General features: G+C 38.6%; 1 protein-coding gene and 1 long non-coding RNA gene across 3 annotated transcripts; one reads left to right on the top strand and one right to left on the bottom strand.

The window, feature by feature from the left end:
* Positions 1–8,239: 8,239 nt before the first annotated feature.
* LOC119515194 lies at positions 8,240–10,894 on the bottom strand. The gene is made up of 3 exons (XR_005212989.1): positions 10,805–10,894; positions 9,148–9,191; positions 8,240–8,347 (listed from the first exon to the last, which is right to left on the bottom strand). It is a non-coding gene; the product is annotated as an uncharacterized LOC119515194 (long non-coding RNA).
* A 23,699-nt stretch (positions 10,895–34,593) lies between these two features.
* BTBD3 (BTB domain containing 3) lies at positions 34,594–71,599 on the top strand. 2 transcript variants are annotated; one of them, XM_037811935.1, is made up of 5 exons: positions 34,594–34,725; positions 62,716–62,980; positions 63,483–63,573; positions 64,156–64,274; positions 67,232–71,599. In XM_037811935.1, exons 2-5 carry the CDS (start codon positions 62,838–62,840, stop codon positions 68,262–68,264), a joined length of 1,386 nt encoding a protein of 461 aa, XP_037667863.1. In that variant the 5' UTR covers positions 34,594–34,725; positions 62,716–62,837; the 3' UTR covers positions 68,265–71,599. The 2 variants fall into 2 exon arrangements, with proteins under 2 accessions (XP_037667863.1, XP_037667862.1); XM_037811934.1 differs by lacking the exon at positions 34,594–34,725 and having other exon boundaries at positions 62,059–62,980.
* Positions 71,600–72,089: the final 490 nt, after the last annotated feature.

Below are 72,089 nucleotides of genomic sequence, written 5' to 3'. Positions count from 1 at the left end.
AGGAGAGTTTGTAAGACAAAGGCTAAGGTTATTCATCTTGGAGTCATCTGCACATTACCTTTAGAATTCACTTATTTTCATTCTTATTCACAAGAGTATTTAAGGTGCAGTGCCACAAACACCCAAAAAGCCATAACTTTACTTCGACTTTTCAAGTGGCAGGAAAACTGCTGAACTCAGCCTGCAATATTTCAAATAGCTACCGAGAAAAATTCAAAAAAGCCCATCCATCTTCCCCTGAGATAATATAGATCCCATCAGAGCGCTGTAAAAGATTCTTTATTTCTACCATTTGAGACACATTTGGACATTCTGCCAGTAAAGAGTAGTAGAAACAGGAAGTTAAAGAAATTGTCACCCCACTATATTTGTAAATGTGAAGTGTGATTATTGCTTTGGGAAATTTGCTTTGATCATAACTCTTTCCTCACTCTGCCTTTAATCTGGAGTATTTCGAGCCAGAGAAAAGCGTCTATTGTCTTCTGAATTCTCCTACCACAACTTTCCAAAGTCAAGAAGGAAATTAGATGCCAAGACTTTGAGCAACGTGACCTAGTGGTCTCTAGTGCTGAGGAGAAGGCCAAGGTCAAGCACAGGGATGCTCCTGGTGAGAAACCACCACTGGCCGGCACTGCCATGCGCTGCTGGCGGGAGTGGACATTGGTACAACCACTTTGGAAAACTGGTGGTATCCACTGATGTTCAACAGCCACATGCCCTAAGACCCAGCAGTCTTATTCCTAGGTATACACTCAACAAAAATGTGCATATTTCTTTACCAAAAGACATGTAAAAGAATATTTATAGCAGCATTATTTGTAATAGCTCAAAATTGGAAACTACTCAAATTCCCCATGAATAGAATGGAAAAATAAATTGTGGTATATTTCTGCAATAGAATATTCTCCAGCAATGGCAGGAATGTTATCCAACTACTTGAAAAACATTATAGATGGATCTCCATTAGAATGTTGAGGGAAAAAAATACCTAGATTCAAAAGATCTTATACTCTATGAGTCCGTTTAAATGAAGTTTTTTTTTTTTAATTTATTGAACAGTTATCCATTGGACACCCCTCATGTTCTACATTACGTTAGGAATACAGAAGGAAACCAGACATGTTTGTTTGCTATCCATATGGACCTCCAAGGGGAGAACAGACATAAAACAGATAGTTAAAAGCTTGACGAATGTTTTTAAAAAGGCAGGGTGTGAGGGCAGACAAGGGAATATACGAAGTTTTTTTAAAAAAGCAAATTAATCCATGGTATTAAAGGTCAAGATGTTTGTGACTTCTGGAGGGGACACAAGGAGGCTTTCTGTGATGCTGATAATATTCTGTTTCTTAATCTAAGTGCTGGTAACATGGGTGATTTCACTTCTAAAAATTCCTTGAGCTTTACTCACATGGTTTGTATACACTTATCTGTGTGTGTGTGTATGTGTGTGTGTTATCCTACATTAGAAAGTTAAAGGGGAAAAAAGACGAATGAAAACAAGAATAAACTTTTACTGCAAACTCTTACTTTCTCTTGGGTAATTCTCACAATCTTCCCAAGAATCCCTATTATAAAGCCCCCTAGCTCCACTGACTTCTCTTTGGAGTACTGGTTCTGCTAAAATGTTATAGCTATTTGTGTGACCTTGTCTGCCATGAATCTGCCAAGACCAGTGCCTGGCACATTGCAGATATTCAATAAATATTTGTTAAATGAATGAATGAATGTGTATGATCCCAAGCATAAGTGAGGGCCACAAGGCCAGGGTCTGTACTCATTATGCTCACCAATGAAACTGAATACTGGACAGTACCTAGAATGTTCTGAGCACTCAGTATATATTTTTATTTTAGAAGACAAGAAGGAAGGAAGGAAGGAAAAACCTTGGTTTCTCCAACGAAGAGGTACAAGCCCAGAGAATGTCATTTCCACCATCTGGCCTATGAATATTTCAAGGAGAATTTCTGATGCATTTGTGGTACCTTTATTGTTAATATTTTTTTTTTTTTTGCTATAGAACTCCCAAGTAGGAAACAATGTACTGACCGGATAATTTTCTTATCTCTCAGCTGGGGGCACTCAAGCCAAATGAATTATGACATTCCCCACACTGCTATCTGTCCCCCAAACATGCATCCCCAAAACATGGACTGTAGTTAGCATTTTATGATTGTAAATAGTATTAATATAATGGCTAACATTGGGTGCTATATCCCAGACACCATGCTGAACCCTTGATATTCTCACGTCATCCCCTCCAGATAGAAGCTAGCATCATTCCCATTTTAGAGATCTGGAAGCTGAACACTTAAGCAATTTGCCTCAGGCATTAGAGCTCATATGGATTGAGCTCTTAACCACACTGGATTGACCATCCTGACTCATGAGAAAATAACCACTATTTAGCAAGCTAAGTAGTTTAATAATGATGACAGATGATATTTCTTAAGCACTTGCAAGTTACCGGGCCTTGTTCTGAGTGCATACCTTCTAAAGTACTATCCACCTTTGTACAGGTGAGGAAATAGACACTGAGGTTCATGAAACCCAAGCTTGTCCAACTAGCAGATAGTGGATCCGGCCTGGCTCCACCATCTGCATTCTTAGTCACTCTACTATGCCACATCGCAAATGTGATCTCATTTAATCCGGTGCTTCTCAGACTTGAACCTGCATTAGAATCATCTGGAGAGCGCATTAAACACAGATTCCAAGACCCTGCCCTTAGAGCTTCTGATTCAGCAAGACTGGGCTAGAGCCAAGAATCTGCATTTTCAGTGAGTCTAAGTGTTGCAGAGGCTGCTGTCCAGGAATCACACTTGGGGGGCACTAACTTGATCCTCACATCAACCTCTTGAGGAAGGTGCTATCACCTCCATGTTTTAAAGGGAGGCTTAAAGCTTACATTATCTGCAGAGCTGCTTGGCACAGAGAAGTAGAAATCAATGGTTTTTGAATAAAGCAATGAAATGACTTGCCTGAGATCTCATTGCTTAATGTCATGGTGAGGATTTAAATTTACACTGTCTTATTCCAGAGACAAAGCATGTTAGGACTTTGCAGTTTGATTATAAGAATATAGTGCTCGTACACTAGACTTTTGGGCAGCCAGGGAGCCAAGTCTCAAGAATTCCCCAGCTCCCACAAGATCCAGATCATTTCCTACATATAATGAGCACCCAGGAATTGTTTGCTAGATTGAACTGAAGTTAGAATACTGTACCCTCCACCCCTGGGAGTTAAGATTCAAGTAATTATGTTAGATTAGAAAATATTTGTTTGTTATTTTCTTCAATCACCAGTTTCTTTCTCTCATCTGTCACCATTTAGTTTGCTTGCTACAGATTGCACTTGTGTATAGTTTAACAGACAGCAGTTATTTTTCTCATTATGCTAACCCTGGAGGCCACAGAAATGCATAATGGTTTCTTGTTCATTCCTATTTAACTTGAATGATATACTAACGTGATCAATATCTAGTTTGACTTTAATTGTTAGTAGCAATAAAACAATGCCACCCAATCATGTTTCTTCAAAGTAAGTGAAGGCATTTAATAATGTTTCATTTTGAATACCCTCATGTGAGAAAATTAGGTAGATATTTTTGAAAAATAAAAATAAGTCAATGCACTGAGTGCCACCATCACGGAGCTCTGAGTTCACACTTTAGAAAGTTTTAGGGCTTGCATCACTTAGAAACTTAACTGAGCCTCTGATGGTCTTAACAATGGGTTTATGGAAAATACATGCCCCACAGTGGCTAAAATATTTATGATCTGGCCCTTTCCAGTCAAAGTTTGCTGACCACAGCTCTGACTTCCTGGATCTCAAACTTTAATACACCTAAAAATTACCTGGGGAACATGTTAAAACACCTGATTCTTGAGTCCAGGTGAGGCCTGAGAATTTGCATTTCTAACAAACACCCGAATAATGCCAATGCTGTTGGTTCAGGAATCACACTTTAAGTAGTACTGCTGTAACCATCAGAGGTAACCTGATTGCATTAAATCCTTATTTTTAAAAAAGCAAGGTATTAATAAATTAGAAACTCACACAAACAAACTGAATCCACCTTGTGAAATAGCTCAAAATTGTGCCAAAGGGATAGACTGATTAACAACTGCAAGCCATTTTAAATACAAGGCTTCTTATAGATAATTCATACTTATTCATAGGATGACAATGTTAATCTAGGCCAAGGACAGTAACCACCAGCTAAAGTCAGAAACGAAACCTCAAACAAAATAAAGAATAGATATTAGTCTTTAATTATCAGCCTGTGCACAAAATGGAAAAATCCATCTCAAGATTTTTTTTTAATTAGAAGGTTTTAGTCCTGCTAATTGTGCCATTTGTCCAATTCTTTCTAATATATATAATAATGGTGTACTCAGTGACAACCACATACTCTGTGTCTCAAAATAATTTATATTTTTACCGGCTAATAACAGATTGCAGATTCTGTTCTGACAGTCTTCGAGATTTCAGACTGATCACTAACAAAGCAGCTTACTTAAGACATACCAGGTCAGACTTGTTGTGATCCAATGAACAATATTTGAAAATCATCCTATAATGAGCCTTTATAAATTATTATAATTAAGCTGGTTGTTATTAGCCTGCCCTTCCTTGGTCCCTAATTTAATTTCCTTCACAGAGTTCTTTCTTCTACCCATCTTTCTACTTAAATGCTTAAAATAAAAAGAGCAAATCACTCCCTTTTAAAATTGCATAATGTGCCTTCATTTTATCTTGATCATTTAGATCACACTACTTTTATTAGTAGAGAAATGATCTGAATATTATTTTGAGTCTATTTTAAGCATAGAATGAGCCTGAGAGCAAGAGACTCTTTGAAGGCTTATGGGAATGTTTACAGTCACATCTGTGTCCAGTCCAAAGTAACATACGAAAGTTAAAAGTAAATGCCAGTAATGTGGGACTTTAAAGAGGGAAGACCTGGAACAAAAAGCTCACACACTATTATGTGCAGATTCAAAGATTTATGAGCTGTTACAACTAAACACACACTCACGCATGCTAATGAAATTGTATTTAGATCTCATAATGTGTTCCCGAAATAAAATCCCTAAGCCAACTAGAGTATTAGAATAAAGAAAAAGTACTTTGGATGGAGAAAATCTTGGTTCTACCTCACTCTTCTTTCCTTCTTTTTTTTGCCCTCCCTTCCTAAGTTCCCTCCTTCTTCCCTTCCTCCCTTCCTTCCTTTTTTGAGGCAATTCCTTGAGAAGTGCTCCTAATTTATTAGAGGTATAGCTTTTTCTCTTGTAAAACAGAGACTGAAAATTCCTACTTCATAGGGTGTTTTAGTTTCCTAGCTGCTAAAACAAACACCATAAGTGCTGGTTTGAAGCAGTTATGTGCCCCAGAAAATGCCATGTTCTTTTAATCCATTCCTGTGGGTGCAGACCTTTTGTGGGTGTGATCTTTTGGTTAGGTTATTTCAATTGCAATGTGACATATCCCATCCAAGGTGGGTCTTAATCTTGACAGAATTAACCCACAGAGCTTACAGAGAGAAAAGCCTTGGAGAATAAACCCAGTACCTATTTCTTATTGACAGTGACCTTTGTTATCCTGGACATTCACATTCACTTTCTTTTCATAATGCAAATGGATTTGGGTTTGATGAATTATCCAGATGTGGCGAGAGTGTAGACTACATTATTGGTTACCACAGTTCCAATAGGTGAATACTTTGGATGCAGTGAAAATGTCCCATTACCCATAATGCTAAGCAGGAGAGGTCATCTTTAGTTCAGAGCCCCAATCTGGAAGTTATTCTTCCTGCCAAAAAGAGCAGACTATAAAACCACCTTCCCAAAATAGTGGCAGAGAAGTATATGGAGGCAGCTGGTTCTTTTCTTGGAGTGGGTGGGGGCACTGAAGCCCTGTGCTGGTGGAGAAGATACATGCAAGGGTTACACGTAACTGGCAGCTGGCTTTTGCAAAAGTAGATCAATTACCTATTGCCACAATACTGCTGCATAACAAATATCCCCAAATCTCAGAGGCACTTATTTAGCTCACAGGTCTACAGGTCAGTGAATTAGGCTGGGCTTGGCTGGACAGTTTTTTCTGGCCTCAGCTGAGCTCACTCACATGTCTGTGGTCAGTTGGCTGCTGTCTAGAACAATAGGGGTAGCCAAGCCATATATGTATGATCCTCCAGCAGGCTAATCTAGCTTTCTGGGATCAGGTGTCAAGTTTATACATGCCCTTCAATTCTTGTCACATGGTCTGGTTCTGCGGGAGGTCAAACAAAGACATATATTTAGTGCTGAGAATGTTCGATTGAAGGAAACACTAATTAGCCTAAAATTCATAGCAGACCACCTAGAAAGTAGATGAGAATCCAGTGGCATCAAACAAATACTACTGAATTCTGAAAAGCAAGGGTTGAAGGCAAGAATGGGCTTGTTCAATAAGTCCCTGCATGCAGGAAAATGTGGGGGTGGAGTGAATTTTGATCTTACCAGTAGTTCTGGGATGTACCACAGACACAGAGAGTGGAAATACTGTCAAGATTTTTTCTTGGAGTACACTTGGTGCTAATGCCCAATTGAAAAAAAAAAAAATGAAAGCAAGAGATATGAATAGGGGCAAATAAATAAGTAAGCAAATAAATAAGTGGCTAAAAATATTACTTAAATATTCAACACAAGATTCATCAAAAAATAAAATTAAAATAACCATGAGATACACTTTTTAAAGCAATATAAATAAGCAAATAAATAAGTGGCTAAAAATATTACTTAAATATTCAACACAAGATTCATCAAAAAATAAAATTAAAATAACCATGAGATACACTTTTTAAAGCAATATAAATAAGCAAATAAATAAGTGGCTAAAAATATTACTTAAATAATCAACACAAGATTCATCAAAAAATAAAATTAAAATAACCATGAGATACACTTTTTCCTTTTCTTAAATTGAGAAAAATAATATGAGGAAATAAAAGCACAGTGACGTTCTCATCATTTCCCTGGAAATGAGTTAATCTTTAGAAGTCATGAGAAACCCATAAATTTATCATAAATTTAAATGCTTTTAAAAACAAATGCCCAGTTCTTTTCCTGGCAGTACTGAAAATTATAAAACCAGACTGACCCTCCTACGTAAAACAATTTAAAATGCTAGATAAAATATAAATAACATTTTAAAATGTAAGCATGAGTCGGTGAGAAAGTTAAGACTTCTCAGAGGCTTAAGCTCAACTGAGAGCAGGAATCCAGACAGGCCAGCAGACGGTCAAGGCTGACCTCAGGCCAAGGGCATTGCCAAGTCCAAAGGAACCGTGAGATTTGGGGGTTTTTCACAGCCTCCTTGGAAGGTGGGAATGATTGGGGCCAGGAGACAAAACCAGGGCTCCCCATATAAAATTGGGTTCACAGAGAGCTACAGTCCAAAGATAAACGAAGGAGAACATTGTCCTCATTGCCTGTCCTCCCTGAGGCAGGCGAGGTAGATCAGCTGAGGCAGAGAGACACATTGGGCCTAGGTGCAGGGCCGGACATCTGAGATAACATCAAAACTTGCAACAGTGCTAGGAAATAGCTTCACTGCAAGGCAAGAATGTCCTGAAAAACACATTGCCCCATTTCCCCCCATTAACCTAACCCTTGTTCCTTGGTTGCTGTCAAAAACAATCAGGGAAAAGGAGGGGCAGGGTGAAAAAGAAGGGAAGTGGGGAATTTCCATACCCAGCTTCAGCTTGCAGCATAGCAACAACCAGCATACAAAACCCTAAACACAAACCAAATGGGGGAGCGTCTCTCTCTTGAGCAGGCCGGTGCCAATTTCTCTAGTGTGTACTGTCTGCTCAATAAACTTCACTACTTGCTGCTACTAGCCTTTCTCTTCCTTGAATTCTTTACTGTGACGAGACCCCAATCCTGGAGCAGAGCTCAGCTCTGGTGTCAGCAGATTTCCCATAACCCTCCCTAGACCATCCCATTACCCACACCACAGGGATCAGCAAGAAAAGTTTCACGTCGGGTGGAAAAGAAAAATCATCCACTGGGTGATCTAGGCACAAGATGTTCCTCTCTTAGATTTGCAAACCAATTTATATTACTGCTCTCATCTGAAAACCTCAAGCTGAGAATTTTGGTTAAAGTTGTTTTTTTTTACAGTAAAAATAGATGCTTTAATAAATAAATCCTGAAATACCAGTAGTTTAAGCAACACAAACTTGTTTCTTGCTCAGGCTGCATCCAGTTGCCCCAGGGCAGGGGTTGGAAGTGAGGCGTTCTCTAACAGAGACCTGTCGTCTTCATTACATGGCTCATAAGACATCCCTGAGCATCTCATCCACCTTCAGTCATGGGAAGAGGGAAAGGATAAAATGTTGGAACATTTAGGGGTGAAGTGACAGAACGTTAATCTTCCTGAGTTCATGCCCCTTTGCACTGTGACTTTGAAGCTCCCCCCATCAAGAGGTGGAATCTACTCCCTCTCCCCACTGAATCAGGTTCAGCCTTAGGAATTGGGTCAGCCTATAGATTGCTGTCCATGTGACATTCTGGGGTTTCAGAGCCCATGCCTTAAGATGACTGGCAGCTTCCACATTTTCCCTCTTGCAGCCCAAATGCCATTCTGCAATCCTGCTGGAGAGGCAGCCACAAAGAGGAGAATCACAGGGTCCCAGCGCTCAATGAGCACCACCACCCATGACCCATGGGAGAGGCCATCTTGGGCTTTTCAACTTACAGCTTAATACAGTCACGTGACCAAGCCGTCAAGAAGAGCAAAAGCACTGCCCAGTCAACTGACAAAATCATGACAACCAATAAAATAGTTGTTTTATCCACTAGGTCTTGGGGGTTGCTTGTGACAGAGCAATAGGTAACCAAAGTGGTGACTGTTCAGTGGCAAGGTCTTTATGGGCCAAGCCGGAAGTGGGATCTCACCCCACTTGTGCTCTGACAGCCAGAATTAGGGCTCATGCACACCCAGCTTCAAGGGATGCAGGGAAATGGAATCTAGCTCTGTACTTAGGATGAAGAAAACAATGCTGGTGGACAACTAGCCTGTTTCTACCACATAAGTGGTCCCAGTTCGATAATTCCAAGCACTTAGAATAGGCAAAAACAGTTACTGTCTGAAGGCATTTACCTTTACTCCAGACTTCAAAGAATTAGCATGAATTCTAAATAAACCTAAAAAAAATAGAAAGAAGAAAACATTATACGTAAAAGTGGGGATTAATGAAATAGGTGATAAAATATAAGTAGAGAATCAACAAAGTCAACAGTTATTCTTTATTTTAACAAGACTGATAAACCTCTAGCACATTTGATCCAGAAAAAATCGAGAGAAGAGAAAAAGAGCAATACTGGGAAAGAAGATGGAGCAATAACTCCAGCTCTTACAGCTATTTTAAAAGAACATATGAGAATTTATGCCAAAAAAGTATAAAATAAACAAATTCCCCAAATATGGCATATCAACTCAAGAGTAATAAAAAATCCAAATGGCCCCATAACCACTGAGATAAGGGATCAGCATTTCAAACCTTCTCAACAAAGCAAATACCAGATTCTGGAAGATTTGCAGGCAAGTTCTAGCAAACATTCAAAGAGATTATAATTTCAATATTACTCATACTCTTCTAGAAGACAGAAAAAGAATATTTCCCAACTTTTTATGAGGCTAGTGTAATCAAGACACAGAAACCAAACAAGAAGATCAGGGAATGGAAATTTACAAGAAATTTTCACCCATGAAGATATGTATAATAATCCCAAAGAAGATTTTTTCAGACTGAATTAAGCATAGCATAAAAAATATAACACATTGTGACCAAGTTGTATTTGTTGTGATGTTAGTTTTAAACTAATTAACTAAAATAACAAAATTAACTACATTAACATATTAAAATATTGAAATCATCTCAATAAATGTAGAAAGGATTTAGGACGAAATTCAACTTACAATCATTATATTGAAAAAAACTGGGCAAATTAGTATAGAAAGGAATTGTCTTAACTTAGTAAACAGGATCTTAAGGAGAAAAAGGGAGAAGAAAGAATGAGAAAGGAAAGAAGGAAGGGAGGGAGGAAGGGAGGGAAAAAGACAAACTATGATAAACATCTAATTTTATGGTGAAATTTTAAAACTGTTTAAGAACAGGAAAAAGGGAGAATAAGCCTACTATGACCACCTCTATTCAATATTAACCTGGGGAGTCTAATAATTGAAGTAAGGCAAGAAAGAGAAATATCAGGATTGGAAGGTCAAAAATAATGCTGTCATAACTCATAGCTGATATGATTGTTTCTATAGAAAACCATCCTCAAAATCTATAAGAATACTATTAGAATGAATAAAAGAATTTAGCAAGTTTTCTGGAAAAAATCAATGTAAGAGATGCAACATCAATACAAGACAGAAAACGTAATTAACAAACAAACAAAATGAAACAAAGAATGGTAATATAAGCACTACCAACATACATTTGTGAAAGATTTAATTTGGGCAGAAGGGTTCATTTTATTTTTCAAAATGATACAAGCCACACTGAAAATAGAGTAGTCATGAATCAGCCAATTAGTAATTGCAATATTTAAAGCACAAAATCACAATCATAAAACATAAGATGTCTGAGAATTCAAAAAACCAAGTAGATAAATTTAATCAAAATGTATACAATCTGGGTAATATGTCCAATAAGCTTGTTTGGCCTTATAAGTTTCATTTCCACCTAAAGTCCTACAGCATTGTCCGCACAGATGAACTCTCCAAAATGTGAGCCCCGCCCCCAGATTCTTACCTCTTCATCGCCAATGTCTTTTTCTCCAGTCCAATTCAGCCACTCTTTCAAAAGTTGGATTCTAAATTTGGGTCCTGAAGGAGCTCAGGTGAGACACAATGGGAGACGGAGGCCATAATGCATGAGGAAGATACGGTATCACACGTCCCAGAAGGGGCGGAGGGGGAGGCGGCAGGGCACCACGAGGGGTCCCCGGGAAGCACAGTTGGCTGGGGTGGCTCCTCCAGCAGGCCCGGAGCACACACGCAGAGTGGGAGGAATCGGTGGGCTTTTGTAAAGAAGGTGAGTAGATTTCCCTCAGAGTAGGGATCGGCTAGTTTAAAGCAAAGGCGCAGGAAAAGAGAAATGATCAGCAAATGCACATGAAAAATGGTGAGCTTATCATTTGGGACCAACTGTGGGTTTGGCGTGTGCATATAGGGGTGTGGGTGGTGGCTGCAGATACGGATTTGGGCTTTGGGGAAATTTACACTCCAGAGCTGGAAAGCTGCATATTTACCAGGCCACAGGGCAGCGTCGAGACAAGTGGCTACACAAAGTAAGATGGATGACCAGTCAGCACACAAAACAGCATGATAATTATAAACAGCCACCCATATATTAGATATTGGCATCTTCAGAAACTGCACTGCCTCTAAAATCTTGATTTTCAGTATCTCACTTGTTACCTACCACTTTGATCCTAGCTCAGTACCTCACAAACCCCCCACTACCCCACTATTTCAACTTTTGCGATTACCAAAATACTGGTCCCATAACTTTCTCACTGCCCATGTATTCCTCTCCCCTCCCTGTCCAACAATGTCCATGACCTATCGTAATCATTCCTTGCAAGTGCCCTCAGCCCCCTTGGTTCTCTCTCAGTTTTGCTCCCAGAATGCTCTCCCTCCAAACTTCACTTGGTCAGCTGCTTGTAATCCTTTAGGAATCCATCTGGGCCTCAGTTCTGGGGTGGCGTCTCCTTACTCCCTACCCAAACCGAGTGTGCTCTCCTATCGCTACCTCAATTCCTTGCTTCTTTCATAGCACTTATATCAGCTTGTAATATTTTATTTATGTGCTTTCCCCTCTGCCTCTTGCATGAGAATGTAAGTTTCTTGACAATAGGGCTCCTAGTTTTCTTGTTCTCCATAAAATCCCAGTACTTAATGTGATGCCCTGTGCGTATTAGGAACTCGAAAAATACTCATGTAAAAGAATGGTATCAACATTTGAATCCTATAAAAATATACATTATTTTAAATATCTGTGGAATGTTTATAAAATTTAATTATATGCAAGACCATAAATATAACCTTAATGAATTCCATAAGGTGAAAATTATGCCACTTCTTTCACCATAATGTAATAAAGTAACCCTAACCAATTGGAAATCTAAAAACCTTTTTTTTTCAGTAACTCTTGGGAGAAAAAAAAATAAAGTGTACAATTACAAACATGTTACAAATTTAAGAACATTATATATCAAAATCAATTGTATAAAATGTTAATTATAGGGAAAACTGCATGTGAGGGGGTATATGATAACTCTGTACTTTCTGAATGATTTTTCTATAAATCTATAACTGCTCTAATTAAAAAAAAATGAAAATAAAAATAAATTCCATGGTCCCAAAGCTAATCTCAGAATAATTTATAGTCTTAAATACTTTTTTTATCATTAAGCAAGAAAAAAATGAAAATAAATTAATTATTCACCAAAAGAAGTTGGGGGAAAAAAAAGTATTGAAATGAACAAAAATCAATGAGATTGAGATTTAAATTAATCCAGATAAAAACAAATCAAGGTACAAGGTAAAAGAAAAAAAAGAATTATTTGAATATATCCATGAAATAGTCTACTCAATAAAAAGGAGATTAAACATAAACAAGCATTAGAAATAAAATTGGGTGTCTACCAGCAGGGGGAAAACTAATTGTAAGAAACTCTTGTTTTATGTGAACCTACCTTTTTGTTTACCCTAGATGTACACCTGAGAGTAGAGCTCAGCAGCAGAGTTCACACTATGGTTTTCTCATAAAGGTATCATTGTCAATTTCAAAAGGCCTCAGCAATGCCCCCCAAACCTGTCAACTGTTTTCATACAATCCTAGATGACAACTTCCACATTTTTTCATTTTCCTTTGGGCCTACCCAATTCTCTGCCAGCTTCCTCCCATCAATAGCCTAACCTTTAACACTTCAGAGAAAATTGCAGCCACATTACTCTTTAATGCATAGCTCTATAAGATCTTTGTCTGAGTCACTGATGTATTTCTAAGCACATAAGAAAGTGCCTGGCTCAAAGCCGTTGCTCAAAATACATTTGGGGAGCAAATGGAGACCAGATATACACGTCTACACTCATCTGCACTCGTTCTCTCTCTACCCTCCCCTGTTTCAATGGAGGAAGTGACCCTCCTCCCATCCAAGCCAAGTGTTCAACCTATGCTTGAAATCCTATCTCCTCCCAGCTTCTCAGGAGACTATTATCAGTTATCCTTTTTCTCTTTCTTGTTCATACTCTAAAGCATATTCTCTTCCATAGCTATCCAACATACTCAAATAACTCTCTCCCTTCTAGCTCTCTTGAGAATTGTTTACATTTGTCTTTATATGCCTTGGAGAGTTTCCTCACAGCCCAGTGGTACCAGCATCTCATTTTGAAGACCAAGGCCTTAATTGACTCAACAACTTGGCTTTCTTCCCCATGACCTCACTGAAATAGTACTCGTGAAAGTCACAAATGCCTCCTTGAGCACAAAACCAATGATTATTTTTTCACACTTCATCACACATAAACCCTCAGCTCCATTTGGTCATTTCCTTCTTCTTAAAATACTGTCTTCCCTTTGTTCCCAGAAAACCACACTTCTCTGGTTTTCCACCTACCTCTTAGGAAACTCCTTTTCTGCCTTTATTGCAGGTTCATTCTCTTTTCCCAGTGAGTATATATTACAATCCACCAGGTGCTAGCCTGGCCCATTTTAGTCTTGCTAAGTCTTGCACCCACAGCTTTAATGGCTACCTACAAGCAAATGGCTCACAGAGAGGTTTAATGCCAGCTTAGGTTACCTGTCTGACTTCCAGATCTATATATACAAGTGCCTTCCTGGCATGCCCATTCGGATGTCTCCAGATCACCTCCAAACTTAAAATCTTTGAGAATTGTGTTGTAGCCAGGTCAGTTCTAAATCAAATAATATACAGTTAGATTAAAAGGGCCTATCCCTCCTCAGAGTGCACTGAATTTTGCCAACAAAATATTGCATATAACTTCCGTAGATCACACACCAGGGAATTGTGCAACAGGGAAAATTGAACCAATATTAGTGCGGTTGATGAGTTAATGTTAACAGATTTCTTCATTACAAAGTGAACCCAGCGACATCACATTTGGGAAATATCACCATCAGAGGCATGAAATATTCAGTGCAAATCTATGCAACCCTCATCCCCATGTTTAATCCATCATGAAGTTTTGTAGTTGTTCTATGTCCATTGGGTCCTCACTCCTCAAATCTCCAGCAGATGCCTTCCACTGGGACAAAAGAGAAACACCCTGAATCACACCTGGTTCTCGCCAATTAAAACATCCAGTAGAACAAGGCCCATGTATCCTGCTCTCCTTTCTGTTAATTCTGAATTAAGCTTCTCTTGCTCCTGTCTAAGGTAAATCCTCCTCTCATGCACTGAGGGCCCCAAATTTTCACTCTCCCTCCTGCATCTTGCTTCCCCACCCGTCTCTACTGAATCATTTCTGTCAGCAATGAAATATGCTGCAATTTCTCCAAACTTAAAAATGCCTCCTTGATCCCATTTTCCCCTGCAGATAGCACCCCACTTTTGTTTCCCTTTATAGCAAAACTTTATGGAAGAATTATCTACTTTTTGTTCATACTGACTCTGATTTCTTTCTCACTCGAACCATCAAAATAAAATATTGACCCCCACCATGCCAACAACACTACTGTTATAAAAGTCATCTCTAATGTAGAATTTAGGAACTGGAGAAACATGGAGCTTAGGAGATTGAAAAGGACATGCCATAAAATAGGAGGAAAACTAGGACAATGTGCTGTCCTGGAAACCAAGGAAAGAAAATAATTCAAGAGGAAAGAAGTGATGACCTGATTCAAAAGCTACTGAGAGGTAGAAGGAGATGAGGCCTGAGTAAAGGCCTCTGGATTGGACAACTTGAAGGTCATTGGGGACCTTGACAAGAGTGGATTCATTGAAGACACCAGAATGGAAATCTTAATGGAACAGTTTCAAAAGAGAATCAGAAGCGAGGAGGTTTTTAGAGGGTCTCCAAGACCATCCCCAGGTTTGATGATTCAGTAGGAGGACTCACAGGACTCAGCATATAGTTGTACTCAGAGCTATGAGTTATTACAGTGAAGGATACAAAGCGAAATCAGCAAAAGAAAAAGGCACATGGGGCAAAGTCCAGAAGAAACCAGGTGGAAGCTTCCAAGGGTCTTCTCCCAGTGGAGTCACACAGGACATACTCAGCTCCTCCAGCGACAAGTTGTGACGATATGAAATGTTGCCAACCAAGGAAGCTTGTTAGAGACCCAGCACCCAGGGTTTTTATGTTGGGCTGTATTTTAGTTTCCTGGTTGCCAAAACAAATATCATACACAGGGTTGCCTTAAAAACAGGAATTCACTGGCTCATGTTTTCAGAGACTAGAAGGTTGGCTTCTTCCAGAAGTAGGTACCTTCTGGCTGGCTGACAATCTTTGGTGTTCCTTGGCTTTTCAAGTACATGGCAACACATGGGTTCCATTGACTTCTACCTTCTGACTGTTCCCCAGGGCTTCTCTTTCATGTCCAATTTCCTTTGCTTACAAGGACTTTAGCCATATTGTTTTAAGACCCACCCTCATTCAGTTTGAGCACACCTTAACTAGTAACACCTTCAATAGGACCCATTTACAAATGGGTTCATACCACAGGACCAGGGGTTGGGACCTGAATATGCCTTTTATGGGGAATGTGATTCAGTCCCCAACAGACTGGTTATATAGACACCCTATGCCCAGCATGTACCAGAAGTCCAGACTCCCAGAGGGAAAGCAGATGTTCAGCATAAACTACTTGTTTACAAAAACAGTTTAGACACAGTGAGACACTTATAAATAATGGTGGTGGGAACCTTTCCCAAATCCAAGTTCCCAGGCCCAGCCCAGGGCCAGCCTTGTAAGCAGGTCTTTTAACGGACAGTACTCAGGCCTGCTGTACTAACTTTTTTCTGCACAAGGAGAGAGAGTCAGCAAGGAGACACTGTTCCTTCGATGACCTCTCCTAAAAGGGGGATAAGAGAAATTGTATGGCAGCTGGAGGGAAAGTAGGCTGTTAAAGAGCATTTTATTTTATTTTTTCATTTTATTTTATAGATGAGTGAGATTACAAAATGCTTGAATGCTGATGAGAATGATCCAGTAAGGAGAAATAATTCAAGAGAGGATACTTGAGTGGGAAAGGAGAATGAGTTTCAGGACACAATTGAAAGATCAGACTTATAATGGAACATGGGAAGCTCACTGATCATGCAAATAACCATGATTGTCAATAGATATAATAAATATATTTCTCAGTTATAAATGTAATTAAAAAGTGAGTTCAGTACTGTGAATAATTTCTATGATTAAATATACAAAATTAATAACTGTCCTATTTCAAAAATCTAAGGAGAAAGGGAAGGTCCCCCAATGCAGGAGTGTTGGGCTTCCCCACCTCGATGGTTGCTGATGTGCTCACAACATTGGGGACTAGTGGTTTGATGGACTGAGCCCTCAATCACGGGACTTGCCCTTGGGAAGACGGTTGCAGCAAAGGGGAGGCTAGGCCTGCTTTTAATTGTGTCTAAGTGTCTCCTCCTGAATGCCTCTTTGTTGCTCAGATGTGGCCCTCTCTCTCTAGCTAAGCCAACTTGGTAGGTGAAATCACTGCCCTTCCCCCTACGTGGAATCCTGGCAACGTGGCATATGACTGCCGGGGAGGAATCTAGACCCGGCATCATGGAATGGAGAACATCTTCTTGACCAAAAGGGGTTATGAAATGAAATGAAATAAGTTTCAGTAGCTGAGAGATTCCAAAAGGAGCCGAGAGGTCACTCTGGCGGGCACTCTTAGGCACAATATAGATAACCCTTTTTAGGTCCTAATGACTTGGAATAGCTAGGAGTAAATACCTGAAACTATCAAAGTACAACCCAGAACCTTTAAATCTTGAAGACGATTGTATAACAATGTAGCTTATGAGGGGTGACAATGTGATTGGGAAAGCCATAAGGACCACACTCCCCTTTGTCCAGTGTATGGATGGATGAGTAGAAAAATGGGGGGGGAAAAAAGGCACCCAGTGTTCTTTTTCACTTTAATTGTTCTTTTTCACTTTAGTTTATATTCTTGTTGTGTGTGTGGTAATGAAAATGTTCAAAAATTAATTTTGGTGATGAATGCACAACTATATAATGGTACTGTGAACAACTCATTGTACGCTTTGTATGACTGCATGGTATGTGAATATATCTCAATAAAATTGAATTTAAACAAATTTAAAAAAAGTAAGGGAAGGTCCCCATTCACAGTATCATTAGGAAAAAATACCTAGATAAAAATAGAATATATGAAGGATTTTATGAAAATCACTATTAAATGTTACTGATGAGTGTAAAATTAGCAAGAATAAGTGGAGAGACACATCATGTTCTTGGAAAGACTAAATTGTAATAGTATATTTTCTCCACAAATTAATATAATCAAATTTCCTCATTCAAATCAAAACCAATTGGAGGGTGGAATTTAAAAGAATAATTTTAAAACTTTTTATTAACTAAATCATCTTGAAGTTATCTGAATCAAATTAATTTTATTGATTCACATAAAACCTAATTAGATATTATAGGAGTAAAAAGTAAGCACTACATCTTTTCTTTATTGTTTATTTTTGCATTGTAGAAGCAATATGTCAGTATATGTGCTTCAACAAATACAGGACCATAAGAATGTTGTTTTGAATGCTCTTTTTTCCCTTCACAGATAACACAGTTCCATGTCAATATATATAAATACACAGCATTATTATAGTGAATGCAGAATATCCCATTGACTACATGTGCCAACATTTATTTGACTCTTCTCCTATTAATGAACATTTAAGTTGTTGCTTTTGTTTTCCTATTATGAACAATGATAAAACAAGCTTCCTAGAAGTGGAATTGCTGAATCAAAGTGTATCTATCTATATTTTTCATTTGGGCACATATTGCTGAACTGAATTTTCAAAAGTCATACCAATTTACCCTCCCTCTCAGAGTGAAAAAGAACGCTCTACCCCAAATCCACATCAAAACTTGGTATTTGTAATCTTTCTAATCTTGGCTAATCTGACAAGTAAAATAAGATATTTCATTGTTACTCTGATTTTGATTTGCTTCTTTTAACTGAATTTTTTGACTGAATAGAATTTGTATTGGAGCAAAATTAAGAGCTTATACAAATCTCTGTTTTACATTAGGAAACATAAAATGCAAGTCAAACAGTTGAGAGATATTCATATTCAAAGGGTTTCCTTGAAGTTCTCCTAAGACTTAAGCGCTGTTGTATAGAAAGTAATCTTATCTCAGTCTTCACGGACTTGAAAATAAAGGGAACACTAGGAACAAAATGCAAGTTTGGGATTCTGTTTACTGTTCTTTTTACTGGCCTATTGGTCATAGATTCAAAGATTGCCATAGCTATCCACCTGGATAACTTTGCTTTCTAACGATGGTTCCAGATTAGTAATCCCCAGAAAAAGGAGCAGGTGCTAACAGATATTTATTAAAGATGGGCTTTATATCAAGACCATAAACAGAATTTGACACCAAAAATGGACAGAGGTGAGAGAAAATCAAGTGAAAATAAGTTTAAATTAAGCAATAAATCAAATGAATTTTAATAACAAAGAGTTAATGCAAACCTTCATAAAATAATTTCAAAGTTTAGCAATAACTGAATAGCTTATTCTGTTGTGAAACCAAGTCCTTGCTATTTATGAGACTGTGTTTGCATAGTAGTTTTTTGTAGTTGATGAAATTTTAATCTGGGAGTGTTCCATAATATCTAGATTTCCAATTTTTGTCAAGTCCTTAGAAGTCTGCTAACATAGGACCTCTCATTCTCACATGTCAACTGTAGTCAGAGGATGAAAAGTAGCTGTTTCCTTTACAAAGGAGCAGGTTTTATAGTCTCTAGCCAGACTTCTTCTATTGTCTGTCTATTCTCCTGCATAAGAAAATAAATCAATCTTGAATTTCCTTATAAATTTATATTACTAGAGAAAGAAATGAAAACTCATTATGGTCTCTGATTAGCATATCAATTATACCTCAAAGGGATAGAAAATCATTTTTTTGCTCCCTTTAGACATCTTATTTCAGGAAATGATTTTTTTTTCTTTAATATTGTTCTACTATGTTCTTTCTGACTACCTGCCCCAACAGATGACTGTGTACAGAAATACTCTGAGTTAATGCACCATTTAGGGGTTGCATAGATTTCCACTGAATTTTCCATAGTCCAGACAGAAGCATTTATCAAACTTGAAGTCAGTGGGATCTGCTTTGTAGCTGAGAAATCCAATCCTTGTATTTACCTCCTCCACTAGTATTGGTTCACTTTTCCCTATGAAAATTGTATAATCTGCTCAAAGTCACTCACAATAGTTTATAGGCAAGTTTCAACGCACTCTGAGAAGACAGGTTAGGCCCTTCTACTCTAACTGTAAATTATTTGCTTCAGAATTGACATGGCTAGAACAAAATTCTCAAAATATATGTTTTTGGTAAGTAAACTTGTAGCCTTTATTCTTTTCTATCTAAAAAATACCCTTCAAATCCCCAAGAGAGAGTAATAAAGAAAAAGTAAAAATATACAATCAGAAATTGGGAGAATTATTCTTCTCCAAATGTCTCCCCTTGATGTTGTTGGGACTAGACCCTCCAAAGTCCAGACATGGAAGATAAAGCTCTGTTGTCTGTTGACATTCCCCAGGATACTTTTACTAGTTCATTCCACAACTTCTGTGTGCATTGATTTTTTTTTTTTTAAATGAGGACTATGCTGGTTTGGATGTATTATGTCCCCCAAAAAGCCATGTTCTTTAAGACAACCTTGTGGGTGCCCATGTATTAGTATTGATTAAGTTGGAATCTTTGAATTAGGCTGTTTCCATGGAGATGTGACCCACTCAACTGTGGATAATACCTTTGATTGGATTATTTTCATGGAGGTGTCATCCCGCCCATTCAGCATGGGTCTTGGTTGGTTACTGCAGTACTTTAAAAATGGCCAACAGGCCCAGATGTTGCTGCATCTAAGAGAGACATTTTGCAGAAGGCCATTGAAAGTAGAGTTTGCGAGTCCAGAGTTTGCCTGGGAGAAACTAAGAGAACACCCTCAGACGCCTAGAGAGAAACGTCCTGGGAGAAAGCCATTTTGAAACGCAACCTAGGAGCAAGCAGATGCCAGCCATGTGCCTTGCCAGCTAACAGAGTTTCTGGTTGCCATCAGCCATCCTTCAGTGAAGGTACCCTATTGTTGAAGCCATAGCTTGGACACTTTATGGCCTTAAGACTGTAACTTTGTAACCAAATAAACCCCCTTTATAAAAGCCAATCCATTTCTGGTATTTTGCATAATGGCAGCATTGACAAACCAGAACAAGGACCAAATAAGCTTATCACTACCCACTTACAAAAATAAGCATGAATTCCAAAAATGTATCGATACTTAAATATCCCAAGATGCCATTGCTGTCAGTATCATGATTTTCCAAAAGGGCAAATGATTCTTGGTAAAGCTCTGGAAAAATCACAGTACAATATTCCCTTGACTCACATGATTATTCCATTCCTAGAAAAGTCATTCTACATTAAAACTCCACAAGGCATATAATTTGTGTTTGTTCATAGAATGGAGTGAGAGTCTAGGCTAAGATGATTATAAGTGGCTTTTTCACCTCAGTGACTATCTGGTGGGTTACTTGCGTGTCATGTTATTTGGGACATTTGTTGCTGTGTGGGTATGTTCTATTCAACCTTGACCCTCGCCCATTAAATGACAGTATTGTCTCCAACCTGTCGACAAACAGAAATGTCCCACAAATTTCCAAAATGCACTAGCAGTATCCTAGTATCCCTCTATCGAAGATTATTGCTCCACACTTTTTCATGAACAACGACTGAAGACCCTCCATCGTCTCAATTTCAAGCTTTCCACTCTCCCAATAGGAACTTCCTTTCTTCAGTTCATTTCCTTAAATTCCCTGCCACTGAACGTCTTAGTCTGCCAGGCTGCTATGACAGATAACAAACAAGGGGTTGACTTAAAGGACAGGAATTTTATTGGCTCACAGTTTTGAGGCTAGAAGAGATCCAAAATCAAGGCATCAGCAAGGCAATGCATTCTCCCCACAATGGAACATTCAGGTGCTGGCTTGCAGCAGTCCTTGGGGTTCCTTCATTTGGATCTCTGCCTCACGTCCATTGACTCATCTGTGGCTTTCTCTATGTCTGAATTTCTTTTGCTTATAAAGGAATCCAGTAATCTGGATTAAGACCCAACCTTATTCAGTCAGGCAACACATTAACTAAAATAACACCTTCAGGAATGCAGGATCAAGATTAAAACACACATACACACACACACACACACAACTAAATTTGTGTATATAATTCAGTCCACCACACTGAGAATTCTTTATCTCCAACAGGACCTACAATCCAGTGATCACTCAACTTCCTACTATCTTCACTTCCATCCTCCCCCAGTTTAAATTCCATGAGTTGCTTTGCTTCTTACAGCTTACAACTGGGAATTTCTTCCAAGGGCCTCTCCTGGGCTCTGCAGGCCCTTTGCACGCTCACAGAGAGCCAGAAGTGCCTCGAAGCTAATGCCCTGAGTATAAAAGTCTGTTTTCCTTGTTTCGAGGCTTGACAAAGTCTAAGGAGTAATTTATCCTCTAGGGCTCCCATGGGATCAAGCTGAAGCAGGGACCTCACCTTGTAATCACACCCTTGCTTGGCTTCGTCTCCTTCTCCGCCTTGTTTCTTTCCCTCCCTTGTGGTCCCTCCTGTGGAAAATGTCCTATATAATGTGGACAAGACTGTTCATCTTGGGATCTGGCTTTTGGAGAATCCAAGATACTAGGAACAATAAAACAAAAGCTGATTTCCGCAGGTGAATGACAGGACTTCTGGACAATGTTTCCAGAACTGGCTGCCCTCCCACTTCTCTGTGGAATCATCTTACACTGTTTTAGAAAGCTGACAGAATGAGTTAGGTACCTGGAATTGTATCTCAGGCTCTTCCAGATCCAGTCTTCTCAGAGTTAGACATACTGTCCTAATCTTTGGGAGACAAGCATGCCCCTCAAAGCAACTGCCCCCAAGCAAAGATGGGTATACTGCTGGCTCAAACATTCTGGAAGATGATTCTAGAAGAATTCTAATTTTGAGTCTTGTTCCATGTTACACATATTAGACAAAGGGAATGAAAAGCATTTTGCTGGCTTTTCATCAAGGAAATAGAATCCATTATAGCAATGAATAGAGGCAAGAAGAATCTAGGCCAAGAATGATATCTTCCAGCTCTCTAAAATGAAAATGATTAATCAGGCTCAGTCACCCCTTTCTGGATGGTCTCGTAGCACGTTGCTTGTTCCTTGATGGAGGCTCTTATTCTTTTCTGTGACTTACTACATCTACTTGTTTACTAATTGTCAGGGGTCTGTATCTTCATCCTCTGTGTAGATGCTCTATAGCAGTATATCCAAATAAGCTCTCGTAAATGGCAATCTGTTGACTGGCTCACACAGTGACTGACTACTCTGTTCCTGCATCTGCTGTGGGTTCATATACTTCTTTTATGCCTCAAGAAGACTTTACCCCTGCATCCAGTCAACCACAATGCCCCATTAGCACTTGTGACTGTCTACCATAAGAATCCTCTCTGCTCATGCCTCCTGCCATGGCCCAGGACCAAGGACAGGGCACCTCTCACCCAGCCTCTTGCCTTCCTTATTTGTCCTCCCTTGACACAGGACATTACCCCCTCCAGTCTTTCCTCCCCGTGGTGGTCTTTCTAAAACTAAAATTTGAGCATGCCACTCCCTTGTAAACTCTTTAATATCTCACTTCCCCTATTGCCTTCAGAATGGAAACTCTTGATATGACATAAAAGGCCCTTCAGGAATGTTCTAACACCTGCTCACCTGTCTAACATAATTTCCCATTACACTATGGTCCTATAATAAATTCCATCATTTCTAAACAACATCCAAACCTGCCACTCTTTCAGACCCTTTATTGACATAGACCATTGCCCCAGTCTGGAATGTGCACCCCCTGCCCTCATGCCTGAGCATTGCCCACTCATTTCTCTCAGCTGCAAAGTGCCCTCTCTGAAACATTCCCTCACCTCTCTAAGGAGACCCAGAAGCTCCCACTTTACCTGGCTCATGCCTCCAACAAAGCACTCCACATCTTGTAATACAGTTTCTGTTTGGCAAAGATTCTCACCCCAGACTGTGAATTCCTTTGGGGATATGGTTGTCTCTGTTCTTATTTGTTTTCCTGGTACTTGAGGTTGAGGAAAATGTGCACAGAGAAGGCACTAGATTTGTTTTGCTTGAATGAAAGAATGGACCAGAGTTGACTATCCATTTCCTTGAAAGGTCATTCATTCACTTAATTGTCCATACATCCATTCCTCATTTCATTCATTCATTGAATGATTCTTAAAAATGAGTAGTCTCCTGTAACGGAAGCTTCTGGGGCTGGTAAAACATGAAGGCACTTGTCAGGGCCAGGGGCATGGAAAGCCAAAGTCACTCACCTCGAATTGTTGCTTAGGGCAAATCACATAAATTTAATAAAAAGAATAATAGGGAGGTGTTTTTGTTATAATCTCCCCATTTTATTGAGAACAGAACTCAGACTTAGAAAGATTAAGTGACATGTGTAAGTTTACTGAGTGTGCTAGATTGCAAAAGTAGCCCCAATTCCTTACTTTTCCTGTATCCATGCCCTTAGCCATACAACTCTGCAGTGCCTCTCACAGTAGCTAGGGCTCTAGCTGCATGACTTGTGTTGGCCAATGGGATGTCAGCAAGCATGAACAGTAGCAGAGATTTGAAAAGCCCCTGCACAACTGGGCTTGCTTGCTCTTGCCCTCTGCTGTTACCATGAGAAGGACCTGCTGAGTCTAGTCTGCTCCCAGAGGAAGGAGGAAAGACACCTAAAGCAGAGTTGAGCCACCTCAGTCATCCCAGCCATGGCCCTATAGACAGCTAAGAGTCCTGACATGTGAAACTCAACCAAGCACCGGAAAACTGCCCAGCTTAGCCCAGACCACATCTCCAATTCTCAGACTCATGAGCTAACTACACGCTTATGTTTTAAGCCTTTGAATTTGGGGATTTTTAAAGTAAAGCATTTATTTGACAATATATCTGATTAATAAAAGCAAAGCTAGGACTAGAGAAGATAATGAGCAAATTATTCTTGTTATAGCTTTTTAATAGGTATTGGCAACTCTGTAAGAGATTAGGGCCTAGGTAAGTAGAGCATATCCAATTTTAAGGGCCCAGACTCCCCAGCATTTCCTGGAATTATTCATCTTGAGCAACTCTGTGACTTTTCAGTGGGATAGTGCAGAGAAATTTATTTATATTCTGGCAACTCATGATTTTCTAACTTCCAAATTATTATTCTTACTAGGAAAAAAAGTTATAGCACATTATTCTACCATCCTAAACTGAGACTGAGAGTCTGGTTGTGACTGGTGAGCTGTTGACACAAGGGTACTCACTCATGGAGATAGGGAGTGTGCTAGGCAGAAGCTGTATACAAATGTTCCTGGCCCTGTATTTTATGCATGGAATTTTAAAAAGTTCCTGGGTCAGAAACTGGAGGAATAAAGAGATGGATGGAAAAATCAGTAGGGGATGTTTCTTCCAAGCCTCCTCCAGGAATCAGGTATGATGGCCATTGAGAGAGACAGAAGGGTCATGAGATAGGAACTGAAATATGGGATTTTGATGGGATTTGACCAGGTGGATCAGGACAGGGGCTGGGGACAGAGGCTTTGGGGCCAGGTAATGAAGAACCCAGGTAGTGAAGAACCTTTCTTAGTGGAACACTTCACTCTTAAAATGAGAGGGAAAAAAAGGAACACAGTGTTCACTCTTCATTAGCCTTGGACTTGGCAGTGTTTGGAATACTGTGAAAAATCCCTCTTGGAAATATTGTACCCAGAGGGCTTGGCAACCACAGTTCTGATCAAACTACTTGCCCACCTGCTTTGTAGACACAAACACCATTGATGTGGCCAGAGACAAACTCCAGAAGAAGGTCCTTATGGGTTAAATGAACAATCAGAAATAATTAGTGGGTTTTGAAGAGGATGTTGAGGTCCTGCATTTATTATGTAAGTGGGAGCTAGGAACAACAAATTTTAGTGTAGACATCAGTATTCAACTTATTGTCTAGTAATACTGAAACTTGGGTTCCAACGATTAAAGTTAAAATTGAAACTAAATATCTTCATGATGATGTGATACTCCATCTAACACAATGACTAAAGAAAGATAATACCAAGTGTTAGTAAAGATGAGAAGCAGTAGGAACTCTCACACAATTCTAGTGGAAGTGTAAATTGGTAGGACTATTGGGCAAAACTACTAAAGTTGAATAGATAAATATCCTCTGACTCAACAATTCTACTCCTAGATATAGCCCCATGTAAATGTGTACTTGTGTTCACCAAAAGACACGGAGAAAGGAATCTCACAGCCCTACTATCTGTTTAAAAAAAAAAAAAAGCCTGGAACAACTTAAATAAGCATTACTGATAGAATGGGTGAATACATTTTGAAATACTCACAAATGGAATACTATACAACAACGAGAATGAGCAACCTGCGTCCACACTCAATAATCTGAATGGACCTCACAAACCTAATGTTGAGCAAAAGAAGGAAGACACAGAAGAGTGCATTCTATTTGATTCTATTTATATAACATTCCAAAATAGGCAAAATAAATCAATGCTGCCAAAAGTCTGGATAGTGGTTACCCTGGGAGAGTTGGGCAGTAGTGTCTCAAAGCAGAACAAGGGTGTTTGGGGGTTGATAGTCATGCTCTGTTTCTTGATCTGGGTGCAGCTACATGGATGTATGAGTTGTATACTTCTGATTTGTGTGCTTTTCTGTATATTATACTCCAATAAAAAGTTTAAAAATGGAAATTAAGCATAGAATCAAAGTAATATGACATGATGAAAAACGTGGTCGTCTTACAGATAGTGGACACTGTCTTCACAGCTGAATTGGTAAATTATGATCTCTGACTTTCAGCTTCCTCATTTTGAAAATGAGGATAATCATATCTGTTCTGTCTATTCGTAGAGTTGATCTGAAAATCAAGTGAGTTAATGGGCATTTAAAAAAGAAGCTTTGTAAACGGTGAAAATGTATGCATGTGAAAGTTATGGTTTTTGGAACAAAAGCAAAAGGGGATTTTACTTTTAATTTCTAAACTATTTTGCACTGTTAAGGAATAACTCCCTTTGGCAAATGATAGTAATTTTAAGTGTTTTGGATCAAATTTTCAAAAGCAGGTTTGCCAATTACAGAATGGTCTTTAATGTACCTAGATTGTTGCTTTTGTTTCAGAAAAAAGAAAATTACATGATAGCTTGTAAATGGCACATTTAGTTTCACACACTGAGAAAGCCTGAAAAGCAAAAGGTCCACATATAAAGCAGGAACTCAAATTTAATGGCATCAAATGATACATAATTTGATTCGTTCAACCATATTTCCAGAAATTAATCACTGACTGTCAATATCTTTTCGTCCTCTATGATGTGGTGCATCGAAAGAAAACTGTCCTTTCTGCCATAGCACTACTAACCTGTAATAGTTGGTTCATGGGATACAGCATTTCAATCTGAGGCTCAGCATCTGGAAACATTTTAAAAGGTTAGATTGCTATTCCCTTTTTCAATTTAGTTACGTTTTACAGAATGTAATGAGTTTCCTTTCTATGCCTCCCAACCTGCTTAGAAACACCTTTAGAAATCAAGAGAAACTTTGCTTGTTAGAATAAAATTTGGGAGTAAAGGTTGGGAAAGGGAATTGGGATGCACAACCTGCAGCTTCTTTCTCTTCCACTGATGTTGATTCTCTGGATCAAAGTCTCTCAACAGTCATAATCGATCTCTGGAAATGCCTAATTTTTTTTTTTTTGGGGGGGGCGGTGTCCTGGGCATTGTAATATATTTAGCAGCATTCCTGGCTTCTAACCATCTGATGCTGGTAGCACCTCCCCTCCCCAGGTGAGACAACCAAAAATGTTACCAGCCATTGCGAAATATCTCCTGGGCCAGGATGGGGTGGGGGTGGGGGGTAAATTTTCCTCCTGTTGAGAACCACTGCTCTAGACGGATCTCTGCTAATACCTTTGTTCTCAAGTCTTCTCCAAGATGTCTATGTTTTCGTACAATTTCTTCCAAATTTTCTGGTAATAGTTTGGATGTCAGATGTCCTGTTCGGAGGATGGGCAAGTAGTCTGGTACACTGGCAATTGAAATACTTTGCTTTTTTTCTTACCCAACCACATTCAGCTTATTAGCAGGGACTAACTGACCGTGCTGGGAAATTAACTTCCCTGGAAGCAGTCTCACCCCTTGATGAATGAGAGCGAGCGGACCATCCCAGCTCCCTTGATCTTCAATTGGGATAGCTCCCAGGTGTGTGTTCTACACTAGCTCTCAGAGGTCCCCAACAGGATTGAACTCCATTTGCCCACAGTGATAACCTGTCATATACACACCTTCATTTGTTCCCTCCCCTTTGTTATTTAACTTCCCCCACTTTACCACCAGTGCTTTCTTGAACTGCCTCCAACTAAGTAAACTACTTGAACGCAAATCCTTGGTTGGGGTTTTGGTTCTAGGAAAAACCAAAGGAAGAGGGTCTGGTGGGCTAGGGCACCATGCTGTCATATGAGGTTCCTGTATATCCCAAACCTGTAAAGGTAAATGGGAGAATCAGAATGCACAGGGCTTCGCCTAGTCCAAGTTATTATTTGATCAGAAAGAATACCTTCTCGGGCTAAACCCAAGAGGATGTGGTCTTCCCCTCCTTATGGGGATTTGTACAACAATAAAACTTTTTTAAAGAGCAGAGAGAAAAACATAACCAGGTGGTGTTTTCTCAGTCTATTTTTTATCATTTACTCATCTAGGCAGAAAATGTTCCATGGTAATTCAGAGCTGTGTGAACTGTAATTTACTATTATAAGGTTATAATCTAGTAACAAATAATTTCAGTGCCTGTTTAAATGGAAAAAGAAAAAAATAATTCTATAGAACTCTGAAATGCTGCAGATGCCAAATGAGTAACCCCAGAGAAGGAAATGTACTTGTTTTATTTCTTAAAACATAGCTTAGTCATATTCCCAGTTGGTAAAATACAATGTCTTTAACTTTAATGTCTTGTTTTAAGAATCTTTCTATGCATAACTTTTCAGTATATTTTCCTCAAAATTCAACCAGGAACGGTTTTGCATGATGAATCGATACATTGATTGTGAAAAAATGCAATGAAAACACCAGTATGAATTACAAATGTTGAATGGACAATTGACAGGTAGAAAATGAGCATGTATAAACATTGTATATATATGAGCATATAGCTACTTAATCTTTTTGAACTTAGGTTTAGCATTTCCACAAAATGAATAACATTTAAACCTTTTTGGAACTCAGTACAATACATACACATTACATCTGTTTACTGATTAATTGATCAAATATTTAATTGATCAAATAAATTGTTAAATTGATTGTTTAACTGATCAAATATTTTTTCCATTTCTATCATTCATCCATATAATCAATTTTTTATAAGGTTTTAAAAGTGTAAAAATGACTGAACCATAAAGAATAGTTCTAATAAACTAAAGGCTAATAAAACTTAGAGAAAGAAGATCCAATTTGCAAAAGTTGGAGTATCAATAATGCAGTGGCTAAGAGAGATAAATAATATTGCAGAGTGAGAACAAATGGAAATGAACAGAATAAAACATGATAAAACTAATTAACTGAAACACTAGTCATGGTAGATGGAATACACTAATATCTGTACCCAGGCCCTTCTGTAATGTCCTCCTACAAGACTCTGAGATTACCCATGTGACTTATTTTGACCATGGAACCATGGCAAGTTGATGCAATCAGAGATTTTAAAATGTGCTTGCACATTTTTACACCATTTTGAAAACTCGCCATTCCTCTAAGAACAAGCCTGAGCTAGCCTGCTGAAGGATGAGAAACCATATGGGGCAGAGATGAGGTGTTCTGTCCAGCTGAGGCTATCCCAGACCAATCAGCCCCCAGGCCACCCACCAGCTAAATGTAGATGACTGGGAGAGACCAGGCAAGATTAGAGATTAGCAGAACCCAGCTGCCCGGGAAAGCTGTAGAGTTGATGGAAGTCATAAAAGTTGTTTTAATGCCACTAGAACTTCAGTTTGGGGTGGTTTGTTACTCAGTGATAAATAACTGATGTGTTAGGTGCAGAAAATCTATAATTAGTAGAGTTGAAAACGAAATGGGAAATATTTGTCATGAATGTGGGTTAACTCCCAATCTCAGCAACTGGATATTGGACACAAGAGTTAAATGTGACAAGTAAATGCAAGCATGATAGAAAGGTTTCATGACCTCATTGCCGGAGACACTTTATTACTAAACAAATGTGCAGTAAAAAAAATCCCAAGAATATATACAGAAGTACCACTGTTCAACAGTTCACATAAAATGCCGAGATTTCGTCCTTACGTGGAATGATCCATGTTGCATTTGAGCCCATGGCAAATTCGTCCAAGGCACTGGAATTTCATTAGCAACTATTAAATGTATTAAGAAATACTAGTGGTATACACATGCCATACATGCTATAGATGCTATAGCACTAGTGTATTGCAGCATGATTTTAAAAAGCTGTTGGTTTTAAGTAGAGCAAATAGAGAACAATTGCCACTGATATCATAATGTTAAAGTTTTGTTAGTGCTTTTCGTAACAATTTATGAAAGCAAGACTTGTGATTCTCAAACTTTGCTACATATTAGAACACCTGGGGAGCTTTAAAATCATACCAGTTGTCCTGGCTGCATCCCAAGCACCAAACACCATAATCTTGGGACTGTGACCTGGCATCAGTAAGTTTTTCAAGTTTCTCAGGTGGATTCCAATGTGCATCCAAGTTTGAGAACCAGTGACCTAGTCCTAGAATTGTAATGTCTAATATGATGGCCATGAGCCATATGCGGATATTGGCTATTTGAATTGTGGCTAGTCTAAATTGAGATATGCTGTAAGTGCAAAACATACACCAGATTCCAAAGACGAAGTATAAAAAATGTAAAATATCTCATTATAAATTTTTATACTGATTTTCCATGTTGAAATGATATTTTGGATTTATTGGATTAAATAAAATATATTATTAAAGTTATTTTCACCTGTTTGTTTTTACTTTTTTTTAATGTGACTTCAAGAAAATTCAAAATTATACATGTGGCTCACATTTCTTTCTATTGGACAATGCTGGCCCAGACTTCCTACTACACTAGAATATTATTTACAGAAATGATTATTTTAAAATTCACGATTGTTAAAAAAAAAAAACTTGCTTAATGAGGCGTTTGTTTACATTTTAGAAAACTGGATATAATGTTTTGTGGGAGATTTATTTTTAAAGAAGACATCCTCCATAATTCAATGCTGGGTTTTTGGCACTATTTTTGTTGTTGCTTATGCAAAAAAAATTTATATGCATTTAATTTTTATGATTAGATTCAATTTAATATTTTAAATGTTACACTGATGTAAAGTTCATTTAGGATTCATGATACAGGCATATTTAAAAGGTGCAAAAGCCTATCTTATTGAGAAGTTTGTGTCAACCCATCACATTTTCCATGGAATAAAATATTAAAAGCAGCAGGGGAGGGGTAGAGGAATGGAGGAGGTTAAACCTGTAAAGAATAACAGATACTGTGCCTGTGAGCCATGTTGTTAAATTTTGATTTTTCATGATCAAATATTCTTAGAGTAAGAATTACATATACAGCCATCTTCATTACTGAGTGGGCAATATTCTACTTGTGATTCTTTTCAGGTTGAATTCTTTTGAATAGCATTAATAAAAAGACAGACTATGGAAAGGAGAGTGCTGCATATGAACAGAAAGGGTAACGCTAATTGTGTTTTATGTCTAATTTTAAACCATTTAGTGCTAGCACATTGGTTAAATTGTAAGGCATCATTCCAGGGTTTGTAATTTTTTAGAAATCTGGCCCAGGATGTATTTTAACTTATTTCACATCTCCTATTATCACCATTATTATTCATCAGATGATAATTATCATCCGTGGCTTGCGGCCATTCCTTTGAATTTTGTTAAAGCTCTTCTGTTTCTAGCACAGGGTTTCCTTTAATCCCAGATTAATTTACTTCCCAGTCACTGTGACAAAGCTCATGAAATGAATATATTCAAATTCTCATAATAGAGTATCATCCTGATTATTCAAAGGTTACTAAAATGCTGTGTACTCTCCCCCCAAATCTCTTGTCTTTGTCAGTCCTAGAGTTAGTTTACTCTCATCCATTGTGGGGTATTTCATTTTCAGCCAGAGGGAAAAAAGAGGTCACTTTGTGTCAGTTAGCACTGGTCACAGGACAAACCAGATGGTTATCTCTGTCCAACCTCATTAATGTTTCCAACTTAACCCTCCTTGTCCTTTTAGAAACCAAAACCACCACCTTTTGTTATTTTCAGGTTGAGATTTTACGTATTTTCCCCATACATCTCCTTTATGCCAGGGAAATTTATCTTACTAGGTTTTTTTTTTTTTTTTGAATTCTAAAAATTCTCCTTTAAACAAAACAGTCATGGCAATAGAGAAAGAGAAAACAAAGGAAAGAGGAGCTTTTGCCTCTGATGGGATTGTAAATGTCTCTCCTATCACACCCTCTCTTAATGGCTTTCCTGCAAAATCTGACAAATGAGGCAGTAAAATGAAAATGTTAATTTATTTGATATCAGGGTTTCAATAGATTGAACATTGATTCAATTCATCAACACATTGACTAGGTGCTTTATCATGCACCTACTATGTGAGGTCAGGAATTATTTCAAAATAAGGTCCTCCTGGGTCTCTCCTTCCTAGTAGCAAATTGAGTGAATTGAACTGGGATTTAAATTGGAACAAATGTTCAGATGTGCATTTGTGACCAAAAGTTAAGAAGTAACAAACAATTATGATTACTGAAGCATTATATAGATGCTTTCCTTACTTTCCCGTATATTGTAAAATGACCAAAAGGAAATGCCTGAGGTTGCAGAACTGTGGCCCATCTGCCTTGATCTTCTATAATGATTGTATAACTTACATAGACTTTATCTTGTGATTGTAAAAACCTTGCAGCTGGACCCACTTGTTCCCCTTATCCTGTTTTTCAACTTTAGAGTCTTATGATTACAGAAGACAGCCCCTAATATTTATTAATGAAGGAACTTGAGTCAACCCAGAACTAACCCACTCCAATTCCCAAACTACCTTACTAGATGAAGCTGGATCTAACCAAAATTGGCCTGCCTGACATGTGCAGTAGCTTCAACTTTAACCTATAAGTGACCTATATCTCATTATAATACTAAAAATCACACCCATCAGCATATTAAGGTCGCCATTTTCTTACATACATTCTATGACTAAGCATGAAATCAGTCTGTGCATGCTCAATAATTAGATCCCCTCTAACTTTGCCATCTTGAGCCATGATATCATTATCCCAAAACCTGCCCATTCTTGATACTATAAAACTGAGACTGCAGTTGTGGGAGACAGATTTTTAGACTCATAGGCCATCTGATCTCCTGCTTCATGCTTAGCAACAAACTCTTTCTCTTTTTGAAACGCCGGTGTCTCAGGAATTGGCATTTGAGCATATTGGGCAGAGACCCCCCGACCCCCCCCCACTTTTGATGGGTATCAAATTCATCTCTCTGCTTTGCATGTTCAATGTTTTAGGATACAGCTTGGGTCTATCTTTAATTCATGGCCTGCTGGGGCATTTTTTGCATGTAATTAAAATATACTGTCTTTTTAGTGTGTGTCAGTGCTAGGAAGACCCAAATTTTCTTTTACCTCCTTAATCTGTTATTTTAAATTTACTATTATTATCTAATGAACTGGGAAAATGCTTTCCAAGTGCCAGTGTCCAACCTCTCCCCTCTTTGTTTTTGCCTCTGGTGTTCACATAATGGCTGCCATTTATTCAGACCCTATTGTGCTGGATGCTTTACTCACTTTTATTTACATTTTTCATTACTTTACAAATTAAAGGTTATAATCCTGATTTCTTTAGATGGGAATTAATTTATTTAATTTTCATGACTTTATAAGGTAAGTATTATGATCCCATGTTACAGATAAGCTCACTAAGGCTCAAGGGTATTATGTAATTTGCCCAAGATCACAAAGCTTATTATCTTTTAAAGGAGTTTTTGTTTTCCAAAGCCCATGTGTCTTTCACTGTATCATACTGTTTCTCACATCAATGGTTTTTCTATTGAGCAGAAATAAGCTCTTCTGGGGCCAAACCCAGGCTAAAAGAAATATTTAGTGACCACAGTGTTGTATTTTACAGAGCTAGTTTACCCAGTAGTAAATTCTCACCAAGTAGGAAGATCTAATGAAGTGTCATGGTAAACAGCTCTATTCTGAAAGAGGCAGTGACAAAAGATACCAATCATCCTGCCCCTCACAATCTCAGGAAACTTTTCCATTCTTTGCATTCCCCATGACAACACCTGAATTTAGGATCCAACCACTGCTTACTTAGAATACTTAAACATTTCTAGCGTCCCCAGTTGTCTCTTCATATTCCTATATTCTGCTTTCAATCAAATCATTAACCTAATCCCCATATCTTCGGTGCTAATTACTCACTGAATAAAGCTGAAATTTTGGGCTAAGGATTAAAGATCATTCCGAGACAGGCTTCAACCATCCTTCCAGCCATCGTTTTCACTCTTCACTAAGAATAATACATTCGGGTAAAAGTGGCCCCTTAAAATGTTCATGGGCTCATATATTCTCTGATCTTTTTGTATTATGCCGTTGTGTTCTTCTTTCTTCCCAGGTGAACTTATCTTTTCACTCCAACTCGGCCTATCCTTCCAGGTTTCTCAAAGAAGCATCTGTCCTTCCCCAAATCCCCTAAGAATGTGGTTAAGGTTTGCAGTTTAAGTACTGCCGGATGTTTATGTTTGCATTCTCCTCATCTGTTCAAAGACAGGGCTGGAATCAGTGCCGGAAAAGGAGTCCCAAAGTCAAACTCCATTCCAGGAGGATGCCCTGTATCCCGCACAGCGGCTCTGCCAAAGTAGGTGCTCAGTAAGTGTTTAATACATTAATTGATGAATGCACCAGAGAAGAAAACTGCACTTTGTGGGACAGGGAGTAGGTGCCTCCCAGAGGGAAATTCTTAACCCTCCTCCATCTTCCTCTCTGCCAGCGGTCCAAGATCCCTCGTGCACTCTGCAGCCGGGCCGCGGGGAAAGGCAGCCACCGCGCATGCCCCGTATCCAAGGCCGCCTCTGGGCGCGCTTCTAGGGCGGCCCCTCCCCTCCCGGCGCTCGGGCGCGCGCGCGCGCGGCCCCGCGGAGCGTACCCTGCGTGCGGGTGCCCGCCGAGCCCGCCGGGCGCTGGATCTCCGAGTGTCCGGGCCGGGGTTCGAAGAGCGGGCACCAGGCCGGGGCGGCGAGCGGCGCGAGTGGCTGCGGCGCCCGAGGCGACCAGGAGCGCGGGCGGTGAGTGAGGGCGCCGCGGGCGAGCAGGAGGGAGCCTCCGCGCGTGCGCAGCGCCGGGACGACGGGCCAGGGGCGCGCTCCCGGCCGCGGGCCAGAGGGGCCGAGCGCCGCCAGGCTAGCACTGGGTGGTGGGCCGTGGGCCCCCGGGGATGCGAGGGCACCCGGGTTTCCAGCTCAGGCTCGGGAGGCGCTGGCGCCGCTCTGGCGGCTTACCAGGGCGCTCCAGGCGGAGCGTGCCGGGCCCTCCCGGTGCCCCGGGCCGAGAAGCGGGGCGAGAGATGGCCGTGGGGTCCCGGGGAAGGCCGGGGAGAGTCCACCGGGGCTCCGGCCGTTCCATAGGGCGGCCGAGCCCTGCGCGACCCCAGAGTTGGCGGGGTCTGGGGAGGGGGCGCGGCCGGGGAGTCTTTCTGTGGAGCAGGTGGCCGGGGCCGCGCCCCTTACCCGGGGAGGCGCGTGGTTGGAAACCCGAGCAAACTTCCTTCAAGTAACTTTATTGGGATGCTGCCGGCGGGACCCCGGGGACGGGATCCGGTTTGGGGGCTCCTGGGCCAGAAAGCCCAGGCTTGTCCAGCCCTGGCTCCTGCAGGACTCCGGGAATGATGCTGGACGATTGCGAGGTCGGTTTCCTTCTGGTCCTGGAGCTTGTCCTTCAAGTTCTGTGTGGCATTCGTGGCCCAATCGCTCCTAAAATAGATGTAGAAGTTTGGTGTTTTGGTAAGAAGGATGTTAGGAAGAAAAGGTTTATACTGCCTGGCTTTTTACCTTAAAGAAAGTATTATTAGGGCATGCTGGGGATCCCTATTTATCAAGCAACCTATTGTCCTGTGTGTGCTTGGAGCAAGCCAGCTAATTCTATTATTAGCCTTAAAAAGACAAAGGGAGATAATTATGCTTTTTCTCTCCTTGTTTTATACTCCCCGCTGCCTCGCCAAATCATGAAATACAGTAGTTCCCAAACTTGTCTACCCATGCCCAATTTGCACTCCAGACCAATTAAATCAGAATGTCGTTTTTAAAAGACTCCCCAGGTGGTTCCAGTGTGCGGCAGAGTTTGGAACCTCTGGTCTAATATAAGAAAGTGAAGAGTTAGTTTTACGAGGTAGCATTCACTTTGCAATCGATGGGATAAAACTCCAGCTTCAGTTTTCCATTGACAGGAACTCACAAGAGTGGTCTGTTTCCCACCGGCGAGGGAGGGAAGCGTCTCAAATGGTTGGAACTGTAGCTGAACCGTAATATGACTCTAGCACCCAGAACATTGTTCTAAGGGTATTTTGGATTTCTGTTGGGATTCCCAAGACTGTCTTTTCTGACCCCCTGCCACAGCAAGGGAGTTATTACCATTCTCCCACTCCCCGCACCCCCTTTACGAATCTTTCTTAATCCCCGCTTTTGTCCTTCCCCCAGATTCGGGGAGGATACCCTTCTCCCAAGTTGTACTGTGTAAAATTGTACGCTCTAAAAGGTTACAGCCGGTTCCCATAGCAACGGGTCCTCCAGGGGAAGTGGGCGGGTTCTCCCACCCTGGGTTTCTAAATGGGACTCTTCCTTTTCTGAAGATAGTAAATCACTCATTTCAGTTCTTGGCTTCAGCGCAGGTAAGAGTGAGCTCATTCAGTTTCAGATTTTCTTTCCACAGAATCATTTTATTAGTGTGGTTGTATAGGGTGATACTGCTAGCGACAATATCGTTCTCACCTGATCATTCATTCCCAGTCTTTGCGCTGAAAATTTGTTTAACGAAGTTTCAAAATGAGTTGGAAAAGTGGCTTCTAAGCAGTTTTCCTTTGGGGCACATAAACTTAAGAGTTGTATGCGTCATTTCTCTCAAGTTCTGCGACGTTTCATATTTAAGAAATTTACAAAGTGAAATATAATCCTTCTACAGCCATGCAGAAAAAACCTTCGATAATTTGTGGCAAAATGTCATTGTCAGCATTTTAAATTGCGGTATTCCTGGAAAGTACCTTGCCAGAACTCTTCACAAAAAGTTAAATCACTTGAAATGTTGCACTTTGAAATAATAGTCGTAGTTGGTCTGCAAATTCACCTACACCCTCCTTCCTCCAAGGTACACATCCAAACAGATCAATTTTAAAAATGGTTCATTCTTTTATGCTCAAAACAAGTATGCTGTAGCCATCTAATTCCAGTTTGTCTAACAAGAACCTGTTAAAACTGTTCAGAACAAAACAGTATAGGTATGTGTCCATTTAAATAATCTTGGGTTTTAATTAAATTTTTTGAAATCTTTCACATTTTACTGTGTAATAATAATCAGAATTCAGTCAGTCAAGTCCAAAATGCCTTTAGGGTTCCAGTGATTCTGAGGGTGTATTGATAGTTGATGAGGTTTTCTTGTCCAAATATTCCTCATTTTTTGTGCTAGTTAAATTTCGATTATCTGGGCTATCCAGCAAATTCTGTAAGGCTAATTCTTTATCTCATTCAGTCTGTTAGAATGGAATAATGGTGGTAGAGAACTCCATCATACGATGGACCTTGCAAGTCTACGGTAATGCTGTTTTGCTAACCTAGTAACCTCTTGCCTTTTCTTTGCTTTTTCTATCACACATTTAAAAATTTTGTTAGACCTTCTCAGTTTAGTGTCTTTCAGTCTTGCCACCCAGAAATAAATTCCCTTGAAAGTGTGCCTTAATGTGTAATTATTGATACCTCCTTTTTTTTTTTTTCAAATTAAGCAACTACAATAGAAAATTTTTGTTCTATCTATGGTTTTTAAACATTTAGAAATAAAAAGTAGTTGTTCCTGTTGTAGATATCGTCAAAATTACTGACAAATATTAAGAAAATAAAAATCACAATCACCTCTTCAGAAGTAAACACTTGTTAACGCAATGATGTGCTTCCGTTCGGTGCTTTTTACTTGTCTTCATAGGCACATTTTAAAATAACATTGGTGCTTTAATTTTATCAGCAATTTTAAATACTGCCCTTTCACTTAACATTATATCATGAACATTTCCTGTGCCCTTAAATCTTTGAAATAGTTTTAATGATGAATACCCCAAAGTTGGTTTAACCTAGTTTTCAGTTGACGTATTACTTCCAATTTTATGAGAATGGAGCTATTAAACTTAAGTGCAAATCCTAGCTTAGCCACTTCCTAGTTAAGGGACCTTAACTAATTAGTTTGGTAAACTAATTCTTTAATTGCTTTTCTTTTACCTGTAAAATGGGGGGTAATAATGATGACTGTACCATAGAATTTTGGCTAGAAGAAATGAACCAAATTGAGGAAGGCCCCGGTGCTGGCCCAGAAAGTAGTAGGCTTAGTAAGTAATAGCAGGCACAAGCAGAGCTGAGATGAATGTCTTTGTCTGAAAGGCTCTATAGCTCTTACTTGCCAAAGCTAAATTTATAGCAGTAGAGTTCCTGGTGCAGAAATGAACTCTTTTATGACTTGAGGGATGTTGCCAAATTGCTGATCCCCTGACAAAGCCCCTTACACACTGTCTGATCTTCCCTTAGTGTGTCAGTGCTCCCGGTGTTAAATATTTGCTAATTTTCTACAAAAATGTGATCTTATTTTAATTTATATTTTTTGGTTACCAGTGAGATTAGCAATTTGCACTGTTTGTTTTTCCTTTTGGGAGTTGTCAGTTTTAAGTACTTTCTCCACTTTACCCTTAATTGATGATTTTTTTTAATGATTTGTAATATCTGTTTTATATAAAGAACATTGTGCCTTTATCATCATTTGTAGTGATTTTTTTTCTGTACGTCATTATTTGTCTTTTAATTCTCTTTATGTTTTCCAGCCAACATGTTTTCATTTTTATGTGATTAAGTCTGTTTTGTCCTTTATAATTTTTCCTTGTAAACATTTATGCTTAAAAGCCCGAAGTTGAGGTACATGAAACAACAAATTTGGAAATATAATTGATTTTATTATAATCATATGATATGAATTGATCTTGTGCAACGCTCCCCCTTTCTCCCCTTAGCCAATTCTGCTAGCACCACTTGTTAAATAAATAGTCCATCCTTTTCTTATTGGCTTGTGATCTTTCCTTTATTACATTTTAAGGTCTTGGCTACTTTGGGGTCTGTTTTTGTTTTAGGTCTTATCTAGACACTGAGTTCTATTCTTAAAGCCATATCTTTTTCATTGTAGATTTAGAATATATCAAAATATCTGGTAGAGCAAGTCCCACTATTCTTTTTTAAAAAACCATAATTATATTTACCTATCCTTTCAAATAAAGATTTTTATTTTAAACTTAATACACACACACAGTGTTAACAGTCTAAGAGAACAGAAAATATAAGTGGTTCCCCATTCCCTTTCCTCCCAGGCCCCTCAGTCTCCACAGCCACTCTTCCCTGTTTAGTGTTCCTTCTGAGTTTTTCACTGGGGTCATGTGGAGGATCTTTCCTTTTGGGCTGGTGGTCAGATTCTTCAGAATGATCTTCCAGTGTCCAGCCCTGTTTGCAGAGGAATCTGGCTGGGGTCTTAGCTTCCTCTTGCTATAGAGTCACTTTGGGAAGGGTTCCCATGCTCTCAATCCAAAGACTTACCTGTTTCATCTTCCTCCTAGAACAGGTCTCCATGGCCAGTATTGTATGGTAAGGAGGTGGAGAGAGCATCTAGGCATTTAACTGCCTGTCAAACAGCCTTTGCTAACCTTATTTTAGCCTGCCACCCTTTGCCCCCACTTTCTGAGCCTTTTATGAATTATACTATGTAAATTGGAGCGTTTTCTCCACTGCTGGTTTAGCAATCTGCTTTTTCAAATCTGCTAAGACATTTGCCACTTGTTCATCTTCTTTATACTTTCTTTATTTTGTTGTAGCCTCCTCTCCAGTTTTTCGTGTCCTTGGGTCTCTAGTTCTTCTAGAAAGATCTCTTTTCTGTCACTTTAGTTTAAGGAGAGAGTGTAATTGGCCTCCTAACGAATAATTGTTCTCCTGTCTCCTTGTCTGGCTGCTCTGTATGTTAAATATGCCTTAACCTGGAAGACTCTATATGAGTCCTTAGAACAAGAATACCAATTAGGTCTTTTGGCAAGGACTGCCATCTATAGTGTAGTCAGTGTTCCTATTGAGGGCCATAAAAGGTTTTTAGACCTTTCATCTCTCATAGCTGAATTTTGTTATTTTCATCTAAGTCCTAACATTTCCCATTAGGTTCCTTCTTAAGTATTGCTGTTTTTGTTGCTGTTGAGATGGGCACTTCAAATTGGTTATTGTTGTTATAAGTTGGTTGTTTATTTTTGTATATTTATTTTATAGCTGGCTCTTAATCTAAGAACTTTACAGTTTATTCTCTTGGGTTTCCTAGTTATGTAATCAGTTGCAGATTATGACACTTGTGTCTCCTTTCTAATATGCCTTTTGTTTTATCTTTGTGGCATGTAGCACTGGAGGTAGCATTCTGTAATGTTATAAAATGCTTCTGGAACATTATCAAATAGGAATGGCAATAAAATACAAACTTGTATTCTTTATTTTAATAGGAAGAACAGTGGTACAATATTGGCTATTGGTTTATGATAGTTCTTCAACAGGACAAAGGAAATCCATTGTATTTCCAGTTTACCTAGAGGTATATTTATTTTTTAAGGGATGAAAATTGGCTATTAGCAAATGACCTTCAGCATCTGCATTGAGTTTTCTTATCAAATCTACTGATGTGATTCCCAAATATTAAGTTGGAGTTAAACCCTTCCTTGTGGGTAATTTTTAGAAAAACAAATTCAGTTCATTAGAAGATAGAACGTCATATTCATTGCATGTCATGCCTTCTTGGGTGGGGTGGGGAGAGACAAGTCAGCAGGACTTTTTCAAAAGAAATATTCACCTGTTGGCAGCACTTGATATAATTGGTCGTTCTCTCTTCGTTTGTACACTTTCTTTATTTGATTTTGAATATATCACAGTCTTTTTTATTTTTTATTTTTTGAAATTTGTGCTGGTTTTCTCTTCTCACTATTGTATTCATTTGGAGTGCTCAGGGCTCAGTCCTTGTCAGACTCATGTCACAAACAGTCACAAGGCTTTAATAAGATTCCATGTAGCTGCTGAAGACTCCCATTCTATATTTCCAGCTTGGACATCTTTCTTAAATTCCCAACTTGTATATCCAACTGTTTGTTTGACGTATTCACTTGAATGTGTAAAAGACACATCCATTTTAACAGGACCTAGCCGAATTTCTGATCTCCCCCTATGTACTGGCTCCATCTATTCCTTCCCCATTTTGGTTGGTAGCAGCTTCATTTTTAGGTTTATCAAGCCAAAACCTTGGAGTCATCTTGATTCTTCTCTTTCTCTTCCAGCCTGCTTCCAGGCTGTCAACAAATCCTGTTGCTGTATTTTCATAAGGTACTCAGAATCCTGCCTTCAAAATAAGTCTCAAGTTGTACTGCTTTTCCCACTTCTCGTATTGCACCCTTGTCCAACTCTCTAGCATCTCCTGCCTAAATTTGTGCAGTGACCTCCTAACGAATAATTATTCTCCTGTCTCCTTGTCTGGCTGCCCTGTAATTTGTTGTAAACCTAACAACCAGAGCGATCTTTATAAAACAAGTCAGATCATGTTTAAAATCCTCCAATGGCTTAAAATTAAAGCAGATTTCTTAGAATGATTCACAAAACAGTCTGGTTCTCACTAACTGACCTCTTCTACTTATTCTCTTCCTCTCCTCTCCATGAGAGCATCCTTACGTCCTTTCACTTCTTTGAACATGAACATGGCAGGCACATTCCCACTTTTAGGCCTTTGTACTGTTTTCCCTCTGCCTATAACATGCCCCCACCATCCCCCAAATTTTCATGGCCAAGTCTCTCACCTCTTTCAAGTCTTTACTAAAATACTACCTTGTCATTGAAGTCCACCCTCTTTATAATTGCAGGCTGCACCCTGTATCCCTCCTACGTTATTCTACTTTTTCTTTTTCCATAGCATCAGTATTGCCCTTTCTTAGTTACTACATAACGTATTTATTTTGCTTTTTGTAAATTTCTCCTTTCTCCCCCACCCCTATTAGTATATAAGTTCCAAGAGGGCAAATACTTTGTTTGTTCAGTAATGTGTCCCATGCATTCAGTGAGTATTTTTTGAATGTGGTCTATCTTTCTTTTTTTTTAAGTGAGTTTCTCATAAAGCAGCATATGCATAGTGCTTTGGCATTTGTGAGTCCAACACTGATGTTGTGTACCCACAAGTAATAGAGAAGTTCCAGCATATGTAATAATTGATAATGGAGATAATAAAATATAGAGTGGGTATGAGGATTAAATAAGATACTATCAATAAAGTGCTTAACTGGGCCAGTGTGTAGGACCAGGTCACTTAACTGTCAGAAAAGACTAGCCAGCTGCCTCTATTCACATCTGAATGATGTGAATTGTATTTTAGAATCTGTGCTCTTTTGATTACTGTTTTTAGCTAGGGGTAGACAGTGGCATACTGGGGAACTTTTCAAAATACTTATTCCTGGTAAATATCAGTGATGTACTGTTCTGTATTTTGTTCTTCAACCAAATCTGCAAATGTCAGTTTCTTAAAGTAGAATACAACCATTTGTTTTCTTCTTTTTATATGTTCTTGTTATTTCCTTTCTTTTCTGTTTTTGCTTTCACCTTCTCTAATGATTTGAAAGGTAACCTATTTTTAATTCTGCTAGTTATTGGTAAGCTGTTCAAAAAAGTTTTCTTTACTCTGTAATTCTCTGATCAATGGAGTGCAAAAAAGAATTGGTGTCCTATTAAGTAGACAAGGAGTTGAGTATAAACTGATTTCTTCTCCCAAGCTCTTTTCACCCTACTTTTATTCTTCTCGTCTGGAATTTGGCTTAGAGACTATTATATTATTAATTTTTTCACACTTAAAATTGTCCTTCTAAAATAATGCCATTTGCCTCAGTCTTGTATACATATTTACAACAATTTGAAATTAACTAATTTTAGTGCCACATTCCCCTTTCTCGTGACTTTAATTTTATTGCTTGTTCCAGTGCATATGATGTTCTCAAGTACTTTGTTTCAAGAATGCGTGGGATGTTCTGCTTTGCAGAGTTCTAGACCAACTAGATAGAGGCTTCTCTGTATCTTCATGTGTGGGAGGGAGATGGGGTAAATGGAAAAGATTTAGATTACTACTTTCTTTCCTCAAATTTTTGTAGCAGTTTGTTTCCTGGCATTTCATGTTTTAGAGGAGATATCTAAGGCCATCTTGATTTCTTTTCCTCTGTGGATAACCTCTTCTACCCCCATTCTTTGCCCACTTGGTGGTAAAATCTCAAATTTTTTGTTACATGGTACAAGCATTATTTTCACCAAATAGCTGTCTGACTTGGCTTAAACATCTTCAACAATGCAGGACTCACTATCAACTTGAATCAGCTTATTCCATCCTTGGACAGTTCTCATTATTGGAAATCTTCTTGCATATATTGAACTGCAAATAGTCAATTCTTCTGGAGGGTCCACCTATTGAGACTTTTTCTGGTTTGGTTGTCACATAGCACGTATCTTACTAGTCTCTATCATATCACCTTGTATGTTCGGGGCATCTTTCATGTCCTTCTTGAGCCTTTTCCTCTGAGGGTGATTTTGCCACCCTTCAGAGCCAAAGAGAGGCACATAATTGAATGTGGTACTAAATCCAGAAAATCAGAGGATCTCAGTGCTTTACCCTAAGTTTCCAGAGCAAGAGTACCTTGCTGTCATCCCAGTAGTAATCCTTGTATCAGTTATTTTATTAAGTTTTGTTTACTGTATTTCTGGAGTCTACTTGTGTGCCCTTCAAATCCAAGAATAGCTCAAAAACATCAGACCTGTCTTTTTTAATAAAGTAAGGAAGATTTGTATGATTTGTACTGGTGGCAGTTGCTGTGCAAATGAACAAGATAATTCTTTGCAAGAAGAAGATAAGTATTTTAGAAAGAATAGAAAATAAACCCAAACCCTGATGTATATGCCTCTAGAAATGCATAAACACCAGTATCTGGTACCTAAACACACAAAAATGCAACATTTTTTTTCAATTTCAACTATTTTTCCCTCAAGGCCTATATAGTTCAGTATGTATGTTTTATCTCTACTTAATTTTTCTGTACTAATAGTATATGAACAAGAGTGGTCCTGTTTTCAATTAGAGTATAAACTTTTTAACCACGATTACCATATATTTTAGAAATAAAATTTCATAAGCATGATCATTCTAAATGCATTCACATGATGAATTTGTCTTGCCTTTGAAACTCTGATTAGCTTTGTATCTGCAGTTTGTTATTGTAAAGACTCTTGCTTTTGAAAATACCACTCTTCCAAATTTATTTTATATAGAACCCTAAACAGTCAGAACTGTTGGTCAAGGCTGAATGGAAAGCACTGACCTACCTTTCTGCTGCTGAATCACAAAATTTCTGTCAGTTTAGGCAATTAATGGGTAGCCCAGTAGGAAAACACACCTTGTTTATACAGTTCTATGCCTGGTTTGGGGACCTGTGGAAGGTTGAAATTGTTTTGTTCTGGTTTTTGTTTTTTTTTTTAATCATTGCCTCATTACCTCTCTTCATCCAGGTATTTAAATGTGGTGATGTGGTCTCACTTACAGGCACCAGCAAACTTATCTACTCTATAGTGAAGGACTGATTTTGGTCCTTAGCTATTGGTATGCTTTAGGTTTCTGTGGCTAGACAAGGGCTTATATACAGACCATCACCTATATTCATACACTTGATCATGGAAAACGTAGTGAAAAGTCGAGTGTAATATGTCAAACCACACTTACATGTGTTATTGGGGGAATGCATCTACATTCCTAGAAAATCTGAGAAATGATAGAATTCTTAATTAGGGTTACAGCAGGCAACTTATCCCAAAATAAACCAATTAATGGTGAGAAGCTACTCATAAGTACCTCCTTCTGCTTAAGACACAGGCTCTGGCAGCCTCTAGACAGCTGTGTTACTAGCTCCTGCTTTCTACTGCCCACTCCTATCCTTCCCTCCCGTCCCCACCCCACATGGATGCAGATAGGGTGCATCCCAGAGTGCTCCCTTCCTTCCTGGGATTTCTTCGCTCACCCTCTGGTGGCCTTGAGCAATGGAGAAGCTGCCTCTCAGTGGGATGCGGTCAGCCGAGAGGGCTGGACAGTGGACAGTGCCCATGTGAAGGCACGTCGATCTCTGTGCAGCCAGTCCATCTCTCATGGAAGACTTCCCCACCCCTCTCCCAGATGATTCCAACGCCTGTTTTAATTGATACATGCTATATAACTTCTTTATTTGCATTAATAGATTTTCAAGTCAATACCATTTTTGTGGGACCTGTGAGATCAGCCCATGCTCACCTGAAATTGTGGGTTACTTTGTTAGTTCCTTTCTCTTTACCATTACCATGAGAGACTCCAAATGCCGAAATTGATCCTGAACTCATGTTGGTAAACAGCCCCTGGTATGTACTCAGAGTCATCACAGGCAATGATGAACTTGACTAGGTGGGTGTGGGTTGGGAATGTCAATGGATGATGGTGTTTGGGTTATATGGGATGTTCAAAATGGGGACGATGTGTATTTTGACTTTATAATCTTCCTGTAAAAACATACAGTTGAGTGTGAAGTAATTATGAGACTCAAAATCCTACTAACATGTAGAGCCTCTAATTACTTTTATTTTTTTCTTTTTTAAAGAATGAAGCCATGAAAGTGTTTGGACACTAGCTCTTTAGGAAAAGGCTATTTTTAAAAGAAAAGTTGCTGCTGGTAGATTAAAGACTTCCTTCATCTGGACTTCTGCAACGTCCTAATCTAAACTTTATTTCCAACAAACTTTTTTCTATTATATATGTTATAGTATATAGGCAGGTTTCGATATTGCATAATATCACATACTAAACTACATAGATAATAGTATATAGGAAAGCTTTAAAATGGGTGTGAGGGGCAGCAGATTCTGCCTAATGTGAATTTCTAAATGAATGATAAAGATGAACAACAGATTCTCTTAAACATTGATAACCATTCTTCCTTTGGGCAAAGAGCAAAGGTTGCTACTTCTAATTGCCCTAAGGAAATGTGATATAAGGGAACCCAGATTTTCAGAGAGAAACGCTCACTTCATTCTTGTGGGTTTACGTGAAGTTTCTAGGACAGTCATCAACTCAAAGTACATTTAAATTTTTCTCTTAAGGTTTACAAAGAGGGTATCAGTTATAATGATCTTGCCCCTTGTATTCTATGAATTTTCTGGGGTCAGGCAATGCCAAACAAGGTCAGGAACAATGAGTATTAGCTCCTTGACTGCTGTTAATTTTTTGTGGTAGAGATTATCATGTTGCTCTTGTGTCCCCCTTGTGTCTACCTAATGCTCAGGAAAAAAAAAAAATCAGAAGTGAATGGTTGGGAATTATGCTCTGAGAATTAGTTACTATTTCCTAAGGGAGTGAACTTAAAAAACAGATATGTGTAAAAACCTGGCCTTGATCATTTATAGATTCTCTTTTAAGAACCTTTTTGAAAATCTTTTAATGCCTTACCATCACACTTCCAATAAAATCCATACTCCTTATAATGCTGTGCATCGCTGTTTATACACACTATTTTGGTCTTTTTGGACCCTTGTACACTCTTAAAAATTATTGAGGAGCCCAGAGAGCTTTTGTTTTTGGTGGTTATATCTATTGATATTTATTGGAGTAGAAATTAAAACAAAGAAAACGTTTAAATATTTTTAAATAAATAAATGTTTTGGGTTGATGCATATCAAGAATGTCTGGTCTCACATAGATATGTAGCTGTAAAAGAAAGGAACATTTTAATATCCTTTTCAGATAATTGAGGCTATTCTTTGCTGCCACATCAAAATTTATTAAGGCTAATTGCCATGTGAAATCTAAAACTTTATCTGTGAACTTTTCATACTTCTGTTATATTAAAATCCTCTGGTTTTGAATGGATCATTTTACCCATGCATGATTTTGTAACGTAATGCTTTGTCATTAGAAAATATTGGTGCATTGAATTATACAAATCTTCAAATGTTGACATGTTTCATTATACAAATATGAAAAACCACATTCATCTAATATTACTTCCAGTCCTATCAGAACAGTCTTTTAAGTATTGGGAGGCTGTCATGTTCATGGTGGCATAATCATGGTTTCCAAAATTCTAATTTTTGTTTGAAGACTTGAATTTTATCATTGGCAATAAACACTGTCAGTTTTCCTTGAAGTGACAGGTTCGTTTCATTTGTTTTTGAGAAAATGTCTATCAGATACTTAAGTGTGGACAAACACATTTTGCCCTCTTTCTTTCAAGTAACAGTAGTGTTCCGTGAAAAAAGTGGAAGGTTTGCCTCCTAATTCAAATAGTTGCACAGTGTATTTTTCTCAAGGTACCATCTATTTTGGTTTCACCAGGAATGTTTCATGCATACTTCCCATTTCATCCACAAAATATTAAAAAAGATGTATACTCAAGGATTAAGGTTTAATAAAATCAACAATTTTTGCTGCTAGATCTCCCAGAGATTGTCCTTGAAGCAATACGTTGGTTATGGCAAAGGACTGCACAATAGCTAATCTGCATTCACCCAAGCTGTTTCACTGCCATTCCCAAATCCCTAAATCACACTGATTGGGGTCAGGGGGAGATAAAGTGACTTGACTTGTTCTTCAGTGACATGTTCTCTTGGACCGCCCAGAGTCCAATGGGGTAACCTTCAAACAACTAGCAACAACTGTGAAAAGAAAAAAAAAAATTACAGAGCCAGGCTATGGGCCAGTCTATCTGTTGTGGCGCTTCTGGAGAAAACCCTCACTTTCCTGGTTTGAGCAAATGGTCCTTCCTGTGAGGGCTTTTGGTTGTAAGTCACCACCACCAGATGTTGCTGGGTGGGCAGGAGGTTTCTGAGGGATTCAGTCCCTTGTGCCTACTTCAAATAGATACTTTCTTAACCAGAGCAATTCAAAATTCGGCTTTTCAGATATTAGTATTTCTGTCTTCATTTTTGCTCATTCTGGTATTTTAAAGGAATACTTGGAGATGGAATTTGAGAAATATTTATTTTTCAAAAATAAAAACAGCACTTGATTACTTAATGCTCTGGTTCTTCATGGTAAGAGTGAAAGCAGAGTCTTACACATTTAAGAAGTGCACTTAGAAAATTTCTACTTGTGCTCATGCTCTGCAGTCATCTGAAATTGGTCCTCACCAATCCCTAGCAGTGTGGTTTGTGCGGTGGGCGGGAGTTTCTCTGCTACTCATACTCAGCCCTGTACACACAAGCCTGTTTTGTTACTTTATTTGAAGATGGGGAGTGTCTAATGTAGTGGAAATTCATCTATTCAGTGGTAAGTACAGATGAAACACATTTCAAAGCCACATGTAAAAGTCTTTTTAATTATCCTTTTTTTTTTTATTATTCATATGACTGCTCTCCTCCTTTCTTGTGAATTACTGAGAATTTCTCATACTTTCCAGTTCATTAAATCACTAAAGTTCTCTACTGGTGCTATAAATAAATATGCCAGACCATGAATTGAGGCTGTTTGATAAAGGCACCTTTGTCCTGGTAACCAAGTCTTGCTCCTGGTTAGCCCACACTTCTCTTTGAGTATGTGAATATCAATATTATATTACATTTTAGACTTCTAGTGAAGCAAAGCCTTGCTTTGAGCACATGTAGGATCTTGTTTTATGGAGAGCTTTAGTATTTTTCAGTTGGACTAGCTGCAAGACGAATGCAATATTATAATACCACATCTGTGCTTAGACATGTTCTGGAGAGCCCCAGGACACACTTAGTGGATATCTAGGTCCTTAGCACTGTATCTGGTCGAAACCTTATCTGAGTTTCAGAGCATTTTACCCAAGGACCAGTTGTGTTTCACAAATGCAGTAGAGGGTTCTAGATGGATTTGGCATGCTGGTTTAACGGGAGAGACCATCCTCAATTTGCATTGTAACTTCTCTGGAAAGAATAGCACAGAGTGGTTGGTTAAGACTTGGCCACATGCCATCGGATAAACACCCCTTCTCATCTCCCTTTTGAAGCTGTATTTTAAATTTTACAAAAGGGTGTTACCTTGTCAGTATTAGTGCATACAGCCACTGTGAAAAAAAAAAAAAAAAAAAAGAGCTGAAAAAGAGCCCAGACTTCAATTAGTGATATGAATGAAGCAGGTCTGGTTAAGACCAGGGCAAGCCAGGCCAAAGGATAAAGGTTGAAACTGATTGTGTTTTAAAACTTCAACTTTCATATGAGACCAAGGGAATGGATATCTATTTGGTACAGGATCTAAATTTTCTAAACGGTATAACTCTACAGTCGATTTGTTCAAACACCACAATTGCATGGAACTTTGAATAGGAAGTGAGATACAGTAGGTTAGTATAGGCTGGAGTGAAATAGTGACACATCCTAGAGTAATTTGGGCAGATAATAAAAAATATATTTACAGCCTCCCCCTCCCCAGCCCCGAGGATCTGGGGGAAGGTGCGGATGTGTTGGACATCCTCACCTGGACTGGTGTTGATGTTGTCACAAACATTGGGACTGGCGGTTTGATGTGCTGAGCCCTCAAGCATGGGACTTGCCCTTATGAAGCTCATTACCACAAAGGAGAGTCTAAAGTTGTATGTAATGGTGCCTAAGAGCCTCCCCCTGAGTACCTCTTTGTTGCTCAGATGTGGCCCTCTCTCTCTCTAACTGAGCCATCTTGACATGTGAACTCGCTGCCCTCCCCCCTATGTGGGACTTGACTCCCAGGGGTGTAAATCTCCCTGGCAACGCGGAGTATGACTCCTGGGGATGAATGTGGACCCGTCATCATGGGACTGAGAGTATCTTCTTGACCAGAAGGGGGATGCAAAATGATACGAAATAGTTTCAGTGGCTGAGAGATTCCAAATGGAGTCGAGAGGTCACTCTGGTGGACATTCTTATGCACTGTATAGATAACACCTCTTAGGCTTTAATGTATTGGAATAGCTAGAAGTAAATACCTGAAACTACCAAACTCCAACCCAGCAGTCTGGACTCCTGAAGACAATTATATAATAATGTAGATTACAAGGGGTGACAGTGTGATTGTGAAGACCTTGTGGATCACACCCCCTTTATCTAGTGTATGGATGAGTGGAGGAATGGGGATAAAAACTAAAGGACAAACGGGGTGGGATGGGGGGATGATTTGGGTGTTCTTTTCTCACTTTTATTTTTTATTCTTGTTCTGGTTCTTTCTGATGTAAGGAAAATGTTCAGAGATAGATTGTGGTGATGAACGCATAACTGTGTTATCATACTGTGGACAGTGGATTGTATATCATGGATGATTGTATGGTGTGTGAATGTATTTCAATAAAACTGAATTTAATAAAAAAAAAAAAGGCAAAAAAAAAAAAAGGTGTTACCTTCACTAAATACTGACATCAGCCTGGTCTCCTATACTAGAACATCCCTATAGCTGACCAGTAAAATCCTTATGCTCTGAGAGACCTGCCTCAGATATAAATTTTGATCACCATTTTTGAGACACTGTTCTGCACTTCCTCAGTCTCGTTCCAGTCATCATCATTGCCATAGATCTTAGATGAGACTCTGTAGTTGTTAACTTTGGTGAAATGGGTGCTTCTCTGCATGTTATTTAAAGGAAAAGAAAAAGTACTGATAGTTGAGTCCCTACTCATTGAAAATATATTTTGACTTTAATGCTTTTAATTTGCACATTGTATTTAAGGTACACATGTAAATACTACCTACCTATTGTTTCACGATGCAGGGAAATCCAAATTTAAGAATATATTTCTATGAACAATTAAATATTTTATTCTATACCACTTGGCAGTAGAAGTACTGACCTACTTAGATAGTGGCTCTTAATTTAAACAAAAGAAGATGACAACCTGAATATATTATTAGAATTGAATTTTTGTTTAGATTACCTTATTTTCTTAGTTCTGACACATAGGATCTAGCTAAGTATAGAATGTCCCCAACTTTTATTCCTATTACAACAGCATGCGAGATGGAAGCAACAAAGGAGTGCTTTATCAGTGCCAAATAATTATCTCCTGAAGCAAATGGAGGGAGTCGCTGACTGTTACTTGGTGCTGATATAGTTAAGGTTATGCCAACATTTACAGTACAATGAACTTTTATATTGCGTCCTTCACAACAGTCATGGAGAATTGTATACTTTAAAGCTAATTAAAACTAGCATAAAACATATTTTTAAATTTGGACTTAAAACAGATTTTCCTTTGAGTTTTTGCCAGAAGTTGGTTTCTGTAATAACCTTCTGTCACAGGCTTCTAATTGTACTTGAATTTTTTATTAGCAAATTTTATTGTGACTCAGTTTAGAAATGTATGTGCTTTCTTCATTTACATTTGGTGGTATCTATTCCAGAAGAAGGTATGTTAGAAACTAGGTGTGTTTTCCCATAACAGAATTTCTCACACTTCACTTAGTGTAGCAGGCCTCTCTCTTATTTTTAGATCTTGCATCGTTTGCCTAAAATAACTGTATATTATTCTAGTCACAGGCATTGTAAAAATGAAATAAAGCATTTGATTCAGTAGTATAATTGAGGTCCTTGTGCATATGTATATAATGATGGTCAAAATGTAAATTGGCAACTGTTTTTTTCTTTGTGATTTCGCTAAAATAAAAACTAGCGTGAAGAGTCTTTTTCTGGCCTTGCTTTTAAAAAACCTGTCCTTTTCATTTTACAATAATAAAAATTTAAAATCAAAGGTAATTTGTATCATTATTTTACATTTTCTTTTTTTTTTTTTTTGAGGGGGGAAGGTGGCAAATTGAAGGATAGGAGAGAAACATTTATTTTAAATTAAATTCATTTTTCTTGAAATATATTCACATACCATATGGTCATGGTGTACAATCAACTGTTCACAGTACCATCATATAGTTATGCATTCATCACCCCAATCTATTTTTTTCTCCCCCAATCTATTTTTGAACATTTTCCTTACACCAGAAAGAATCAGAATAAGAATAAAAAATAAAAGTAAAAAAGAACACCCAAATCATCCCCCCCACCCCACCCTATTTTTCATTTAGTTTTTGTCCCCATTTTTCTGCTCATCCTTCCATACACTGGATAAAGGGAGTGTGATCCACAAGGTTTTCACAATTACACTGTCACCTCTTGTAAGCCACATTGTTATACAACCGTCTTCAAGAATCCAGACTACTGGGTTGGAGTTTGATAGTTTCAGGTATTTACTTCTAGCTATTCCAGTACATTAAAACCTAGGAGGTGTTATCTATATAGTGCATAAGAATGTCCACCAGAGTGACCTCTCGACTTCATTTGAAATCTCTCAGCCACTGAAACTTTATTTCGTTTCATTTCACATCCCCCTTTTGGTCAAGAAGATGTTCTCAATCTTACGGTGCCAGGTCCAGATTCATCCCCGGGAGAGAAGCATTTATTTTTATGCTCCCTTTTAGTGACTAAAGGTACAATGCACATTTTTATTTCTTATAGAGTTTTTTCACTGAGTTGTAGATGTTGAGGAAATTCCGTCATGGCACCAGGAATACCGTTAATGATTGATACGGAGTATCCGGTGATTTGTGGGTTGATCTGAATTTTTTCTTCCTAGTCCATGTGCTCATTGACCAATTATTATCTTCCTATCAGAAAAAGATATATCACCAAGCAATGTAAAAAAAAAAAACCTGTGAGTTTTTTATTTTTAAACTGATCATAATACACATTTTCCTTCCATATCAACTAAAGCAAACAAATGACCAGAGATAACCACAGAAATGGTTGGGTGAGGTTATTCCGGTGCAACCTTTTCAGTAGGATTGATGTCCCATGTTGGATCAGAACACCCCCAATCATAACAGCCCCCATTTTCAGAAGAAACCTCCTGGAGGACTGGTTTTACTTTTCTTTGAATAAATTGTTTTCAAGTACCTAGGGGAGATCAGATACCTAGGGGAGAGTAATACATATAATGGGATCATTGTAACATGGCAATGTTTCTCCTAGTTAAACTAACATTTTAGTATAGATTCTATTTTAATAAGCTGTAACTCAAAAGGAATCATTTAGCTCAAGGTTTAACCTATTAGTATAAAGTTGTAGTTTAATAATCTTAGATCGCTTGATAAAATATCTTAAGCAAATATTACTCAGGTAGTAATAGGTTTCTACTAATCGATTTTATGTACATACATTACTGTGAGCCTTGAGAAAATATTAGAAATACTTTGTGTTAATACAGGCAGTCATACCAATTCAGGCTACGGAAATTCCCACTTTGGGATTTCCATCTAGACTTTCTACCTTATCAACCGTTGCCATAGTAGCAGTCTTAATTGAGAATTGTGATTATATACTTTATCAAATTGATGAAAACTCAATTATTCTAATGTAGTTCAGCCAGAACTCTGAGCTGTCATCTTGCTGGTTAACAGAACAAACTTAAAGAATAGATTCCTTTCTTTCTGTAGAATTATAAATATTTCCTTATTTCACTGATTGCAAGGTGCTATTAGTTGTAAGACATGCATTATTTTGGGTACCACTAAGAAAGGAAAAAAAAATCTGACAATTATAGTTATGAGATACTATCAATTATAAGGTACAGTCCAATTTCATAGATTTTAAAATGTGGAGGGAATATTTTATATTTGATAAAATATGTCACATAATATACACATACAGAATTTTAGTTGGATGTTAGTGTAATCATATATTAAAATGTAAAGAAGACTACATTAAAGAAACCATTTTCTGCCAAACATTATATGGGCTCTTGAATCCTAGAAATCTAGATTTGGGAAAGGTGAGAGATCATGTAATCCACACTTTACACGTGAGGAAACTTATACCCAGATTATATAAAAATTAGTAATTGATTTTACCTGGTTTACTAAAGTATCTTGAACTTTATGAAAGATTTCATGGTAGTATTCCTTTAAATAGCTATTTTGAGAGTTTTGTGTACTCCTTTTTGAGATCACCACACTTAATGAATGATAGAGAATTGTTTAGCATTCAAAACAAGGTACAGAATCAGACACAGTATTTGTAAGAGCCATAATCATCAAATGTAGTCAGGTATTGTGTTAAATGGCATATGGAATTTTAAAAAGAACCCTGTTCCTTCCCTCTAAGAATTGTATCTCACCTTTGGGCATTTTTCTAAAATTAAAATACAATTCAAGGTTAACTGGAGCTCTATGTGGTAAAAAGAAGGTGACTTTGGAAAATTGTTCATGAGCCTCATCCTTCTAGACAGCACAGATGCTTGTCTTAGTTCTAACTCTTTCTGCTAGAATTTAAATTGGGTCATTGTTGAGAGGGACAAAATTGAGTTGCTAGTGTAGACCTTGCTGGCTGTCTCAGGAAGTGAGTACAGTTGGGGTGTCAGTGAACAGATGGCCTCATAGAGGTTTACAGTTCATGGTAGAGACCCAACCTGGTGGGGTTATCAAGGGATAGGAGTTTGAAACAGTGCTGCAGGTTTCAGGCATTGGATGGTGTATTAGGGTTCTCTAGGAAAACAGAACTGACAGGAGATATACACACACGCACACACACACACACGTATACACATATATATGTAAATATAAAGTAAATAGAGATACACATACATACACATTTATGTGTGTGTGTGTATATATATATATACACACACATAGTAAATATTGTGAGATTTTTAAAAATAGGGATTGGCTCACACAGCTGGGGGTATGGGGGGATGGGGGGATGGGCAAGTCCTTAATTCCATAGGGCAGGCACAAGCTGGGAACTCTTATGAAGGTTTTCGGTGAATTCCCCAGGAGAAGTTGGATGGCTGAAGTAGAGATGGAAATTCTCTCTTCTGACTGCTGAATCGTCCCTTCTCCTATAAAGGCCTTCAACTGATTGGATGAGACTTTAAGACTTCACTCATCGTTGAAGGCAGTCTCTTCAGTTGATTGTAGATGTAGTCAGCCTTAGATGCCATCAACTTACTGATGATTTAAATCCATTTACTGAGGATTTAAATCCATGAAATATCCTTACAGTAACAATTGGGCCAGTGCTTGCTTGACCAAACAGCTGGACACCATAACCTGGCCAAGTTGACACATGAACTTAACCATCACAGATGGGGACTTGATCACAGTGAACAACACATATCTTAATTATTCAACCTTGCCTACAAAATCTGAGCAAGAGCCACAGCTGGTGGGACCTGCTTGACTTGTGGGTAAGGCTAGAGCAAGCCTGCAGATGGGATGAAATATCAGTATTTTGAAGCCTGGAAGAGTGCAGGGATCCAGAACTTGGCTAATCTTTGGGTTTTTGTGTTTTGGAAGATTGCATTCCAGATGACATTTCCTGCTTTGGGTGCAATTTCTACTAATAGAGAGGGGGCTTACCTTTTTAGGGTGCTTTCAACTTTTATCAAAGTGCTTTCACAAGCATCCAGTCTCACCTTCACAATAAGCCCGAGATAATTGAGCCAGGTTTAATCATCCCATTTAGCAGAAGAGGAAAATGAGGCTCAAAGATACTGAGTATCTAGCCTTCAGTTCATTTGTTATTGTCTCTTGCCTTTTTCACTCTACCATGCTTACTCCATGTTTATTTCCAAATTCTGAAAGCATATAGTCTTTTCCAGCAGCAGCTGCTGCTGTCTTTGCCAACTACCAACATTTGAGTGCTTATCTTTTTACCTCCCAAATGACAAGCATAACTTTTGCTTAGTAAAGAAAGGGAAAATAAGCCAAAAAAAAAATCCCCCCAAAACCTGACAATTCCACCAGGACTTCAGGTTAAACTACTCTGTTATTTTGTATGAGTAATTTTTGGAAGTGATAAATGAATTTCTTCTGTCCACTGTGCCTTATTTAACCTCAGTTAACCTCATTGTGTTGTAGCTGTTTAGGTGTTTTGTAGTAAACCATGTACAAGTCCAGGCAAGGAGTCCAGAGTTATAACAGGTTAAACAAGAGTTGCCAGCATTGTAATGACAAATGGGCCTCGATTGTTGGCTTAGAACTTGTTGGTTTTAACCATGAATGGTTGGTTTTCTAACTTTCATTTTACCTGGAGAGCCTCTTCTGTTTTTGAGCCTCTTCCTCATGGCTGTTAATGCTTTTATGTTCCTTGCTGTTAAAGTTCCTCTCCATTTCCTTCCAGAAAGGGCCGTTTCAGCATTCTTTCCTACAGGGTGCCTCCTCTAGGGATGTGGTCTTAATGATTTTCATCTCTAAATTTTACACATATATTTTTCTTTTAAAGTAGATTAGAAGCCTGAAAATAGAGCACTATATAAGGATGTGGGGTAATTACTAGGGGTAAAAGTTGGAGTGAGTGGAACAAATATAACTGAGCATGCAGTCAGGGAATCTGCAGTCTAATCCAGATGTTGTCCCATTAGTTAACTGTGGACTTTTCACAAATCTCTCAATCTCCTGGATACCCAGTTGCCTTATCTGTGAGACAGAGTTGCATTAAAAGCTTTCTTAAGGCCCTTTCAGTTGCAAACCTCATTCAAGTCCCCAAATAGAACCCACAAGACTGTAGTAAATAAAAGTAGGTTGGCTTCCAGCAGTGAAAAGGATGATGTATGTGGCCTCAAATTCTGCTAATAATTTTGTTATTATTGGGAATTTAGGCAATTATAAAAATCATCTGAAACACACTATTATTAGCTAGCTTTTTATGCTCGGTTCCTTATCTTGCTCAGCATTATATCCCCACCACCTCATAAACTACACTGTGTGATCAGCATGTTGTATTTTGGAAATACTTTCATAAAGGATTGATAAGCTTCTTGACCCATTTACCTCATTAGGGCTGATGAACCATACATCAAAACAGCTTTAAAATTCAGGAAGTATAGGAACAAGTGCTAGAATGCTAGCTTGAAGGGAATTCTAGAGGTAAAACTTTCACAGTAGATATTGGGCTGACATCCCTTGTCACCCTTCAAGGTGATGTTTTTGGGTTAGAGAATTGATAAGTGGAGTTTTAACTATTTATATTTAATTTCAAGGGGAAAAAGAAGCTGTAATTTGGATTTAATGTAGTAGATTCAGGAAATGAAGGCAGGGACCAAAGTGACACTTAATATTTTCCAGGTTCAAATCAATCTTAGATTTTCATATTGTATTTTAGGTCGTGGCTTACTCTGAAAAGCAGACAAATGCTATGACTTCTTTTTCCAGAGAAATAAATGCACACTCCCAGTAACAGTGACTTTTTAAAATATAACTTTAAAACTGTAAGCAAGCAGGACGTTGTAATTAACCTTAAAATGTAACCTAAAGCAGGTTTTAAATGTAATCTTAAAAATGGGAAGTAGGCAGTGGGTGAAAAACCTTTAGTCTCACTAAAGAGCAAGATGTAAATGTAAAGTGTTTCTGGTTTGCTAATGCTGCTGTTATGCAAAATATCAGAAATGGGTTGGCTTTTATAAAGGGGGTTTATTTGGTTACAAAGTTACAGTCTGGATGCCATGAAAATGTCCAAATGAAGGCATCAATACAAGTATACCTTCACTGAAGGAAGGCCAGTGGCATCCGGAAAACCTCTGTTAGCTGGGAAGGCACGTGGCTGGCATCTGCTGATCCCAGGTTGTGTTCCAGCTCCATTCACAGCTCCTATGGAGCCTTCTTCAAAGTGTCTCTCTTGGCTGTAGTACCTCCTTCTGTCTGTGAACTCTTTTATCGGACTCCAGGGATTCAATTAAGACCCACCCTGAATGGGCTGGGTAACACCTCCATGGTAATTATCCAATCAAAGGTCTTTCCCATGTTTGATTGTGTTATATCTCCATGGAAACACTCAATCAAAGAATTCCAACCTAGTCAACACTAATATGTTTGCCCCTACAAGATTGCATCAAAGAACACGGCATTTTGAGGCACATAAAGTTTGCAGCTAAAACCTAAATAAGCTTTCATCTATGGTCCCCAGACCTCCTAAGTATGAATAAAACCTTTTCATCTATCTCCCTAGACACCTGGGGGTGGGGCACTTTCATAGGTGTTACCTAGTTCCTAAAGGAAATAGGAAATAACTAAATTACTGAAATTCTCCAAACCTTTGTTACATGTTAAATAAAATGATTTTCAACTCTTCGCTCAGCTCTAATGGGATTAGCCAATTAAAGAATCACTTTGGGGAGATTGCCCCAAACCTCCCAGATATAGAGAGCCTTTTGTCTATTAGTCTTGTTGCATAGTAACTAAATGAGTAACTTTCTTTATCTCCAATGGGTATAAAAACCAATTGAAAATTCATAGAGGCAGATTTGTGACAGCTACCCCCCCCCCGTTCTCCCGCTGGTGTAAATAAACCCTCTTTTCCTCTTCAGCCTGGTTCAGTATAACTTCTATTGGCTGGGCCGAGCAACGAACCCATATTTGGGAAGTGCCTCTTCTACAGTCACATGCAGTTTGAGTAGTTTTATGGACACTATTAAGTTAATGCAGCCTTGCCTTCCTCCTCTTCTGTGGATGTTGATTCAAATTTTTTGATAGAAAAGAACCCTAGAATGTTAAATCTTAAAGGCACTTAGAAATAATCTAGACTGGTGTTTCTCAAATTGTGGTCATGAAATCAATTGAATGACTCAAGGCTGCCATTAAAAAGAAAATAAAAAAGTAGAAAATATAAGACTATGTCATACATGCTAAGAGTCAGGTTTGATTTGTGAACCTCCTCTTTCTATTCCTATGTACTGGGCCAGACTATAAAATGCATTTTCTACTATGAGTTGAGGTTAACGCTTGAGAAACACTCCTCTATTCTGGACAAACCTCTTCATTTTATAGATGAGGAAATAGGTACTTAAAGGGTCAATGATTTGTTTAAAGGCCCCTGCCCATCTTTCATTTTAAGTGGCCTGGCCAGAACTGAACGTGTGAAAGGGGCCCTTCCCAAATCTGGGTTCGTCACCCAGTGCGGCCAATAGAAGTCACAGCAAACCAGGCTGAGAAGGAAAAGGGGTTTTTTTATGCCGGTGGGAGGACAGGGGGAAGCTTTCCCAAATCTGCCTCCCCCAAGTGATTTTTCAGTTGGCTTTTATGCAGGTTCCAAGACAAAGAGATATAATCATTTAATTAACATGCAACAAGAGTGACAGAAGGAAGGCTTAGCTACATCTGGAAGGTTTGGGGATGTCTTAAGTGGTTAAACCCATTAGAGACAAAGCGAGTTAATCATTTTAGTTAACATGTAACAGAGGTTTGGAAAACCTCAGTAATTTAGTTATTTCCTGTTTTCTTCAGGAACTGGGTGACACCTGGGAAAGGTGCCTCCTGGTGTCTAGGGAGATTGATGAAAACTCTTAATTCATATCTGGGTGGTCTGGGGACCATAGATGAATGTTTATTCAAATTTGGGTGCAGACTTTACATTTACATACTACTTCAAGACTTTATATATACATACTGCTCCTTTGTGAGATTGACAGCTTCTATTATAGTCTGTGTCCGGCTTTGAAGGTTACATTTTAAGGCTACTTTACAATTTCCTGCTTGCTTATGGTTTTAAGATTATATTTAAAAAGTCACTGTTACAGTTGTGACTTGATTGCTAATTAGCAGGGTTTTTTTTAATGGCATACTGCCAATTTTTTTTTTTTAGGGAATTATTTAAAAATATTAAATGTGACATCTGCTTCACACATTTCATTTTTTAATCCTTTATTTTCCCTGCTAAAATCATCTCAGTCATCATCCTTGACATAGTCTGTTCTTGACTTCTTTCCGAGAGAATGTACAAAATATCTTGGGCTTCTCAGATGCCTGCCTGAATCCTAGACAGTTAGGACCTAGTCAGAAGAATTTCAGGACCAGGCATGAAAGGATGTTATGTTTTATGTCCAAAACCAAATTAAATTGTTTTGAACTCTTTTTCCATTGACTCGATAATTTGATAATTGAATATAAAATGTGATGCCAGGTGTTAATACTGCATCATTGGGAAGAACTACAGAATTCTTTAGTTATCTATACTGGGTTTTCTCAAACTTGAATGTTGCCTGAATTACCTAGAGGGTCTTAAAATGCAGATTATGATCCAGAATCAGGAACTGGGGTGGGCCAATTATGCGTTTCTAACAGGCTTCCAAGTGATGCTGATGCTACTTCTGATCTTTGGACTGTACTTTGAGTAGGAAGGACCTATATTGCCTGCCTTATTGCTATGAGAAGAAAAGGTTAAAGGTAGCTCTCAAATAAGTTTTTCATTGTCTTGATTTTATTAAAAATTTTCATGGCTGTTCACATTAATTCCAAAAAAGTCATTTTACCTTCAAAAAATTGGTTTGCTTCATATAGGTAAGAGCTTACTTTAAAAACATTCATGCTCATCATCCCTCCACACATGTGAGTGATAATGTCCCTCTTTGCAGCACAGTTCTGGGTGATTTAGATTTAGCACTATTTCATTTAACTAGTATTTTTTAAGCTTTTCCACAAAAGACAGTTTTTCAGATAACTGAAATATTTAATTTTGGAAGGAGCATTTTCTAAAATATTATATAATGTTTCTTCCTTAAAACTATTACATGTACTTCACTTCTTTAACCTAGAGCTGTAAGAACCATGTTTTTTGAAGGCTTTCATGGTGAAAGGCATTGAACTGTATGTGAAATGAATAAAAATCACAAAGCCTTCTGAGTTCTTGTGTCTGCTTTTTATGCTTTTTAAACTTTTGTCCCTGTCCAACTGGGACAAAATAGTAGTTTGTCTGCCTCCAAGTGACTCGGTTCCCTTTCCATTCTTCTGGATTACTTCTAACCTGAAAAGCCAGATAACTAGGTTTGATAGAGATATGTTTGGGATTGATCCCAGTCACAAGAGCCTGCATGGTGTGGTCTTTCCTAGGAGCATCGTGGTCAGGAAGTTCTGTGACATTTGAGCAGGAATGCTACTTTGGTTTTAACCATATTCTGAATAGTTAAGGAGCTCATTTGTTTCTTCATGCCTTTCTCCGTGTGCTGTTGAAAAACAGTTTCTAAATCTTTCTCTCTAACATTGAGTGTTTAAGTTTGTTTGAAGGCAATTAAGAAGTGTGTTTGTGGTGTATATGTAAGTATGTGGTCGCTTTGCAACTGAGAATACAATAATTGTAACAAATTGTACATCAGTGTCCATCTAAAGTGGAGATAGATAACCTTATGCTGAAGTCGTACACACAGTACATCATGCGGTAGCTTTACAAACTGCTTTAAGGAGAATAATGATGACAATAAAGAGGATATGCCTTGGTTCAATTTACTGATTTAGAGTCCTAGGGAGATAAAGGCTGATTTCTGGTGTATTATCTCTAGTAGATTTCTAGTTACAATAATAACAATAGTAACTCCCATTTTTTGAGCCCTCACTTTGTCAGGCACTCATTATTCAGACTATTGTTGGGCAACAAACAGGGCCTTGGCAATGAAGGGTAAATTTGATTGGGGGAGGGGTAGCAAATGGCTGCTACACTTTGGACAAATGAAAATCATCCAATAGACTTAAATCTTATTAATCCCTCTTTACAAATAAATAAGTACATGTGGAACCTACAGCAGGTGTTTTTGTTTTTTTCTTATTCACCAAAGCTGGATATAAATTGCTGGAGTAGTCACATCTGTGAAAACCACATAGTAGCTTTACTCCTCCCATTCAGAGCAGAGGGAACCTGATGCATTTTCAGCAGGCAGCATCAGAACAGTTATCACTTTGAAAAGCCTTATTATTGCTTTGTGTTAAAGTTGTGGATTATATTCTTTAAAATTATGCCAAGGCTAAATGCAACCATAACATTTAAGTTGACATTTGAGAGATCCTGCACAGGGCTCCATCGGACATATTTTTAGTGAATTGCAGCCTTTAAACACTGATTACCAGTTTTGTTTCATTTGAATCTTATTTTTGCATTTAGAATTTGTCTTCTGTTTCAATGCAGCTATGCATACTCGTATAAATGTTTGTTTAACAATATTTTGTGATCTGGGACTGTTGTCAAAGATCAGTATAGGAGCTAGAAACATGGGGAGGTAAACTTGAATGCATGACCTTATTTCTCTTGTTTTGCACTAGAATATACTTGTATTCAAAGAGACTGAAAAAAGAGAAACATAGCCTCCCTCCCTTTTAAGCTATAATAAATGTGTTTAGTATGATTTTGCTATTAATCATCGCTTTTAGCTTTTAAACTGGGGTCTACTGAAGTATTCAAAACTAGATGCTACCAGGAAAAAGATTATATTAGAAATGCAGAGTAGATACCAGTTCCTACCCTTTGTTAACTGATCTTGCTTGTTTCACTGGGGGAAAAAAATGAACTGAAGAGAAATCTGTGAACATAAACTCTTCCTTTCCTGTTTTCAAGTATGTTTCATATGTTGTTTATCTATTTTAAATATACAGCAGGCAAGGGAATGCAACTGCTGTTCCTTTAATATCCGAACTGTGCACGTTACAATAGGTGTCACTGTTTTGCTCGGTCCAATCGTGATTGGTGACTTCAGCCATTGGCTCCCGGCACTGGCTGTCTGACTCCATCTGCAGGGCTGTAATACCTACTGGATCCATTCACCACACAACTTCAGCCGGCTCCACAGACCCGCGCAGCTCCAGCCCAGCTTGCTTACCTAATTCAGAAAGCCAGTGCTGCGTCTCTGTATCTGTCATCTTTGCTCAGTGTAGCATTTTCAGGTGATCTAGAAAACTGGGTGATTTTTATGAGCAAATAAGAGAAACAGGAATCATGATGGGGATGTATTTAACAGACCAAGTACTGGACAAAACTTAAAGCCAGTTTCTATTCAACATAGTGAAAAGGTCACCTTGCCTGGCTGAGAAAAGAAGCAAAATCCAGTTTGTTGGTTTCTGTTAACTTCTTAGCTTGTGCTAGCCTCTTTTTCCTTAATGTTTGCACCAATTTGGGATATCTATCTATAAAGAGATATACTGTACTCATGGTAGATGACAAGGAAAAGAACATGAAATGTCTCACCTTCTTCTTGATGCTTCCAGAGACGGTAAAGAACAGGTCCAAGAAAAGCTCGAAGAAAGCTAATACCAGCAGCAGCAGCAGCAGCAAGTTGCCCCCAGTTTGCTATGAAATTATTACCTTGAAGACTAAAAAGAAGAAGAAGATGGCTGCTGATATATTTCCCCGTAAAAAACCTGCCAACCCCAGCACTGCCACTGTCCCGCAGTACCACCAGCAGAATCTCAGTAACAACAACCTTATCCCAGCCCCAAATTGGCAAGGTCTTTATCCCACCATTAGAGAAAGGTAAGTACCGGGCCAGCATATTTACCTTAAAAGTTTTCCTGTGTTGAAGTTTCTGCTTTCTACAATCTGTGATGTATTTTTAACACAAATCTGTGTTTCCTCTTCTCAGAAGCTTTATTGGTAATGGGAAACTGCCTTGTATCTTTTCCAAAACAGTACAGCTGTTTTCCTCTTAGAAAAAAAAATGTTTTTACAAGCTGTACCTTTTTAACCACAGGGTTGTATCTGGGCCTTAGAAGATAGAAACCTTTTATTTGTCCTTCAGCCTTATGGAAAGTTTGGAGAACTTTTTTCCCTTTTAAGTTGCTTATTTCCCTTGCATTTGCAAAGATTACAAACACGATTGTTTAGTTAGATCTTTTATTTGTTGTTTTGCCCTGACGTTATTAAGGCGTTGCTTAATTTTCAAGTCTTTTGCGGGTTTTCTTTGTGGGGGGGGGGGGGGGGGCGGGTATTAAAATACCGGCTACTATGAATTAATGAATTGCTTCTGTATTTATAGAAATGCGGTGATGTTCAATAATGATTTGATGGCAGATGTACATTTTGTGGTTGGGCCACCAGGTGGGACTCAGCGGTTGCCAGGACACAAAGTAAGCAACAGCTGCATTACCGGTTTAGACCCAAGATTTACAAAGAGGGACTCTCCCCGGGAGCTTGGAAGTTGGTGTGGGCAGCTTGCCGATGGCAGGCAGTGCATGTTTTGCCTGATCACAGGGAAAGCACAGCCTTGTCCAGGGAACCTCGGCTATGCTAAATGTTTTCTTTGTCTCCTTCTACCTTGCTTTATGTATCCCACAAAAAAAACATGCTGTCTTAACTCTCCAGTCGTAGGCTAAGATCTCTGGAAGTTGTGACAGGCTAGAAAAGTAGTATGTTTACCCTTCCCCTAGAAATCAGTTGGATAAGCTTTTTATTTTATCTGTTTATTTTTGTAATGAGGGACTTTGCATATTAATCTCTTAAAGCCTCAAGGTAATTAGCATCGTAGAGACTATTTGACATGAACATCTTAGGCTTCCACGGTAAGATATACCAGACCTTGACTTCGCAAAGGAGCAAGTTTAGGTGCTCTGTGTCCACCAAACCCAGTTGCCTGGAGTTGGTTGTCTAGATTGATTTTCTGAAAATGCTTTCAAGTTAGCACATGAAATAAGATTTCCCTTTCTCCACAGTATGTTTTAGCTGTTGGGAGCTCTGTGTTCCATGCAATGTTTTACGGAGAACTTGCTGAGGACAAAGATGAAATCCGTATACCAGATGTCGAACCTGCTGCTTTTCTTGCTATGCTGAAGTAAGCATCGTTCGTGTGGGAATGTGTTTATGCTATATTTATACTCTGCTGGTTTTACAGTTAAATGGAAGTTCTGTGTAACAGAAAAGGAAAGCACCAGTGAAGAAAGAGGGTGCTGCTTACCTTGTAAATGATTTTGGAGAAAACTACTATGCATCTTTCAGTGGAAAGTGTGCGGAATACTGCAGGCATTTATAACCACACGTTGACATGGGATTTGGGGACAAGTGGCAAGTTTAGTGATTTGCTTTTTAATGACTTAGGATGGAAGAAAAATAACTTTCCAGTGTAGACATAATCTAATAGAGCATGTTTTCTGTGAAGGCACCGTGAAGAAATCTTTCAGGAAATGTTACATTTTTACTTCACAATTCCAGAAATTACTTTGTGTAAGTAGCACCAGTTAGGAGATTTTTGAGTTTTCTAAGAGTTATTGTCTCTCTGTCAGCAAATGCAAAATGTATTGTCTGTTGAAATAATCTGGTCTTCATGCACACATACACAACAGTCTCATATAAAATCAGACATCCTTTCTGAAGGGTAAGCATTTGTGTTTGATAGTAGAGGAGAGATTTTTGAAAGATATGAATAGGTAGTTACCTGTAGTTTTATATGATCTTATGCAGGAAAACTTTTAAGTGCAAATGTAGAAATGGAAAGCTCTAAGATACATTATGTATTTATGAAAAAATAGCTTTATATTTTCCAGAATCCAATAAATGTTAACCAGGTAAATAGAATCGGCTTCTTTACCAGGTACTGGTGTTATGCAAATTGATCATCTCCAATGTGATTAAAATTGAATAATTTTTCTAAATAATATTTATATGATTTTTCTAATTCTTTATTATACCACACCAAAGTATATCAGAGTCCACAGTTCCCTGGAATCAATACAATGTTTGTTGAAAAAATTACTCAGTGGGTCAAGAAGCTGGACAATAATCCCACAAATGGTGAAAATGTAAATATATGTTGTCCCGTGCCTACTGAACAAAAAAAGCATCATAGTTAGTCCTAGAACTTAAAAGTATTTAATTCTTTATTCATATTCTAGTTTTGCAGTCTAATTGCAGCTGATTAGAACTCGTGTGTTAGGAGGTGGGGAAATTAAAGGCAAGGGAGCATGTGAAGTACCAAAGCGTAAACTAAATCGCCACTTTAGCGCATCCAGCACTTTGTGACCTTTGTGATCTTTTAGAAATATATGTGCAGAAACCAATTTTACTAACAAGGATCTTGTGTGTGCGTGTGTTTTCCCAGTGAAGCCACAGCTTTGTGATTTTGATGATGTTATCTCTGGCTGAGGAGAATACTAGCACTAGTTCAGCATTTTGGCTTCACGGCAGTCAAGTAGAGTGTTGTGTCATTCCAGATATATACGTAATTAGGAAACATGAGCAAGAATCCCAAAGAATTACATTTCACCGAGTCACTTGATTTGTCCTTTGACAAGCATCGTATCTCAGAAATGTTTTGCCTACAATATATATTAATACAGCTTTTTAAAATTATACATATCATTCATATAATGTAAAAATCAGAAATATAGTAATGTGCCATTTATCGGGTTGTAGTTGATCAGTGCCACGTTATCATCTGATATAGTAGCGGCTAGACTTTCCTCACCCCAGTATTGTGGGTGATTAACCAGTGTCCCTGAAAAGGGGGTTGTCAGGAAAACTGTTGCCCACTTGACAGTTACAGGGTAAGAACTATGAAGTGCTGCCAGGCTCTGGGGCCCCCCACCCACACCAGGGCCTTTCAGAGCATCACTGAGCCGCAGTCAGAGCGTCAGGCAGCCTGGCCAGTGGTAGCTGACTTCACCCACTGGAGAAGAGAAGGGGCTTCCTGGGAGTAAAAACACAGGGTCTGTATATGATTGTGGAAGTTTTTCTCATTGCCATTCTTGTGTTTTTGCATTTTCTTACAGAAGGTTTTGCTAATTTCTCAAGTTATGTGTTTCACTAAGGTGAAATATGATAACTAAAAGGAAAACTTCAGAGCAAGTAATTACACCCCTTAGCTAGAAAAATTTTAAAATTGTTGTCATTGTATGTTTTTCATCCATATGTAGGCCTTTCGGTTTATCTCTTATATCATCTATAGCAATCTAAAAGAAGCAGGTGATTTCTACCTTTACCTACCATTTTGGGAGTCTGCCACAGTCCCGCATGCCAAGAAGTGTTTCCTCTCCAGAAATAGAAACAGTTCATACTAGCAAAGAAATAAGTGCACATTTAAGTTTTCCTACTTTGTCTTTTAATAAAGTTTATCTGGAAATAATATTTTCTTTCATTCTGAAGGTAGACAGAATGTGTGGGGAGAGAAGGAAGAGTTTAGAGTTAAAAAAACAAAGGCCAGTTCTAAAACCTGTGTTGAGTTTTCTCCCAAGTGAACTAGACTATAGCATCAGAGTCCATATTTGATAATTCACTGAACTCAGAAATACTTGAGCAATGTTTTATTCAATCTCAGGTTTTGTTTTGTATTTAGGAAAAAATCCAAATCAGTCTTAGTTTCTACCTGAACACAGAAAAATTTTAAGATTAAAACATGTATATTGTTCCTAAACATAGGGGGACATTCTCTGATTAAATATATTATAGGTAATAGAATTTGGAATTTTTTCCCTTAATATTGACTTTCTGATATACAGTTCTTTCTCAAACAATTCTAGTGTCTTCTGTTTTTGCTGAGAAGCCACCAAATGCAGCTTATAAAACAGGCAAGAATGGTAACACAAAGTTAATGTCTTTAATTATAATACAAACTTACTACTGAGTTCAGATGTTAATAATTTATGAATAATATTTCAGATGTTTCTTTAATCCCTAAAAAACTTTGTAGTAATTGTCACATAAGAAAGATAATTTTCTTGGAACTAATTTGCAAGTCACTGCAACTCTTCATGCTGGATGCTCTCATTTTTTTATGGGCTCTGTGCTTTCTTTCAGATATATCTATTGTGATGAGATTGACTTGGCTGCTGACACAGTGTTGGCCACTCTTTATGCTGCCAAAAAGTACATTGTCCCGCACCTTGCCAGAGCTTGCGTTAATTTTCTGGAGACCAGCCTGAGTGCCAAAAATGCCTGCGTGCTCCTCTCCCAGAGCTGCCTGTTCGAGGAGCCAGACCTGACCCAGCGCTGCTGGGAGGTGATCGACGCCCAGGCCGAGTTAGCACTCAAATCCGAAGGGTTCTGTGACATTGACTTCCAGACACTAGAAAGTATCCTCCGCAGGGAAACTCTGAATGCCAAAGAAATTGTAGTTTTTGAGGCAGCTCTCAACTGGGCTGAAGTCGAATGCCAGCGACAAGATCTAGCCTTGAGCATTGAAAATAAACGCAAGGTCCTTGGCAAGGCGCTTTACTTGATCCGGATACCCACGATGGCCCTCGATGATTTTGCCAATGGTGCTGCACAGTCCGGAGTTTTAACTCTCAATGAGACCAATGACATCTTCCTCTGGTACACTGCGGCCAAAAAGCCTGAGTTGCAGTTTGTGAGTAAAGCCCGCAAGGGCCTAGTCCCCCAGCGCTGTCACCGTTTCCAGTCTTGTGCCTATCGGAGCAACCAGTGGCGCTACCGGGGTCGCTGTGACAGCATCCAGTTTGCGGTTGATAAAAGAGTGTTCATCGCCGGCTTTGGGCTGTATGGCTCCAGCTGCGGCTCTGCAGAATACAGTGCTAAGATTGAACTCAAGAGGCAGGGCGTGGTGCTGGGGCAGACCCTGAGCAAGTACTTCTCAGATGGCTCCAGCAACACCTTCCCCGTGTGGTTCGAGTACCCCGTGCAGATTGAGCCGGACACGTTCTACACAGCTAGCGTGATCCTGGATGGCAATGAACTCAGCTACTTTGGGCAGGAAGGCATGACCGAGGTTCAGTGTGGCAAAGTGACCGTCCAGTTTCAGTGCTCCTCGGACAGCACCAATGGCACTGGAGTGCAGGGAGGGCAGATCCCCGAACTCATATTCTATGCTTGAAAACCCTCTTCCTGAAGCAGAGGTTGCTGTGAGGGTCACATCTGGTTCCTACTTGCTCGATGCTTAGCTCATCTGCAAATATGTGATCAGCGCAGGTAATTTGTAATCTGTGAAGCTGTAGGCAGTTTCTGATTTCTTTTAACCTTTTAATTATGTACAGGCAAAAAAGCAGCTTTCAGCTTTTAACTGTATGCTTAACAGAGCCAGGTTCTTAAGGCTTCATTATTTTCAGAGTCGCGTCTATACACCTAGAGAGATTTTGTGCTCTTCCAGCCTCCTCACTGACCTCCCAAGTTTTGTTCCTTTTAAGAAAAATTTTGGATCTCCAATTTTGTTTTGGGCTTTATTTTGATGAGTAGAAATAAATAGCCAAAAATAATAATGAGAAGAGTTATTTTTAAACAGAAGCCAATCCCCCCTCCCCCCCAAAAATGATAAACCTCAGTTTACAATTTTGAAAGAAGTTTTGCTTCATACTAAGTAATATACAGAAAGTAGATTTGTAAAAGAAAAAAAAAGTCATGTTTGGCCTTTATTTTGTTCTTTTTAACTTTTTTGCTTTGGGCCTTTTTTTAAAATCCTAAACTCATGCTATTTTTGCATATTAAATGCTACAGTTTCAATGGAAACTAGGAAAAAGAAGATAAGAAATTGGATGTTTGTTTAGGCCATGACTTCTGCAATAAGCAGATTTATATTCTTTTAGTTTAGGAGACAAAATATTAAAGTCAGAAACTTCCTTTACAAGTAACTAAATTACAAAATTGTATTGTTAGTAGAAAAAAGTTGCTGGCTGTTAATCTCAACTAAAACAGTTTTAAAAAGAAGCCTATTTCAGTGCCCATAAATAAAGTTTTATTAGAACACACAGTCAAAACTGTAATTCTTTTTGACACAATGAATTGTATGAAGCACTCAATTTCAATCCCTTGGGACAAGAGGTTTGAAAAAATAATTTGTGTTTCACCCATGTGAAGGACTAGTAAATCATTTTCAAATTGGGGGGAAAAGAAGGACCATAAAAAAGTCCCATACTACAAATATTTTACTTGATGACACATTATAATACATAGTTTGAAAAAGCCAAACTATTTTCTCCCCATTTAGCTTCTTGATCCCCACTATTTGGTTGTTTTTATAAGTCGTACTGTATAGAATTCCTATTCCCTTTATCCCTTTAAGAAAGGACCAAACAGTTCTTTGGATGAGTGGAATAACAGTTTTGTAGCACTGTATGTTAATGTAATAAGATACTTTTATTCATTGATTTTTTTTTTTTTTTTTTTTTTAATCTGAAGTGTACTTTACCTGATCTACTTTGACCACATACTATCTTCTTGGTTAATTATAATTCTGTCCTGTTCCTAGACTGCTAGAATTGGTCCTCTAGCTATTTCAAAGTGCCAGTATATGCCTGCAGGGTTTAAAAAATAATGGTCTGGAGTGATACACTTCATTATACCTAATATTCACTGCGTCAACATCACATCCAGCTTTCATTTGTCCATGGATGATGTAAGCAAAGGAGGGAAACGTTCATCAAAAAATTCTCCTTCAGGAATGGCTTGAGATGGTTTAGTGCCTATGACCCTGGCAGTGTCCAGATGTTCACTTCTAGGTGAAGTATCCATGTGTTTTCTGGGCAGCTTTTCTGCTCAGCATGATCCTGAGGTCGCTTCCCCCACCACCCAAGAGTGTGGTCCCTGGCCGCCTCCTTCTCCCGCTCTGCAAGCCTGAAGCTGGCTTGTCTGGAGCCAGGAGCTAGTCCCGGGGTGTGTGTGTGCGTGTGCGTGCCCATGAGCACGCAAGAGCGTTTGCCGACTCAGGAATTGTCTCCTCCCTGCCTGGCTGGTGAGAGATGGGGCAGAAATGGTTCCCCTGTGGCCCCAAAGGCCCCAGGGAGTGGCTGCCCTTCCCTTACTCACTGTGCTTCAGGGCCACTTCTTCCTCTGTAGATGTGGGCTCGTTGCCTTTGGCTTGAAGGTGGAGAACACTGGTTCATGGAACATTTTTCTAATCACCTTTGCCATTACCTAGGTCTGTTAGCATAGATGTTCAAAAACTGTTCCTGGTGATTATAGAGGAGTAGTTCCAGGATAACTTTACAAAATGATCTAGCAATGACTTCATATTAATAGTTTTGGCAAAGCATTGATGCAATAAAGGTACATTTTCAATTAAAAAAAAATAATTCCACAAAGGATTTTGTTTTTAAAGCGTAAACGTTTCAGTAACTCATAACTACCATGCAAATTGGTAGACTGTATACCTGATTAGAAGACACTCATATTTAAGCCAGAGGAGAAGAAACTTAGCACTAATTTCATCGTATCAGTGTCTTGAGGTGAGTGTGATGACCTTAGATGGGGGTTGTTCCCTCAGGAACACTCCCTGTCAGTGCTCCCATTAGCTGGCTGCTTTCCATGTGGCCGGGGATGCGATCCTGTACCCTGGGCATAGACGAACTTAATGCTGTCTCAATTACTATCACTTGAAAAGGGAGGGCGCCTCCACCGCCTGATTGGCTGGTGCCGAGAGCTGTGTGTTAAATTTGAAAATTAAATTTAGAACAAGAATTTTTCTATTTCAAACCCTGTTCTCCCTTCTGCATTTTTGACAAAATGAAATGAAGACTGATGTATTTGCTTTATTTTGGGGGGTACTCTCCAATTTTGTAGCTTTTAAAACTAGAAACCATTTTTCTGAGAAGGCAGGCAATTCTAGCATATAAACACAATTTATTATTAAACAGAATACGCTGTAGATGCTTTTCTCAATTTATCTGGCTGTCTCTGTCATTCTTAATACTGGGGGTAAAGGATAGCTAGGCTAGCAGGTCTAATGTAACATTCTTTAAGTATATCTTAAAATAGTATTTAAGTAAATGGTCTAATTTCTGCATAATTATTGCACTGAACTGTCTCTTTGTTGTTAATGTTTTTTAAGGTGTTTAAATAAGCTCAGCTAATTTCAGGATCCTGTAGCCACTTGTGCATCAGGGTGCTTGAATTTAGTAGCTTACAGCATTATTTATGAAGGAAAAATATATAAATATGAAGTACCTCATGTTGAATGTTATTGTACTGTATTTTTAATGTAACAGTGCAGATCTTGTTAGACACATGAATGTGTATAATCACATTAAATACAAATAAAATTAAACTGGTTCATAGATTTGTTTTCCTTAGCATTTTTGTGGCTCCCTTGAAAAATAAAAAAGGATTAATTCTGCCACTACATTTTACATTGATGGTTTCACAAGAGCATTTGTTAACTAAGTATTCAGGTATCTTTGATCCCTAAAACAGTAAACAAAAAAAAAAAAAAAAAAAAAATTGAGGCAAAGCATAAGAGAACAATGAATATGTTAATCAATTGCATTGTTCAAAGCCTGACTGTTAAGCTAATGAGAGGAAGTGAATGGATGCATTTATATTCCTTTTATGGAATTTGTGGTTGGCTGGCCTTCTAATGCTATGGCTGCCGAGTTGTCTGTGCCTATCACTATACTAAGGGGGTGTTGATAATGAATAACCTCTAGATTTAGACGTGACAACTGCTGCTTGTTCCTGCTGTTTTTTAATAGCTTATGTATAGGAATAAACAAATAAAGAAATAAAATACCTTATGAAAATTTTGAATATAAGTTTTTCAACTAGTTTTCCATTATGTTTCCCCATATCGAGTATATATGTATGTGTGTACACACATCTACACACATGCATGCACACATGTAATTATATACTTACATGTACATACTTTTTTTCTCTGCAGCTTTCTGGTGCTTTTCTACTGGAGTGTGTTGTGAACCTCTTGTATATTTGC

Source organism: Choloepus didactylus, chromosome 19 (genome assembly GCF_015220235.1).
Source record: "Choloepus didactylus isolate mChoDid1 chromosome 19, mChoDid1.pri, whole genome shotgun sequence".
In the NCBI taxonomy this organism is placed as follows: Eukaryota; Metazoa; Chordata; class Mammalia; order Pilosa; family Megalonychidae; genus Choloepus; species Choloepus didactylus.
The sequence above is the reverse complement of the archived record's forward strand: the minus strand, read 5'-3'. Positions and strand labels throughout refer to the sequence as shown.

Excerpts from the sequence above, each read along its gene's own strand:
- BTBD3 (XM_037811934.1), top strand. The coding sequence starts at position 62,658 with ATGGTAGATGACAAGGAAAAGAACATGAAATGTCTCACCTTCTTCTTG. Across the intron at positions 63,574-64,155 it reads AGCGGTTGCCAGGACACAAA|TATGTTTTAGCTGTTGGGAG; the intron begins GTAAGCAACAGC and ends CTTTCTCCACAG. Across the intron at positions 64,275-67,231 it reads GCTTTTCTTGCTATGCTGAA|ATATATCTATTGTGATGAGA; the intron begins GTAAGCATCGTT and ends GCTTTCTTTCAG.